General features: G+C 38.7%; 4 protein-coding genes and 1 long non-coding RNA gene across 6 annotated transcripts; 2 read left to right on the top strand and 3 right to left on the bottom strand.

Annotated features, from left to right (window-relative positions):
- Window positions 1–5,061: 5,061 nt before the first annotated feature.
- LOC137943014 (uncharacterized) lies at window positions 5,062–7,495 on the top strand. The gene is made up of 4 exons (XM_068788715.1): window positions 5,062–5,514; window positions 5,617–6,155; window positions 6,673–6,804; window positions 7,039–7,495. The coding sequence occupies exons 1-4, from the start codon at window positions 5,062–5,064 to the stop codon at window positions 7,493–7,495; spliced, it is 1,581 nt and encodes a 526-aa protein (XP_068644816.1).
- A 17,392-nt stretch (window positions 7,496–24,887) lies between these two features.
- Window positions 24,888–28,267, top strand: LOC137934923 (scarecrow-like protein 9). 2 transcript variants are annotated; one of them, XM_068779526.1, is made up of 3 exons: window positions 24,888–25,267; window positions 25,359–27,861; window positions 27,972–28,267. In XM_068779526.1, the coding sequence occupies exon 2, from the start codon at window positions 25,431–25,433 to the stop codon at window positions 27,756–27,758; it is 2,328 nt and encodes a 775-aa protein (XP_068635627.1). In that variant the 5' UTR covers window positions 24,888–25,267; window positions 25,359–25,430; the 3' UTR covers window positions 27,759–27,861; window positions 27,972–28,267. The 2 variants fall into 2 exon arrangements, with proteins under 2 accessions (XP_068635627.1, XP_068635619.1); XM_068779518.1 differs by having other exon boundaries at window positions 24,888–27,861.
- LOC137934938 (uncharacterized) lies at window positions 28,234–33,378 on the bottom strand. Its single transcript, XR_011109218.1, has 3 exons — window positions 33,262–33,378; window positions 32,103–32,241; window positions 28,234–29,336 (listed from the first exon to the last, which is right to left on the bottom strand). It is a non-coding gene; the product is annotated as an uncharacterized lncRNA (long non-coding RNA).
- Window positions 33,379–33,744: 366 nt separating this feature from the next.
- On the bottom strand, window positions 33,745–40,144 carry LOC137942759 (uncharacterized). The gene is made up of 5 exons (XM_068788500.1): window positions 39,956–40,144; window positions 35,558–35,655; window positions 34,415–34,496; window positions 34,251–34,339; window positions 33,745–34,150 (listed from the first exon to the last, which is right to left on the bottom strand). Exons 1-5 carry the CDS (start codon window positions 39,995–39,997, stop codon window positions 33,913–33,915), a joined length of 549 nt encoding a protein of 182 aa, XP_068644601.1. The 5' UTR covers window positions 39,998–40,144; the 3' UTR covers window positions 33,745–33,912.
- Window positions 40,145–40,969: 825 nt separating this feature from the next.
- Window positions 40,970–45,520, bottom strand: LOC137941688 (uncharacterized protein At5g02240-like). Its single transcript, XM_068787214.1, has 7 exons — window positions 45,218–45,520; window positions 43,708–43,979; window positions 43,589–43,625; window positions 43,381–43,478; window positions 41,741–41,802; window positions 41,445–41,568; window positions 40,970–41,365 (listed from the first exon to the last, which is right to left on the bottom strand). Exons 1-7 carry the CDS (start codon window positions 45,408–45,410, stop codon window positions 41,246–41,248), a joined length of 906 nt encoding a protein of 301 aa, XP_068643315.1. The 5' UTR covers window positions 45,411–45,520; the 3' UTR covers window positions 40,970–41,245.
- Window positions 45,521–51,232: the final 5,712 nt, after the last annotated feature.

Raw genomic sequence — 51,232 nt, 5'->3', positions numbered from 1 at the left:
GCAAAAGCAAAATATAGGGCTATGACTCACACAGTCAATGAACTCCTATGGATCCGGTCCCTTTTTACCAAATTAAGATTTTATAAAGGAGGTTTTATGAGTCTATATTGTGATAACCAAATAGCTATTCATATCACTTCAAATCCGGTCTTCAATGAAAGGACCAAACACATTGAGGTGGACTACTACTTTATATCGGAGAAATCTCAAGCAAGTATAATCTCCATCAAACATGTTTCATCACAAGAGCAAGTAGCAAATATTCTTACTAAACCAATTACGTCTAAGATCTTATCTTTTATATGTGGTAAGCTTGGTATTTATGATATTTTCTCTCCTCTAGCTTGAGGGGGAGTGTCACACATCCAAGGAAGAAAGCCCACATGTCCAAGAGGTGGCATATAGGTAAATAAAAAGACTTTTCATTAAAATGGCATGAAGATGTAATTACTAGTCTATTTATGTCTCTCTTCTTGTAATGTTGTAGCCCTAAGGGCATAGTAAAAACTATATATAGAGGCCCTTGGCTAAGACGTAGAGCATTAAGTTCTCTCCTGACTTCTCAATCTCGTCCAAACTCTCCTCCCTTCTCTTGGAATCTAATGTCTAAACTCTCTCTCTCTTTTGTATCTTCATGTTTTTTTCCTCTACTTCTTCTCCTTCTCCACCCCCTCTTTCGTTCAAGATCAATATGAAGGAGTTCTAAATTCTACAGTTATTAAAATTTATTTTGTCCCTATTAAAAATCAATTGGCAGATATTTTTACAAAGCCATTGGGATTTGACCGTTTCTCTAAGCTTCAAGGAGAACTAGCCATGAGTAACCCACCTTGATTCACTTCGGCTGAAAAACTTGAGCTTAATACACACATCCCACAATTATAGTGCCAAAAGAGTGAAATGGAAATCAAAACATCACATTTCAGGCACTCTGCAAAAGTCATTGATTGAATGATCAATCGAAACAAAATGATCAATCATTCACAGTGCGAATAGAATAGATGAAGAATCACATTCGAATTTTTAACCTATTTCTTCATCCCAAATCATTCCAAAACTCATTCCAAATATTTTCCAGAGCTCCAGTGACCCCAAAATCTCTATTCCATTTTCTCTTTTGAGAGATTTATCTTCAAATCTGAGGCTAAAACCCTAATTTCTTCAACTTTCTCTAAAAAACTGAACCTAGCAAGATGGTGAGAAAAAAGACCATGTCAAAGAAGAAGACTCTGAGAAAGGAGAATGATGTCTGTGAGAAAATGCCAAATTGGAGGGAGTACTTTCATACTGAGACTCAAAGAGAACGTTATTTCTCTACTTTTTGCCCCAAAAGGGTCATTGAACCGACAAAAATCAATATTTCCTTTTGTGAAATGAATATAGAAGACTTTGGAGAGCTCTTCCAACCTTACAAAGGCTTATTGGAGAGAGTTTTACACAAACTTAGAAATTGAGAAGCTTGGGCCTCATAGTCTAAAGATTTCTTCCTATGTGAAGAAAACACCCATCTCTATTCAGACTCTTGCTTTGAATAATCTCCTCGGCTCCACCATCATGAGCATGGCGAGATATGTAAAGGAAAATTGGTCGGACGGATCTCCATGAGGACCTCCCTCAGAATATACAAGATGCAATCTTCACTATCTTTGGACAGACACTACGTAGCTCCTATAAGGGACCTCACTATGCCACAATGAGTCGCCATAGAGATAATGACTCCTGTATTGACTCCCAAGAAGGGAACCTTCTCTCGGCTCACAACAACTGATATTTTTTGGTTGATGGCTATCTTCCAGAAGGTCCCTTTGGATTACGGGTACTTCATGGCTAGTAGAATGGCTGATATTGTTGTTAATTCGAAGGCGGACAGTCTACCATTTGCATAAGAGATTATTGACATCCTTCTCTACAGTGGCGTATACCGTATCCATGGACATGATGAGGAAGATGTCCATTAGTGAAATAAAGGATGGAAATTTTGGGTTGTTGCCAAATGGCATGGACAATAAATCCAAAAAGAGAAGATACCCAAGGAGTCAACCCCGCAACCTACCGCTTCCGGAGAAGAGATGAGTTTGGAGTCTCCTGTGGATTAGTACAAGTTCACAAAGAGGAAAAGAATGGAAAAAGGTACTTCATCATCCACTGGTTGGCTCTCCACTATCGGTACTCAAGTCGAAATTATGTCCAGCCTCAACGAGATGAAGACACGACTGCAGAGGATCGAGCAGCAATTTGACACCATCCACATCCAACTTCCGCCTCCCGCTTAGTCGACCTTAGGATCCTTCTATTTCTTTTCTACTCCTAGTGTACATGTCTTTTTGTGACTTACATGTATGTATTACCTTTTATACATGTACACATCATTGTAATCATTGGAACATCTTTTACGATATGGTATTTGAGCCACTTTTTGTTCTATACTAAGCATTTAATTTCACTATCTTTTTTTATCTTTTTTAGTTTGAAAAAAGGGGGAGAAGAAAACATAGGGAACTTGGATAAAAAAGACCTAGGCACTCATAAAATTGTGCTTAAAAGTATTAAAACAAACTATGCAAATTAAGGGGGAGCTTATGATAAAATTGAATATTTATTTAACTCCTGTTGAATTTTTTGGAAAAGAGAAAAACTTCACTAACTTGATGTAATTTGAGTACAATGAGCCTTTATTTATAATAGATGGAATAAGTAGAATTCAATTACAGTTAAACTACCCTTATCCCAGTTACATCCAAAGTTAAACACTAAAAGATAAGTTCTAGAAAAATTGAACAATTGAATATAAATAGAAGACTAACATAACTAAAATACCTTTAACTGAAAATCTTCTGTGAGACCTCCATCCCAAGAGACTCTTCTTAGACTCCACCATATAAATTTTAGCTTTATGAGACTTCTTACTGTGAGAGTCATGTAAGACTCTTCCATACCTGCTCTTCAACACTCCCTCTCAAGCTGGAATTTATAATTTTAGCTTGCAATAAAAAGGATTTTTGGTCTTCAAAATTCTTTTGTTGAAAAAAAAATCTTCATGGATACAAAAACTTCATCTTTATGTGAACTTCATCTTTTGTGCTCCCTCTTTCTTGAATATTTTGGTCACATAAAAATTACCACGACATGGGGAACAAAAAACCTTTTTCTTATACTTCTTCTTCTACTTCTCCCTCTCAAGCTGGGGATAAAAAAAATATAGAGACCCAACTTGGACAAAACACAATATGGGAGAAGAAAATCACTCCTAGTCATACGACAAAGCTCCAAATACTAGTCAAAATGTTCATAGTCTGAAATGTTACGATATCTTGCATTGTAATTTAGATAGAATTTTTAATTATAATTGTTGTAAATTTTGGATTATATAAATAGGGTATTTAGAGTAGGCATTGTATTGGGCCCATGGGCCAGTTTGTAATAACCTCTTAAAACTAAGCTTAAATAGCTAATGAAGAGAGAGGAAGGCAAGAGAGCATTTTCTGACACTATTCATCTTCTCCAACGCCGTCCTCTTTACCGAGAGTCTAGAGAGTGCGACGCTCTCCGTCTGGACTATTCCGTCAGTCCCGTGAGGTGGTGGTGGTGGTTTTGTCCACTATCGTAAGAGTTGAGAGCTCTCGCTGTACCGTCGGCCTATTGTACAACAAACGTCATCTTCGCTCCCGAGAAACCAGAGCGTGAACTATGGCCGCTACTCTATGGTCTTGCTTCACCGTTGGGAATCCTTCTTGACATGGTATCAGAGCTTGCTCCGTCCAAAGAGTGATCAAACCACCTCCATCCAAAGAGATTTCCGCCCGACGAACCTCTGTCCGACGACTCAGAGTTCGGCAAAGCTCTCAGGGGTGGTAAAAAATAGAGTCTAAACTCGAGGGAGTGGTTGGAATCTCTGTCCGAGCTCTGAGGAGTGTCCCTCAACAGAAAACAAGCTCTGAGGAGTGTCCCTCGCTGGAAAAGGAGAACGGAACAGGTGAGTTTTTTTTTTCGACATCGGCCGGCCATTTGTTTCCTAAGTTTGGAATGCAATTATTTGCATAAGGTAGTAACTGTAATTTTCAGAAACTGTGGGGGAAGATTTGGAATTTTTGAAACAGTGGGGGCAGATTTGGAATTTTGAAAATGTGGAGCAGATTTGGAATTTTTGAAACTATGGGGGCAGATTTGGAATTTTTGAAAACGTGGGGGCAGACTGGTAATTCTGAAAGCGTGGGGATAGATCTGGAAATTTTAAAAATGTGGGGGTAGATTTGGAATTTTTGAAATTGTGGGGGTAGACTTGGAATTTGTTGGCCGCGGTGTGGTATTTCTAAAACTCTCAGCAAAATTTTGATCTTAACGTGTCAATAGACAAGTTAGATTTTTCTCCTATTCGGTTCACAGGTAAGAACTAGAGTGCTTGGGAATTTCAATTCTGGCTATTTGTCATGGGAAAAGACTTATGAGGTCATATTGATGGGAGTGATCTGGCACCTTGCGATGCTGAAGCGTTGTCAAAAGGGACTACCATGGATGCTAGAGTCATGACCTGAATACTTGGATTCATTGAACCTCATTTAGTCCTTAATCTAAGGCCCTAAAAAACTGCAGTAGATATGTGGAACTACCTCCAAAAGGTTTATCATCAAACCAGCACGGCGAGTCGATTTCAAGTCGAATATGAAATGGCAAATTTCACACAAGGAGGCCGTTCCATTGAAGAATATTTCTCGGGCTTCCAAAATCTGTGGGCAGACTACACTGATATTGTTAATGAGAATGTCCCGGTTGCTACTCTCTCTATTGTTCAAGTCATACATGAAACCATTAAATGGGACCAATTCTTGATGAAGCTACGTCCAGAATTTGAGATTGCTCGATCACATCTGATGAATCATCATCCAGTGTCATCACTAGATGCATGTTTGAGTAAACTTTAGAGGGAAGAGCAGCGCCTTGCTACTTAGACCGGGATGGAACATCGAGTCTAGACTGATATCTCGGTTCCAGTGGCTTATGTAGCACAAGGGAAAAATAAAGGTCAGGACATGAGTTTTGTTCAGTGCTTCCACTACAAGGCATATGGTCACTTTTCTCGAGAATGCCCCAAGAAGTCTTGTAACTGCTGCAAGAAGTCGGGACATCTCATCGCAGCTTGCCCAACTCGCCCAGAAAAAGAAGAAGAATACAACTTATCATGCCTCCACTGGTACTTCTAGTTCTGCAGCATTATCGATTGTCATCCCCGTCACTGCACTTCTGGTATCTCCAGTACCTGTAAGTTCGACCACTCTCACTCCTGAAATGGTACAACAGATGATCATATCTATTTTTTCTACTTTTGGTATCTCAGGTAAGCAGAAAATCTCTACTCAGCCATGGTATTTTGATTTTGGTGCCTCTAACCACATGACCAACAATGTAATGTCTCTTTCAAATGTCAGAAAGTATAATGGCAACCTGCACATCAACACTACTGATGGCAGCACTCTGCCTATCAGTGTTTTTAGTGATCTCTCTCCTTCTTTAGCAGATGTCTGTGTGTCCTCTAACCTATCGACAAACCTTATGTCTGTTGGTCAACTGTTTGATAAAAATTGTAATGTTTAGTTTTCTCGTTCTGGCTGTGTTGTGCAGGATCAAGCGTCGGGGAAGGTGATCGTGAAGGGGCCTAAAGTGGGCAGGCCATTTCCACTTAAAGTCTTTCTATCCACCTTTATTCCATGTTCTCTTGTACTTTCTTTTGCCTGTAATGTTGTTGGCTCTGGCACTAAGATATGGCATAAACGTCTAGGCCACCCAAACTCGGATGTTCTTCGTATATTGTTTAAATCGGGTTTATTAGGCAATCAAGACTGTACTTCTCTTGATACTTATTTTGACTATTCATCATGCAAACTTGGCAAAAATAAAGTTCTACCATTTCCTCATCATGCCTCACATGCCTCCCACTGCTTTGACCTTATTCATAGTGATGTCTGGAGAATTGCTCCTGTTGTCTCACATGCACAAAATAAGTACTTTGTCACCTTTATTGATGATTTTAGCCTATTTACCTGGGTCTGCTTCTTACAGGCTAAGTCTAAAGTTTTTGTCGTTTTTAAGAGGTTTTTTGCACTCATTGAAACACAGTTCGTTGCTCACGTTGAAGTACTACCCTCTGACTCTGGAAGCGAGTACATGTCGGCTGAATTCTAGGAATTTTTTCAAAGCAAAGGCATTATTTCTCACTGTTCTTGTCCCTCGACACCACAAAAAATGGCGTTGTTAAGCGAAAAATTGTCTCCTTCTTGATATGGTCAGCACCCTTCTCATTGAATCATTTGTTCCTCCTCGGTTTTGGTGTGAAGCTCTCTCTACCTTCTTTCCTTTAATCGACTACCTACCCTCTCCTACCTTGCATCATGTCTCTCCATTTGTTAAATAATTTGGTTATTCTCCGTCCCACACTAATCTTCGGACGTTCGGTTGTGTTTGTTTTGTGCATCTACCTGATCATGAACGACATAAACTTACAGCCCAATCAGTTATGTGTGCATTTTTTGGGTATGTCGTTTCTCAAAAGGGCTATGTTTGCTATAATCCCTAGGTGCGTCGAGTCCGTGTTTCTCGGAATGTGGTCTTCTTTGAAAATCAATATTTTTTTCCCTCTCAAGTTATACTGCCTTCTGCATCTTTGTCTAGCCTGTAAAGGTTTGATGAGCCTCACCCCACTGCATCGCTACCCCCTCCCCATTTTGACCTGGCGCTTGCTCCTGATCTTCCCTCTGCTCCTGCTCCCATCACTCGTTGCATATCCACGAGTCATTCTTACCCTCCTGCCAGGTATGGTTTTCCCTCCCCTGTATCACTTGCAACTACTTTGTCTTCTATTTTCATTCCTTCTGGCTATAAACAAGCTATAGCACATGAATGTTGGCAAAAGGCAATGCGAACATAACTACAAGCGCTCGAAGAAAATCACACTTGGGACATTGTGACTTGCCCTCCTACTATTCGGCATCTTGGGAGTAAATGTATATTCTATGTCAAGTTGTGGTCAGATGGATTGTTGGATAGGTACAAAGACAGCCTTGTGGCCCTAGGGAACCGACAGGAATATGGGATTGATTATGAGGAAACATTTGCACTGGTTGCCAAGATGACCACGGTCCGTACTATATTAACCATTGCAGCCTCTCAATCCTGGTCGCTGCATCAGATGGATGTGACGAATGCCTTTCTCCACGATGACCTTCAGGAAGGTGTATACATGAAGCTCCCTTGGGATATGACTACCTCCTCTCTTGATCAGGTTTGCAAGCTTCGTCGTCCTCTGTATGGGCTTAAGCAAGCCCCTCGGGCTTGGTTTGAGAAATTCCGTGGCACACCTATTCTCCACAGGTTTACACAGATTCAATATGATTCATCTCTATTCTATCATAAGTCTGCCATAGGCATGATCATTCTCCTGGTTTATGTGGATGACATCATTCTTACTGGCACTGACTTTAGACTGATTACCAAGTTGCAGTAGGGGTTACATGCCACCTTTCATATGAAGGATCTTGGGCAACTCACGTATTTCTTAGGGCTAAAGGTACATCACAAACTCACTAGTATTTTCTTAAACCATCATATGTATATTCAAGATCTTATTACACTCGCTAGGTTGGAGGACACATCTTTTGTGGCTACCCTTATGGAGGTCAATGCCAAATATAGAAAAGATGAAGGGACTCTCTTTGAAGATCGGACTCTCTATTGTTGTCTGGTAGGGAGTTTTATATATTTGACCACTACTCGTTCGGACATCTCCTATGCAGTTCATCAGGTCAATCAGTTTATGTCATCTCCTCTGTACCTTCATCTTGCGGCAGTTCGATGTATCATCTGCTATCTGAGCGGGTCCTTTCCTCATGGATTATTCTTTTCTACCAGCTCTAAGCTTCGACTGGTGGCATACAGTGATGCTGATTGGGCAAGGTACCCCGATACCCATCGCTCTACTATAGGCTGGTGTATGTTTTTAGGGGATGCACCGATTTCTTGGAAATGTAAGAAACAGGACCAGGTGTCTAAGTCTCTACCGAAGCCGAGTATTGCGCCATGTCTACTGTGTGCTCTGAAGTTATTTGGCTCCGCGGTCTTCTTGTTGAGCTTCAATTTCCTCAGACCTCCCCTACACCCCTTCATGCGGATAATACGAGTGTTATTCATATTGTGGCCAATCTTGTTTTCCATGAGCGCTCCAAGCACATTGAGGTTGACTGTCACTCTATCCACAACACTTTGTAGTGCCGGGTAATATCTTTCTGTACATGTCTTCGGATCTTCAAGTGGCTGATGTCTTCACCAAAGCATTGTCTCAACCACGGCATAATTTTCTGGTTGGTAAATTGTTGCTGGTTGACTCACCAGCATCAATTTGAGGGGGGATGTTACGATATCTTGCATTGTAATTTAGATAGAATTTTTTATTATAATTGTTGTACAATTTGGATTATGTAAAAAAGGTATTTAGAGTAGGCATTGTATTGGGCCCATGGGCCAGTTTGTAATAACCTCTTAAACTTAAGCTTAAATAGCTAATGAAGAGACAAGAAAGCAAGAAAGCATTTTTTGAGATTGTTCATCTTCTCCAGCGCCGTCCTCTTCGCCGAGAGTCCAGAGAGCGCGACGCTTTCTGTCTGGACTATTCCATCAGTCCTGTGAGGTAGTGGTGGTTTCATCCACCGCCGTAAGAGCTGAAAGCTCTCGCTGTACCATCAACCTGCTGTCCGACGAACGTTGTCTACGCTCCTAAGAAACCAGAGCATGAACTCTGGTCGTCGCTACTCTGTGGTCTTGCTTCACCGTTGGGAATCCTTCTTGACTTGACATACACTCTTCACAATTTTAAAGGCAGAAAAACAACCCAATTGTAGGGCTTAACAAAAAGACTACTCACTTTTCAAGGGTAGCTCAAACACAAATCACCTCTTGGGTGAAGAATAAAAGACTTGACTCAAGATGGATGTTGGGCACACTCCTATACTTTTTAGGTAATGGGTCTAGTCATTACTTTGAAGTGATGAAAACACAACGGTAGATCTTAATAAATTTGACCAAGTATAACTTTTTTGGGGATGTCCACAATTTTTTGAGTTCAAGCGTAAGATACACAACCAAGTAACAAAAATGCAAAACTTGAAAATAACATTGAAGCAAGATATGGCATACCTTGAATGAGCTCATCATAGAGTAATTAAGTTTGACCAAAAATATCTAATTAGAAGATAAATTTAGCTAAAAAACTCTGATTTTAGGAGAAAACAAAACTCAATTCATGTCAATGCATAAAGAGATTTTCAGCAAAACTGACCTTAGGTACTTCTGATATCCATATCTCCAAAAATACAGCTTAGAATCACAAATTGTTTATTGACCAAGAAAATATACTCAAATATATTTAAATTACTATCTAATTTAATAGAAAAAAATTTGTTCTTAAATCTTTTATAAGCTCTTGATTTGCTTCATTCTATAGTTTGACCCTTACCAACTCCAATGTAAATATCTCCTTAAATATAGATAATTGACATGACAGTTGCTCCTTCTGAAACTAAAATTTGATACATTTCATCCAAGTATAAGTTTTCTTTATAAAATATACTTATTTTGAGAGAATGAATCTGATAGATTTTAGACTATTTAATCTTGCCAAATTTAGTACTCTTTCTTCTTTGGCTGGCATAACCGTTAACTCTTCTGATATGCATATCTCCCTCTAGAAAACTCAAATTGAGAATTGGTTGGATAGGTAAGAAAATAGACTTACAAATATTTCTTTTAATGTACAATTCTCCATATAATGTCTTATTTTTTAGGTACAAAATGCCTCGAAAGTTGAAGCTTTCTATTGTTGCTATTACCTCTCTTGTTGTCTGATTTTTGCTGATTCAAATATCGCTTTCTCTTCATAGAAAACTTCAATTGAAAATTTTATTTTTGTATTGTAAAGTAGACTTGAAGATCTTTCTGTCAATATATAATTTTAAGTATTAAAATTTATGTATGGAGGTACGAATGCCAAGAAAATAATGGATCATGGGATAGGAATGGAAGAAAAAGATAGAATACGAACCTAAAGTACTAAAGATAATAAATAAATAAAATTATCACATTATCTCTATGGGTTGACTGAGTCAACTCACAAAAACCGCTTATATACCATGTTGAATTTCTAAAAAAGAGAAAAACTTCACTAACTTGATGTAATTTGAGTACAATGAACATTTATTTATAATAGAGGAAACAAGAAGAATCTCATTACAATTAAATTACTCTTATCTCAGTTACACCCAAAGTTAAATACTAAAAGTCCTAGAACAATAGAATAAGTGAATATAAATAGAAGACTAACATAATTAAAATACTTTTAATTGAGACTCTTCTATGAGACCTCCTTCCATGAGACTCTTCTTAAACTCCACCATATAAATTCTAGCTCTGTGAGACTTCCTATTGTGAGAGTCATGTAAGACTCTTTTATACCCCCACCAAACTATGAGTAAAGAAGTGAATGAGCGTTAATTGGTATATACTCACGTCACAAATCTTTATTTTCAAATTTCCTCCAAATGTGCTTTAGAGAGAAAGAAAGAGAGCCTTACCCATGAAAATCTTCTATCTCTTACAATCATCCTTGCATGCATCATAGTACAAACTCCTTGGTCATTCCACAATTTGCTACAAAGGAGGAGGCAGCTTGAATCTCTCAAGGAGAAGAATCTCTCCAAGTAAGGGTGTGATTGTTTCCCTTTCTTTACATAAATTTGTGAAAGGTTCATCTAGAACCTGTTTATCTAAATAGAAAGACCTAGCTAGAGTTAGGAGGTGTGCCTCCTTCCATTTCTTGAACACAGACAAACCTAGAGATGATTTTTAATTTTTGTATTCAATAAAAATAACTTAAATAATTATAAATAAAAAATATCAAAACAGTAAAATAAATGGTATAATCATAAATAAATTTTTAAATAAATAAAGAGATATAAATATTCAAAATTAATTAAATTAAATTAAATTTTTAGAATAACTACAATTGGAATAATGTAATAAAAATAATTAAACACTAAAAAGCTTTGCAGACATTGCAATCATTATAAAAATTATAAATATTAAATTAACATAGAATAAAATAATAAATATAGAGATTAAAGTTAAATATTAAATCAAATTTAAAACTTCAATCAACGTGAGAAATTAATAATAATAGAAAATGTGAATATTTGATAATATTTCTCACCTGAAATGGCTTTTGATTTGGATTCTAATATAAATTCCCCTTCGAGTACGTCTTCTTTGGATTGTCAAATTCTTGAAACGGAGAGAAGCTCTTGTACGAAGAGCTTGGAAGATCAAGTGAAGCAAGCAATTGCCTTTCTACACGTAAAGACACACATTGACACAGAAAATGGTTAATATATATATCTCAGTGATCCACGCTTGGACTTACTCTTTCCTTTGCCTAACTCTTGCTATTCAGGTAGAAAGTCTCAAGCCTACCATAAAGCGCACAAGCTTGCAGGCACTTTGATGTAAACGCCCCACCAGCATGATTGCAATGCCTAAACAAACAAGGGAGGAAAGAGGCCCATTGTGAACCATCATAATTAGTAAACAAGTGTAAGCTCCGTCCGTCGTGGGTCGTTGGCTAAGGTGAACCCATGAGCTTGACTAGCCTTTCAATAAAAGCTATTTCCTTCCTTAAGACTAGGGTCTCCCTTAAGGGTAGTCGAGAGTAGGACTTTCAGTACCGGATGTTGGGCAAGGTGGTGGTAGGGAAGCTGCAGGTACTAGTATAGAAACCATAAGTGGCTTGTATGCTAGGACTAAAAGCTTTGATACCGAAAAGGATTGATTATTGATGCAAGACGAAAAGGAAGCTGGCTTCCATTTTTTAGTGCACAGAAGCCCACTTGCTGCGCCTCTTGCACGTCAAGCTCTGGTGTTACAAACGCTGTGTACCTAACGTGTGCTTCTAGCTTACCCGCATGGCCACACCAACCCGCGTCCAAGTTAGCATCCTCAGTAGCTGCTGCATGCGGGCACTTGCCACCCCTGTTGTTGCTGCAGTGCAAGCTAAGTGAGAATCATGCCTTAATTGCAAGTTCAACCTCATCCTTCAAGAGAGAGCTACCTATCTTTTGATAGCCGTGAGGTTTGAGGTATCAGTTTTGTTCTGGGTACTAATGATCTGAGATCATTTCCGGATCTAGGACTTTTACTAAGTGAGTCTTGGTAAAGCGCACCTCCCCTCGGCTCTCATGATCCGATCAGTCTAAAAGGGCACGACACGTTATGAGCCAATGATCCTTGACAAAAGCAAGGAGCTCAGTCAAGCAGCGGAAAATTAGCTATAGAGGGGTCTCAGAGAAGAAATCGATTACCCTAAAGAAGTAACTTCACTTCAAACTGGGTAAGGGAAGGCAAGAAAATAACTAAGGTAAGGGACCTTTACCATTTCAAAAGGAAAAGCAGGGAAGAAACTAGCTAGTGCTCACGCCCAAACTAACCTACTTGACAATGTCTGTTGGACTTAATTCCGAAACCTGCATTCCAGCAGCTCCTCGCTGGACAACTAGCTCACAGGGGTTTCGGAGCTGTGTAGCAAAAATTCCTAGCTAGCTGTCTCACATTCTGTTAAATTTAGTATCACATGATAAAGTCGAGAAAATTTAGTATCCCATGACAAGGTCCTCGACTAATGTAACAAAAGAGGAGAGGAAGAAAAAAGAAGAAAGAACTGGGCTAGAGAGATGGAGAGAGAGAGAGAGTATGGAAGACGAGAAAATTCTAGGGACTGAATTTGTGAGGGAAGAGGAGAGACTTAATGATCTACTCCATGCCTTGAGCCTCTATTTATAATTGTTGAAGGAGGTTTACAATGAGTACAATACTCTTAGAGGTACAAACTTTATAAAATAAAAACATAAATAGATATATATCTATCTTCTTTAATTATACTCTTGTAACCTCCTTTGCCACCTCATTGGGCTCTACGTAGAATCGCTTATAAGCTCAATTTTCTACCTTTTTAGGGAAGTCTATAGGTGGTTTTGACAAGGGGACATTCCTTTGCAGATAGCCGATAGAAGCAGGCAGATAAGGGGATAGCCTACTTGGGAAGCGTGTTTTTACTTAACCAGCTGGGTAGATAATGTCCTTGTGCGCTACAAGGGATAGGCTGAGTGCTTGTGGGCCCGCCTCTACCACAAGTGCTTGTGGGACCCTCACCTCAGTTTCCCGAGAGGGGGCCATAAATATCATGGTAATTGGTAAGACATAAAACAAAATTTTAAATTCTTCCGGACTAAAAACTATTAAAAGAAGCCAAATAATTCATCAATTTAATATATATTAATTAAATAAGTAATTTACTTGAGCCCTTTATATTTTTTTTTATTAAGAGACTTATGATTACAATAAGGTTTTAAATGAGTTTATAATAAATTTTAGTAGAAGTTTCTTAAAGCTTCGGGAGTGTTCATTTTCATTTCTGCAGTCTAAATTAGTTTTCCCATCCCCTAGAATTTATTTTCTATAATTTTTAGTATCAATAAAAAAATAATTATTTTTGGATTATTTTTGCTTTAAAATTTTATACCAAACAAGTTTTTTAGAGGGAAAGAAAAGAGAAAAAACATTTTTCATATGTGAATTGTTAACTTTTAAGTAGGCATTAGAGAACATACGGCTTTTTTTCTTTTCTTTTTTACCATTTCTTTGTCGTAGGGGTGGCATCGAGCCAAACCAAACTCAAACATGTTTTTGTTAGAGTTTTGTTTGATCTGAATATTTTGAACTCGAGTTCGAGCTCGAGCCGGGTTCGAACTCCAAGCTATATTTAAAATTTTCATAAAATACATATCATATAAATTATACATAAATTCTATAGAAAATTGTACATGACCTCTTCTTAAAATTGTACATAAATACTATACATAAATTCTGTTCAAAATAATTCACACTCTCAGCATAAAATTCTTCATAACGACTCATAAAATTATGCATGAACTTTGTTTAATAATCAAACACAAAATTTTTATTATTTTTGCATGAGCCCCTCCCGTCGAGCCCCTCCCGTAGAGCCCCTCCCGTCGGAGGTCACCGCCGAGCCCCTCCCGTCGGTTGTTATCGTCGTCGACAGCTGCTCATTGGCCGCCTCTATCGCCATCCATTCGATTTCTTACTCCCTCGACTTTGCCTATGTATCCGTCGTCGCAGCCGTCATCCCCGACGACAGGTCCTTGTCGGTGTCGTAACCCCCTTTCCTCCACATCGTCTTGACGGAAAACCAAAACATGATACCTAAGTATTTCTCCCCCGGGTGCGAAGATGATTTCACATGTGCGAGATCATATTATGGACTCTATAGCATCACGTGTTATGGATTCTATAGCATCACGAGTTACCAGCAGGCGTAGGAATTAATTAATGTGATTTTCAATTTCCATGTAATTGTCTTTGGTTTGCGTTGGTTTAACATTTATTGGTTTGAACCATTGACCCAAGGGGTCTAAAGTGTTTTGGGCGTCCTCAACCCTATTTAGGGGGATGGCTAGGGTAATGAAGAGGTAGAAATTGAGTCTACTCTAGCTTAGATTAAATTAGATAAACAGGTCGAGAGCTCCTTCAAGCTCTCTCCCGTTTTTCCCCAACTCCTTTTCTGAAATTCTGTCTTCACCATTCCATCATTCTATCTCAACGTCAAGCAAGGTAATGGAAGGAAGAGAAGAGAGGAGGGTGACAAGATCCATGGCTCGTGAGGATCCTAACAACGTGGTATCAGACAGGTCCACCCTTGGTGATTCCTCTTCTCCAGAGGACATACGTCAAGTACTTTCAGAACTTCAACAATGATCCACTCTTCAAGGTACCGAAATTTCTCACATCCATAATATATTACATACGCTGGAATCATCTCTCCAAATAGTCATCCGCCAACTTGCTGCAATTCAATCACCAATGCCACCACCAGCCACCAACCTTCAACCACAACCAGTACATCACCCACAATTCACGCCACCACCAAACCCACCACTGCGCCAACAACCTGTTCCCATGGCTACTCACGCACGAGGACCAACCACGGTTCCAAAGTACTTTAAACTTAACTTTCCTACATATGATGGCTCTAAAGATCCTTTACTTTGGTTCATGAAATGTGAATAATTTTTCTATCATCAACAAACGGTGGATATGGACAAGGTTACAATGGCGCCTACCACCTGCTCGATGAAACGCTCATGTGGTTCCATCACTACCGAAATGTCCATTCCACTCAGGATTGGCTACACTTTAAACTTGCTTTCCAGATGAGGTTTGGACCTCCAGCTAGCAGCAACCCAGTGGGGGAATTGATTAACTTTAAACATACATGCACCTTAGAAGTGTACCAAAAAACGTTCCAAGAAAGGTTGGCCCGAGCCAGTGAATTTGTTCCTCCTCACCTACACGTTCAGATTTTTAATGCTGGATTGACTGAAGCGGTTAGATTGGAAGTGGAATTACTTGGTCCGATAGATTTGAACTCAGCAATGAATTATGCCAGAGCTGTGGAACACAAACAAAGAGTTCTAAAAGAATCCTTACACCGAAAACCACTTTGGAACAACAGAATATAGGGTATTGCATCTGGCCCACGTTTTGGGTCATCTACCCCTAACCAAGTAGACCAGTCTCCAAGTGTGCCTCCCCACACTCTTCCACGTAAAGTTTTGACTAAACAGGAAATGGAGGCTAGAAAGGCCAAGGGCCTATGTTTTAATTGTGACGAATAATTCCTTCCAGGACATACTTGTAAGCGTTTATTCAGTATTGAACTTTTGGAAGACGATTCAGAAGAGCTTCCTGAAAATGAATTTGTGGAAGAGGTACAGCAAGAACCAGAGCTCTCCCTCCATGCCATGCATGGCCTACATAGTTCTAATACCATGCAGGTCAAGGCCAAGTTACACCACCTCATGCTACTTGCTTTAGTGGATCCTGGCAGCACACATAATTTTATCAATGAACCAGCAGCGCAACAATTGGGATTGGAAATTCAACAACAAAGGGGTCTCTCGGTTTCAGTGGCCAATGGGGCTAAAATTGCAAGTGTGGGGTTATGTGCAAACACCCCTTTCACCAGTGAGGGACATTCATTTCAGGCGGACTTATTGGTCATTCCCTTGGCTGGATTAGATTTGGTGCTTAGGGTCAAATAGCTTCAGTTATTAGGCCCTATATTATGGGACTTTCAGGCTCGGACTATGACATTTACAGCACCACAGGGCCAGATTACATTACAAGGTATCGTGGCACAGGTCCCTAACGCACTTCACACTTTACGGTTTCAGAACAATGGTGATGGACAGTTAGCTCCTTTACTTACAGCATTTGTGGATTTATTTAATGACCCTAGGGGTCTACCACCAGTGTGTCACTGTGATCACCGCATTCGTTTAAAGTTGGGAACTAATCCAGTAGTGGTGCGGCCTTATCGTTACCCACATATAAAGAAAGATGAAATAGAAAGACAATGCATGAATATGCTCGCTCAGGGAGTGATCCAGCCCAGTCAGTCTCCTTTCTCCTCACCAGTGTTACTAGTATGCAAAAAGGATAAATCATGGAGATTTTGTGTCCACTATAGGCAACTCAACTTGCAGACAATTAAAGACAAGTTCCCCATTCCAGTGGACGAGTTGCTGGATGAGTTACATGGTGCTACAATTTTTACCAAGTTAGATTTGAAATCGGGCTATCATTAAATAAGAGTTCACCCGGCAGATGTGGAGAAGACTGCGTTCCGCACACATCAGGGTCATTTCGAGTTCCTCGTCATGCCCTTCGGTCTCTCCAATGCACCCTCCACCTTCCAGGCCCTCATGAATGAGGTATTTTCATCGCTTCTGCGCAACTATGTGTTAATATTTTTTTATGACATTCTGGTCTACAACAAAAATTGGGTTGAACATCTCCAACACCTCCATCAGGTATTTACCATTCTACGCTCTCATCCTGTGGTTTTGAATAAATCCAAATGTTCTATGGGTACCTCTGAGGTGGCATATTTGGGCAACGTCATATCAGCTATGGGCGTGAAAGTTGACTCTAGCAAGATACAAGCAGTAACAGATTGGCCGGTTCCCACCTCCATCACAGCATTAAGGGGATTTTTGGGCCTAGCGGGATATTACAGAAAATTTATCAAATCTTATGGCCAAATAGCAGCACCACTCAACAACCTTCTCAAAAAATATGTCTTCCACTGGTCTTCTTTAGCGGATCAGGCCTTTCAGTTGTTAAAGGAGGCCTTAGCCTCAGTGCCAGTACTACAATTACTAGATTTTGAGGGAGACTTTGTGGTGGAATGTGATGCATCCGGGGGAGGTATAGGGGCAGTGTTACAACAATTGGGACACCCCATAGCTTATTTCAGCCGCCAGTTGGGACAACACCACCATAAATTAGCTGCATATAAGAGGGAATTGCTTGGGTTAGCCAAGGTTGTCCAACATTGGCAACCTTATCTATGGGGACGACCATTTCTCATTCGTACAGATCATTGCAGCCTCAAGTATCTTCTTGAACAACGCCTCACCACATCCCCACAGCAACATTGGTTAACTAAACTCATGGGCTTCGATTTTACGGTTCACTATAAGCCAGGTAGTTCGAATTTGGGGGCTGATCCTTTGTCACGTTGGAATATTTCAGCAACACAAGTTTACTTGTACTGGATTCTATTCGTGAGGAAATACATCAATATCCGAAACTCATGTCATTATATCAGGAGATTCAATAGGGGACAACAGCTCCTCATTGGACGATTCAAGATCGTCTTATACTCTACAAAAATAGGATTTTTATGCATCATACGTCCCCACTTCTTCACACCATCCTGTCTTCTATCCATGATAGCACACAAGAGGGTCGACAGAAAACTTATTTCCGAATCAGTTGGGAATTTTACTGGAAGGGCATGAAGAGCACAATTGCTGATTATGTAGTTGCTTGTCAGATTTGTCAATGAAACAAGGCCGAATCTTTAAGTCCTGCCGGCCTACTGCAACCTTTGTAACTACCGTCTCAAATCTGGTCCGACATTTCAATGGACTTCATTGCTGGCCTTCTCAATTCATCTGGTAAATCAGTGATATTCGTCGTAGTTGATTGGTTTTCAAAATATGGTCACTTCATTGCTTTGGCGCATCCATATACTGCTGCTCAGGTCGCTCAGTTATTTATGGACAACATTGTCCGATTAAACGGAATTCCCACATCCATTATCAGTGATAGGGATGTCATTTTTACCAGTATCTTTTGGAAGGAATTATTCAAATTACAGGGCTCCCAATTGGCATTTTCGTCTGCATATCATCCACAAACGGACGGACAAACAGAGGTTGTCAATCGCACGATTGATATGTATCTTCTTTGTTTTGTGGGGGACGCACCTAGACGGTAGGTGAAATGGCTTACATGGGCAGAATTTTGCTATAACACATCTTACCACACAATACTAGGATATACTCCTTTTAGGGTAGTTTATGGCAAAGATCCACCTCGTCTGTTACCATATGAACCTGGGGCATCCAAAGTCGTCACTTTGGACCAAGTGTTAGCTGACAGAGACGCTATGCTCACTGAGGTACGTACTCATCTCCAGGAGGCCCAACACTCCATGAAGCTCTATTATGATAAGAAGCACCGGGTGGTATTTTATTTCCCCGAAGACTATGTGTGGTTAAAGCTTCAACACTACCGCCAGTTGTCCCTGACGGCATCCAAGCGCCATAAGCTGTCTCCAAAATATTATGATCTATTTCAGGTGTTGGAAAAATTTGGCCCCGTGGCATACCGCTTGCAGCTACCAACGGAAGCAAGGATACATAATGTATTTCACGTCTCCCAATTGAAGCCATTCCAGGGTGATTCGCCCCTACTGCACACTCCACTGCCGCCACTACATGAGGGCAGAGTCCTTTCTACTCCAGTTCAGGTTTTAAAAGCACGCCACATTCAAGGTGATTGGGAAATTCTCGTCCAGTGGGCAGATGTCGACCCCAGTGACACCACATGAGAGTCGTTATCAGCATTTCGACTCCTATATCCTTCCTTCGAGCTTGAGGACAAGCTCTTTTTCTGGGGGGGGGGGGGGGGGGGGGAGGGGGGATGTTATGAACTCTATAACATCACATGTTATGGACTCTATAGCATCACGTGTTATGGACTCTAGAGCATCATGAGTTACCAGCAGGCGTAGGAATTAATTAATGTGATTTTCAATTTCCATGTAATTGTCTTTGGTTTGGGTTGGTTTAGCATTTATTGGTTTGAACCATTGACCCAAGGGGTCTAAAGTATTTTGGGTGTCCTCAACCCTATTTAGGGGGACGGCTAGGGTAATGAAGAGGTAGCAATTGAGTCTACTATAGCTTAAATTAAATTAGATAAACAGGTCGAGAGCTCCTTCAAGCTCTCTCCCGTTTTTCCCCAATTCCTTTTCCAAAATTTTGTCTTCACCATTCCATCATTTTATCTCAACGTCAAGCAAGGTAATGGAAGGAAGAGAAGAGAGGAGGGTGACAAGATCCATGGCTCGTGAGGATCCTAACAGATCATAAAGTGAAAAAAAAATTTAAAAAAAATTCCTAAGAAAATTTTAAAATATTTCTTGTAATTTTTTAATAAGTCACTAATAGTAATAGGATTTTATTTAAAGGTTTTTTTAAAATATATATCATAGGAAAAAAAATTCAGTTTTCCTAGAATATAAATTTTCAACCAGGGGCACTAAGGAGGCCATAGTAAATTTATGGCCAAATTCAAAAATTACAAAACAAGCTAGCCAACATTTGGAATAAAAAAGATTAATATTGGTGCATTTTAATCCATTATTGAAATTCAATCCTGAACCTCCCCTATCTTTCTTTTTTTAAAATGTATGCATAATTTTATATATAATTTATTTGACATATATTTTATATAGAGTATTAAATGTAGGTTAAGCTCGAACTCGATTAGAGCTCGAGCTCAAACTCAGTTAAAGTTATTAAGCTCAAGTTCGATTAGGGCTCGAACTCAAACTCAATTAAAATTATTAAGCTCGAGTTCGATTACAATTTTAGATTCAAGGCTAGGGTCGACTCGACCTCGAGTTCGAAATATTTAAATCAAGTTTGACTTGAACAAGGTTCGGACTCTTGGATTCAATGCCACCCTTATGCCCAATTTTAAGTAGAGGTCATTCCTAATTTTATGTAAAATGTATACATAATTTTATATACAATTTATTTGACATATATTTTTTGAAAAATCTTAAATGTATGTTGGAGCACGAACTCGAGACATGTATTTTTTGAAAAGTTTTAAATAAATGTTGAAGCTCGAGCTCGGCTCGAACTCGATTAAAATTATTAGGCTCGAGTTCGATAATAATTTTAGGTTCGATCCAAGGCTCGGCTCGAGCTCGAGTTTGAAATATTTAAATCAAACTCTGCTCAAACATAGGCAGGTTCGAGTTCAGCTCAGTTCGATGCCACCCCTAGTTGTAATATAGGATATACAAACTAGTCATATAGGAAAAAATAAACGCATGCACAAAGCAAAGGAGAACAACTAAAATATTTTTGAAAGTGGATATATGAAGACGAAATGACATTACAATTTACCAGTATTGAACACGATAAATAGGTACTAAACACCTAGTGATTTGTAAGTATTAAACATGAAGAGCGAATAGATAGCATCAATTTTTTAAGAACTAACATAAATGGCCCTTTCTCCATAGCTCACAAAAAGGGAGAAATTTGTTAACAAAGGGCAATTTCTCCCTTTCTTCACAGTATCGAGAACGTCAATTTCACTAATCATAGAGAAATTGTGCTTTTGAACGACGGCTTTCGTCTGTAATGTCTAGGTCAGCAATACCCTAATCCGGTAGAGCAATGAAGAAACTGAAGAAGATGTAGATTAACATGGCGGAAATAGGTGAGGAAGGGACGAAATAAGAAATGCGCCTCAAAAATAGGCAAGATTGTTGTTTGCTGTTGAGGGAAGATGGCATGGCAAAATCCAGACAACACCTCTCCAGGATAATGCTTGAAGACCCTCATCTGAAGGCCGAATAAATTAGTCCCTCGATCTTTTCCGGCTCTTGCACTCCCGTCCTGGTATTGGTATTGGTATTGGTATTGGTTAGTCTAAGTAAATGAGTTTACTTAAAACAACTCTTAACCCATCTCGAGTTCCATTCAGATTGGTTTGAAGGGAAAATCCTCCAAAGTGCAGGATGAGAGGACAGGATATTGTGATTGATAAGATGTTTTGATTTGATGGGAGTAAGAAGAATTTCTCAGATGCGGATAAGACTTTGAAGACGTGTTTTTACTTGCGTAATGAACCTAGACTCTCGATAGAAACTTTACAGGCAGTATATAAGGGAGGTCAAATGTTTTGGTTTCTATCTTATAAGATTGTAAGTCACATGTTGAGATTTAATTAAAGAGTGGGGATCTACATCTCTACAACTCATGCATTCAGAGTCAGGATCAAATGCCCAGCGAATCCATCTAAGCTTCCATGAGAATCTTCATCAGCACTCAGGCCCAAAGATTTCGATTTTCAGTCGTCGTTTGACCAAATGCTTGAATGGAATAGGAGTTAGGACCCTCTTCCGGAATTTTTTCGCTGATTGATTCAAGCATGAAAGAGACAGAGATGATATCAGGGAACTTCCAAGGAAGCTCCTGTTTCCGATAGCCATAAGAAACCTCCGTATGAATCAGGATTCTCGTTTCCATTCTCATTAAGAAGGCCGAGCATCTCTTTCCAGAAACCAACAGGGTTTCGTGTTGGGGAAAAAGGCGTCGATGGAGATTGGGATGGCCCTCACCTCAATCAATCTACTTTCATAGGGGAAAAAAATAATACGTACAAGACTCTCTCTACCTTTGTCATATATAACGTATCGATTTGGGGAATTCGGTCCTTGACTCGCCCGCACAGCCAATGATAGCTTGAATCCATCGTAATCCGTAATCAAAGAATGGGATAAACGCAAAAAGAAGTAGACGGAAGCTCGAAGAGAAAACCAAAAGATAATTGAAAGGTACCAAAGGGCGTAATTGCGGAAGAATCCAAAGGACGTAGCGATCTAAGTCTTCAGGGTCGTCGAACTTCTGGAAGCGGTCAACTCGCTGAAAACACTAAAAGACACCGGCGAAAGTTCCAGGAAAAATAAAGGAAACAAGAAAATGTGCAGAGGAAATAGCCAGTTTTGTTTGATAATATAAGACAATTTAATGCGGCCTAACTCTTTGCTGTCTGTCACACCATTCCAAGGTACCACCACGATCACAATCGTATGGATTAATTCCACGACTAAGCTTGGTTTCTCTAACTTTTTTCCTCTTAAGAAAAAAGACACAGCAGTCAGATCACAATCCTCTCAACAACTCTATATCTGCCGTCCAGCTAAGAGATTTTGACCCACTGTCAATTGCGGAAGATTAATCTTTTTACTTTGCAAAGAGATTTGGTCTGTTAAAACCATCGAAACAACCTTTAGACACAGGAATGAAGGAAAGATCCGCCCGCCATTCATGCACTCGACCTCATTTCCATCAAATTTAACATTCGTTTGCGTCGGAAACGAAACTTTTTCCCGGCATCAAAAAAGGCCTACTACTTGCCTTTTTTATGCAGCGTCAAAATGGCGTCCAACCCATTTCTCTCGTCTTCTCCGCTGCCGCCTGTGTGACCTCTTTTCTTTTATTCCCCTGTGCCTGCAGTCAAAGTGAATTGAACCCAACCGGCACCCTGGACCACCTTCCTCTCACCTCCAATGCTAGTGACCAGACATATCGATACATCCTTTTCACCTCTAATTTGTCTTTTCCCCCTACCTGGTGAATCTCCGGTCAAAATTAAGCGGCCGATCCCTGAACCTTCAAACAAACCTAAGTTTTTACTGCTTCCTTTCCCATCACAAACTTTGTTTTTTTTTTTCTGATCTACCTGCACGCGCGCAAGGAAGACTAAGTTTCCCCTCGTATTTGACGTTTTTGGAAACTCCGGTCTAACCTTTGAACGCTCAGGCGATGCATGTTCACATAATTGAACAAATTGAGGAAACAGAAGCTGCAAATTTGTAAAAAAAACTCTGCTGGGACTGGTAATGGAATCGGACTTGTTGAGTGGGTTTTAAAAATTACCCCTTATTATTAAGTGTCGATATTGAATGAAGTACACGTCAAAAACCCACTCACCGGCTCCACCTCTCAGGTCAAACTCACTCACAGTAGCTAGGGTGTGGCAGTCGGAGACCCAGGGCGGCTTGGGGAGCAAGCCATTGACGGATCCCACCGGAGGCTGCCGGTGACACCCAGTAATCGCCGATTATTCGCATGGCGAGAGGTCGACGACTGAGAAACAGTGGATTTACTGCTCATTCGGTGAATTGTTAAAGAATATTTTATTTTGTTGTTTTGGTTTTTGGAATAGAGTAGAAGACATCCCGTCGAATGCGACGCAATCCATGATTTACAATATCTGTTCCGTTTGAATTCTTTAAACCTTAATTTTCCCCTCTCCAGAATCTTCTCTCTCAAATCCTCATTACTTTTATTATATTCGACTAATGAATGATCTTATAATTAAACTAATGAAGAAGATAACCAAAATTCAAACGGAAAATACTCAAACGAAAGGAAGAGAATTAGAGCAGGTGAGGATCCCCGAGACCGGTGACCGTAAACCGCCAGTCTCTGTCAGTATTCTATCTAAAACTTCAGCCGTCGATTGTCTTTTGGTCAACAAATCTGAAGCTGTTCGATTCAAACGATTCATCCCCCCGGAACCCATTTTTCTTCTGTTATTTAATTTTTTCTTAATGCAGAAGAAAGTACTAACTCGGATTCTCATTGGAAACTTGATTCTCAAGTTTTCCAACTATTCAACGTTCAACAATCAACATAGGGGAAGGGGATGTCATTCGAGCTTCAAAGTTGGGCTTGAAAAGTCAGGTGGCTTCGGTGGGGCCAGAAGGGCTTTACATGTGTCGTTGATCCTTTTGACCGACAAATGCCTTGCCACAAATTAGAAAAAGGTCCATAAAATACATTAATATAAAATTAAATCCCACTTATCTGAAATGCGGAGTGGGGGTTGTTTTTTTAACTTAATCCCCCCAACCCACCGTTGGGATTACACAAAAAAGCCTCCACTTCTGAGTTAACTAAAATATTGTGTTATGGTTCTGGAGTTAAGTATTCGATTTTCCGTTAGCTAACAGGTCGATCTTTTGGGTAGTATTAGCTAGGTGTTTACCATTTGGTATCAGAGCAGACATTCACGTTGCAAATGGGGTAACTTAGTGAAGGAGGCGACCTAGAGGCTAGATTAAATGTCTAATGTTAACCTTTTTTTTACTGGTAAAAACGAAAAAAATACAAAAAATATAAAATAAATAAATAAATAACTCTCTAGTATATAGTCCCTATTTTAAAGTGGACACCAATTTCGAAGGAAACGAATTTCTGGTATTATCGAGGAGGTAACAGGAAAGTCTGCACAGTGATCAAGTGCTCCCGAACCACAGCAGTGAAAATTGTCAGCGTTACACGTGTCATCTGGAGACTTTTTATCGAAACCGTGTCAGGAGAGCAGACAGTCGCCGAGTAATTAACGATTATTTGCTACTCGCCGACATGAATTTGATACGACGGATGCACTCACCGGCAGTCCACCGCGCCACCGGGTATAGTCGGTGATGTTAGCATGATCAGATCGACGGCTGAGAGTCTCGCACATCCACATTCACTGAGGCTGCAGTCGTGCAAACCTTTTTCCGCTCTCTTTAAAGGCAGAGCGATGCTCCACCGCTCAAGCTTCAGAGCTTGCTCTGTACGAGCTACTTAGTCTTCACAATATTAAGGCTAGGGTTTCGGTAAGGTACGCTTTTCTCTGCATCTATCCTCATACTGGATCTTTATCCTTTCCTTTTTTCCCGAAATCCCTTAATTCTTGCATCGACCCCCCCGCGGAGTCGAATTGATTATCAACCGTCTCTGTTTTTCTTCTGGAATTAAAATTCTCTGGGTTCGTTATATATCAGTTCTGCTTGTCCGAGGTTTCTTGCATTAATAGGTGGAGGATTCTGAAATGTATTTGAAGATTTTAGTGGTTTACGTTTGTTCTTTCTGTTCGTGATGATATGTGCATTTTCCATGTCCGAGTCTGTTTCTGGGCTTCAGATTATGGAGCTGTGCTGGAGGTTGGTAATGTGCTGAACTACATATTAGAGTTATTATCTTTTTTTCTTTTCTTCATCTTTGATGTACTCCTGTGTTAGTGCTTGCTGCTAGAGTAAAGCCCTTTAAGATCTGTCGGCTGGCGGCTAGGCTTCTTCGGTTAAGGCTATAGGCTCTGCTAAACCGATGGTTATGGATCCGGGCCTTGGAAGATTATCCGGAATTATGAGCAAAGTCGGGGTCACTCTAGATGAGTATTATACAAATCATGCCAATCCCCGCGGATTCAGTTCGGATTCTGTAAATCAGACCGTCATGGGTCATTCTCACTTTCCTCCCGCTCCTGCACCGCGATATGATCCCGCTTCCTTATCGACCTTCAACTATGAGGGAGATTCGCCGGAGGACAGCGAATTTTTTTCTGATATGGCTTTAAAATACATTAACAAAATGCTTATGGAAGAAGATATGGATGATAAAGTCTATATGTACCAGGAGAGTGCCGCTCTTAAAGCTGCAGAGAGATCATTTTACGAAATTATTGGTGAGAAGTACCCACCTTCCCCTCAACGACCTTCCTTTTATCTTGACAATGATGTGGAAAGCCCGGAGGACAATTTCGGTGGCAGACACAGTAATGATAACAGTTGGGGCAGTAGTGGCCATGTAGACAATGGTTGGACTCTTGATGCTGGGGAGTATTATCCTTCTCAAGGTACTCTTTTTGTTTCCCGTGATCAGACTACTTCTCAGTCATCTTCCAGCTCTTCAAACGGTGCCACTAATGTGTGTGATGGATTAGATGACTCTCCTACTAATATAGTACACGTTTCTGATTTCCTTACTGAAAACCTACCTATTTGGCAGTTCAATAGAGGATTTGAGGAAGCAAGCAAATTCCTTCCAAACAGTAATAAATTCATTAATGATCTGGAGAGCAATGAGTTCCAGCAGCAGGAGCTAAAGGCAGAGGTACCAGTGGTCAAGCTAAAGGTGGAGAATAAGGAGCTGAAGGTAGAGAATAAGGAGTTTAAGGTGGAGAATCAGGAGCTTAAGGTAGAGAATAAGGAGGAGCAGGGATTTTACCCCGTTAATAGTGTGAGGGGAAGAAAAAATCCACATCCTGAAGATGTGGATTTGGAGAATAGTAGGAGCAACAAACATTCTGCAGTTTACTCAGAAGGAAATGAACGGACAGAAATATTTGATTTGGTGCTGCTCTGTAGCAAAGGGAAAACTGGTCCTGCCATGTCTACTGTTGAGGAATGGAATAAGCAAATTGTGCCAGAGAATGGCATGCCCAGGAGTTTTCAAAATGGGCAAACAAAGGGATCAGCTGGCATCAAATCTCGCGGTAAGAAACAAGGTAAACGAGAAGTGGTAGATTTAAGGACTCTCCTAATTACATGTGCACAAGCTGTTGCAGCCGATGATCGTAGAAGTGCCAGTGAATTACTCAAACAGATAAGACTACACTCCTCTCCGTTCGGAGATGCATCACAGAGGATAGCTCATTGCTTTGCAGATGGTCTGGAGGCCCGCATGGCTGGCACTGGTAGCCAGATTTATAATGCCCTTTGCTTGGAAAGGACAACAGCTGCAGATATATTGAAAGCATACCATCTCTATCTTATCGCTTGCCCATTCAAGAAGCTATCACATTTTTTCTCAAACCAGACTATCATGAATGCAGCTGAAAATCACTCAAGGCTGCATATTGTTGATTTTGGTATTTATTTTGGTTTTCAGTGGCCCTGTCTAATGCAACGGCTCTCAAATAGACCGGGTGGGCCTCCCAAGCTTCGAATCACTGCGATTGATTTCCCCCAACCAGGTTTTCGACCTGCAGACAGAGTTGAAGAAACTGGGAGGCGTTTGACTGATTATGCGCAATCTTTCAACATTCCCTTCGAGTATATTCCAATAGCTTGCAAATGGGAAACCATACGAGTAGAGGATATCAAAATCGAAGAAGGCGAAGTACTTGTGGTTAATTGCCTTTATCGTTTTAAAAGTTTGGCTGATGAGACTGTCGTGGTGGATAGTCCAAGGAATCAAGTGTTGAACACAATTAGGAAGATGAATCCAGATGTTTTTATTCACGGGGTGGTGAATGGGGCATTTGGTGCCCCTTTCTTTATTACTCGCTTCCGTGAGGTTCTATTCCACTATTCAGCGTTGTTTGATATGCTGGAAACAAATGTTGCTCGTGAGTATCCTCAGAGGATAGTGATAGAAAGAGAGATCTTTGGGCGGGAAGCTTTGAATGTCATTGCTTGTGAGGGATCAGAGAGGGTTGAGAGACCAGAAACGTATAAGCAGTGGCAAGTTAGGATTTTAAGAGCTGGGTTTAAGCAACTGCCATTGAACCAAGATATCATGAAGAAAGCAAGGGACAAGGTGAGGTCAAGCTACCATAAGGATTTTGTGATTGATGAGGATGGTTACTGGATGCTTCAGGGATGGAAAGGACGGATAACCTTTGCACTTACTACTTGGTGTCCTGATAGATAAGAGTCAGCAGCTATCGTGTCTTTAAAGTTTGTAATGGGGGAAGGGAAGTGCCTTTACTATCCCTTTTGTACTAGAAGCACAATCCGACTAAAGTGAATCGGAGGTACTAGGTGTTTTTTGGCAAATATTTTTGTTAACTTTTTCATGTATATGTGAAATATTATACTTTATCTAGCAGCACAGTTTAACCTTTTTTTTTTTTTTTTGTTATAGGGCAGACATGGAAGAAGTATACCTAACAAATGAGAGTAGCTATTTGTTTCGTCCATGGTAACTACTGCCTTGTAATTAGAGTTACAGGAGAACGTTTTCTTATGCTGGGGGGAACCGAGTGAAAGAGTGACCAGGAATACGGCGTTGTATACTGGGGAAAAAAGTAGAGAAGACCCCATTGCTATTTTTCATTTTCATTTTCTATTCAGCCATGGAAGATGAAATGTGAAAATATCTGTAAAACACACAAGAATGTCTCCATTTACATAAATCCCAGATAAGCAGCTTGATGCACTCTTCTACCATGTTTTATATAATCGAGTGTTTGGTGACCACTTATAGACATTCTCTTCTCGTCTGGCTCTCTGGCTGTTTGAACTTTACAAGACTAGCATTGGTCCTAATGTCAAAACCTGCAACGTGTTAGCACTGCAACGGAGTGAAATAAGGAAAGTTCGGTATCTTCTTTCACTGCTTTTGTCCTTATTCAACTCATGACACATTCTTCCGGCTAACCCTTCTCTCCTGTCTAAAATTAAATAAATGAGATCCGGATGATATTATACTCTTTTTATGCCCAAGTGCCTTTCTTCAATAAAAATTTGAGCAGAAATTGTGACCTCTTTGGATCTTCGTCAAGAACTCCATTATGAAACCCAATAAAAACAAAAAGAAAGCGAAACTCTGTCCCGAGGGATATCGCTTGTCCGCAGAAAGCAGCGGCAGGAGACGTCTGCATCGAGTCCTGTGTGTTAACCTCACCTTTCCGGCCAGACAAACCAGTCGTCCACTGAGATGCTTAAAAAGAGCTTTCACATTTGACAAGGTGACAACCTCCCGGTTCGTTTGTCAGTCTGTTGCGCGTAGGAAAAGTTAAATCAGTTTTTATCTTATTTTGAGTAAGAAAAGTGACATAAACATTTACAGGAGGGTGAACTCTTGCTTTTACTGATCCAATCCAACATCATCATCTGATCTCTAACTTCCTTCTTTTGTCGGTGACCAAGCGAGTTTGGGGTCGAAGAGATAAGGCCGGTGGCGGTGGACATTCATGTTTGTCTCCTGTTCGTTCTATCCTCATCTGGATCTATCGCAGTTTATGGTTGAAAACATAACTTTCCCGACGAAGAAATCAGACCGTACGTTCAATTTGTTGGTATTTGGCTCAGATGGGGGATCACATAATTCATTTCTGATCCATTACAGCTTGGGTATAAAACCGGCGAAGAATATGGATCACTCACAAATCTCAAGTTGCACAGTCCTGGTCAGCTTGATTGAACCAGCATCATTTCGAGAGAAACAGAAGCCCCTGTGCACTGGAAGCCTAGATCCATCTTATACATCGGCATTTTGAAGATTTCCCTAATAAATCAAGCCAACCAAACGTTCACACACACAAAAAATAAAAAATCAAGCAAACCAAACATAGAAGAAGTCAAGACGGCACTTGCTTTGTATAATATGCCAGAGGCCTGAGAAAACTGGTTTTCCTTGGGAGAACATGACCGTGCATCCAAAGGGGAACTCTCTTTTAAATTAAGCTGTTTGTCTTAGCAAAACAATCAAGAATGGTTTAGGCAATTTACCATTTTAGCTAAGAGAATTGTCAAGACCCATTTCAAGGCAGTTACAGTTGATTTCAGGTCCATCCCAAATACACTAACCAAAATTTAGGAGTATTTGTCTAACTAATAATCATGACTTATCTTGATATGAACCCATATAAGAATTTTCTCACTAAGACGTCCTCTCACATAATAGTTTACTAAGAAAAAAAAAAAAAAAAACAAGTTTGAGAGGCGAATAAAACAAAGGGGTACAAACTCAATAGGAAATAAATGGCGACCAGCAACGTAGACGTTCTGCTTTGGTACTAGTTAAAGTTAGGTCCAAGTCCATCCAAAAATGACTAACTAAAGTTAGAAAACCTTTCCCTAACTAATCACATGAATTTTCTTCATATAAGTTCATGTGGGGTTACTCCCATTAACATTCTCCCTAAGATCTAAACCTACTCAAACATACAACAAGTCTGAGACGTGAACAAGACGAAGACCGTTATCCAAAACTAAAAAACACATAAATTAGACATAAAAAAACATTGCACTGATACAATTTAAAGTTGGTTCTAGGCTCATCCAAAAATGACTAATCCAAATTAGGATGCGTCTTTTCACTTAATGACCATAAAGTTTTTCTTGATATCAACCCATGTGGGATTATTTTCACTAATATGACCCAACTTTAGCATAGTAGCAGAAGGAGTGGACTCCCCCGGAGGTTGGTTACCTAAAATTGAATTTTGATGGCTCTTCTCTTAGCAATCCGGGGATCGTTGGCTTTGGGGGTGTGATTTCGGATCCATCTGGCAATCGGTGTTTCTCTTATGCTGGTCCATTAGGCATCTCCGATTCAACGTCGGCAGAGCTATATGGCCTTCTTAATGAGCTCTGCGTGTTCAGAGACAACTGCGGTAGTCCAATTCACATTGAAGGAGACTCCAAGGTAGTCATTGGTTGGTGTCATCGTGCTTCCCTTCCACCATGGAGGCATTGGAACATCTTTCAGGAGATTTTAGATATTACCTCATTACTTTCTTGTATTGGGTCTCACATTCCGAGATCTGCAAATTCGGCAGCAGATGTGTTTGCCAAGCAAGGAGCGTCCCTTTAATCTCTTGTTGTTAGGGATCTGCTCCCTCTTCCTTTGTAAATGTTTCTCTTGTTAATATAATACATCTTTATCAAAAAAAAAAAAAAAAAAGCCAGAAGAGGACATCTACCTAGCTAGGCATAATTTGTACCCAATTTGTGTTGTTCCTATTACATGTGTGGGAGGTATTAGTGAAAATGATCACATATGGGTTAATACTAGGAAAAGTCGTAAACTATTGGTAGAGAAAACAAGCAATTGAAGTTAAGAGGCCTTCTTCCAATTAATAATGACTTTTTCTAATCTTAACTCATGTAGGACCTTACCTACCCCCTCCCCCTAGCATCCAAGCCTACTTAACGGACCTGATAAGTGAAATACACAACCATGTACAAACTAAATTAAGCACAAGTTGGGCTAGACAAGGCCAACATCTAGCTCTAATATCATGTTAAAGTTGGTTTCAAGTCCATCCTATCCTAAAATGATTAACCATGTTAAAAGACATCTTCCCAAGTAGTTAGTACAAAATTTTCTTACTGTAGATCTATGTGGGACTACTTTTAAACATTCCATCATGTGTGGATCCTTCTTTTAGTGGCTCCACAAGTGGACAATATTGGGTGGGGGAGCTATGTCCACATGCCCTCTCTGATACCATATCAAAATAGAATCTAGGTCTATCCCAAAATGATTAGCTGAAGTTAGAAACTATTTTCCCAACTAATAGCATATAACATTTCTTTATATTAAACCAACTGGGCTAATTCCCATGAAAGAAGACAGATGGCCCACACAATTTTCTATTTTTGAAAATTGAATAAGATTTTATGAAAAAGAGAGGAGACGCAAACAATCACCCCAGCAGAAAGGGGAGGCAGGCAAGAACAACAAAAAGATTCTAAAATAACCAGAAAATACAAGAAGCCTAAGAGAGCAGCTAAAAACATATTGCAGACAAATAATCAATCAGAGAGGAGCGCTCTCTCACAAGGTCATCAATTGTAGAATTGGCAGATCATGACTCTCATGAATTATAATAATATGAAATTTCATTTTGCCAAATATATATTGTTCCTTCTTTATGATATCATCTCTTAATTCGAATAGACAAAACTTCAAGACATCTACTTGGACTATGAAGAACAACTGTATAATTAGTGGCAGAATCAAGACACAATGTATTCTCTTGCTAATATGAAAAGGAGGCTGATAAATCTCTTATTTAGATTGCTTTTAGTATCCAAAGAAGAGACGTATAGAAATGTAAATACATGGTTTCTGCAAATGACTAACAGTAATCGGCTCTCCCACATCTAACCACTTGAAAGCCAGCATGTTAGAATAAGAATTATAAATAGTTGCATAGAGGATTCTCATTGAACGTTACTTCCACTTCACTTGATACAGTTCAATAGATCAGGAATTTTCTAATAAAATGTTTGAACTTGAAAGAATAGATGGAAATCTACTTACCAAAAGGATTACAATGGCAAAGAAGCCATGCTGTCAAAATTGTGCCCTTTCAGACACCATATTTTCTATATGCTATCATTGAATACTCACTGCAGCTTGGACCTTAGCGACAGCTAGATGACAACAATGGTGATATCCCCTGCCATAGAAACACATTTCAACAAGAATACCTTTCAGAAAAGGGGGAAAAAATCTCCACAACAACAAAAATTTATCATCGGTAAAGCTTAAATCTATAAACATTTGACTAAGTCAATGTCTGAGAGGTAAAATCTTCTATTCTCACATGAAAAGCAGCCTGAAATTATCTTAAAGAGAAACATTCAATCCGAAACTTTCTCAGATCCTCTCAAGATCCAGAAAAATGCTCATATCTTCTCTAGTGAGCAATATTTTGACTACCACAATAATTTTAGCAGTAATGTGGTTCAAATGGAGAAGGAAATTTTGATCAGGCCCTAAATACAGATAGATGTCAATTTTAGTTTTCCGCTTCTTCCTTAGTTTTCTGAGTACTACTTGTAGATGTTAACCTTTAACAGTGAAATTAAGGTTGGCTAATTTTCTTTTTGTAAAGTAGGTTGGATAATTTTAATAAATAATTTTGTCATATTAAGGCTTTCATATTCGTTTGAGCTAGCTGAAGGTTCTAATAGCAAACATGATACCGAGTATGCCCCATTCAAGTACAATTTCAACTGCTACAGCTTCTAACACCTTAGTATTGCTATTACTTCTTGCTGCTTTTTCTCATCCCTGTAAAAGATTTTCCTTCTTCCCATATTATTATTTACCCTTTTCTTTCATCCCTTCTATTTTAAATCTCACTTTTTCTGCTATCCTCTCTTATATAAGATTAAGGTTAGAGGTGATAGATTATCATGGAATTAATCATAGGCTAGTTCAAAAAGCTTAACGGCAGCATAACAAGAATGGGATCTAAATGGAGGAGACTTGAAGAATTCATTTGTGAAATGAGAGAGACTCACATTTCCAGAGTTTTAGTATGGCTAATGCCGCACTAACTCCTAAACTCACTTCATCGTTCGGAAAGAGAGAAAGAGAAACAAAAAAGCAAATATGTAAACTGAAGAAAGGCGTAAATTTGACAAAACTGAGACAGGACGGCAGCAAGGTTCGAATCAGGTAAAAAGTGTACCTGGTGTTCCCTACTGGTATGTATCCTTCTCGGATCCTTGGACGACAAAAGATCGAGTCGTCCGACTTATCTAGGGAAGACATTGAGAAAACGCGTCTGAAATATGAACCGCATCAAAGAGTTTTAAGGGCAAGGAAGATAAAAAATAAGCAGACGAGTCTCCTTGGTGTTTGTTAAGTGGCTTAAATTCTCCGATTATTTAGGCCCAATATGTGCATATAATTGGATGTACCATGTACCTGTTATCAAGCGATTAAAATGTGCCTTTTTGTCCATGCATATTCATGTCTTGAGTTTGTGCTTTTCACCTCCCGTTCCCTACTCAAGTGAAGAATAGGAGATGAAAAGAAATATTTGAGTTCATAAACCCTTTTTCATGATAGACCTGGAGAATTTGCAGACTCCAAGTGATAGAAACTCAAAAACCGATAAGAAAAGAAATTTGGAAAAACGAAATTTTGATTGTTCAAATAAGATACAGGACAAAGGGAGCGCAACTCAACACCCAAGCAACAGAGAACCAAGCTTTGCTTGAATTGTATAATATCACTTTCCAACTCAAATTGCATTTAGATGGGGGCAATGAAGTACAAATAAAGGAGCATCAGATCCTCTTCCATGTTACAAACATAATTCAGAACTGTTAATTCGTCAACCTCTTCTATTTTGTTGTTTTGGCGGTCTTAAAACTGCCCAGTCTAGCTTTTCTCTTTTCTGCTTATAGAAGGATCTACTAGGCAAAGGTTGTCCTTCTTTCGGCCCATTTTTTTTTGAGTTTTGCTTTCCTGTCTCTGTTTCGGGCTGCTTCCTCTTAAGGTCTCTGTCCAAGTCGCTCTCAGCTCCGGCTGTGTCCAAGGCCTGGGGACGACTCTGAGAGAACCCATCATCTCTGTAACATGATGGAGAAGTCATATAAGAAGGCCTCTGTATAATTATTGATGATCTTGAAATTATAAAAGGGAGCTTTTGAAGAAGACCACTCAACATACCTTTCAGGCTCTTCCCTTTCTCGACCAGAGCTACTGCTCACTCCTTGCTGTTGATGAGTATGAGCATGTTTCGCTTCTTCACGGAGTTTCTAAAAGGGGAATGGTAGATGAGAAAATAAAAACAACACATTTGCTTTGGAAGACTCTTACAACGTTATACTCACTTCTACCGAGGGATTGAAACCTTGAAATGACATCCGACCACATACAGCTCCCCCGGGAGTATTCCCTTCCATTACAACCAAGCTGTGGAAGATAGCTAAGTAGATCAATAGAAATTGATATAGAAGGCAGAGAAATTGAAGTTAGCAACAAAGACCATTGTTTCCTTGTGGAAACTCATCTCAACTTTTTAGTTGTATCAGGACATGTTAATTATGTTACTTCAGCCATTCAACAAACTGCTTTCATATTTTTGCCCAAATTTATACACCAAAAGTTAGATCTAAAACCATAGAAATGCACAAGAAAGTATTCTGGACAAATCAGAGTTTGACACCAAAGCAATTTAAAACTTCAGCAGAAGGCCATGATCAGCATCCTTAATGTTAGACATGGTGTAAACTGCTGTCGCACATAGCTAGTTTGATACATCAAGAAACTTCCCAGAGGGATGTACATGAGACTCTAACAAAAAATAAAAAATAAAAAGAATGAAGAACCAATCGTTTTTTCTATGATGAAATAGTCATTAGGGGTAATCAGACAGTTAACTTACACAGTAAAAAGTGTTAATGAAATCACCCATAAGTCATGTCAATTCAAATCATTTACAACAGAAGTCACATCGTTAGGACCTCTAAACACTCAAAAATTTTGGAGAAAATATAAAGAATAACAAGATTTTTACTTTATAAAAAGCCATTTAAAGAGAATATGATAGAGATGGACTGAAGAAGATTGCAAGAAAACAGGTTCAATAAAATAAACAATCCAACCCTTTTCAATTGCACTTTGAAGAGTTTATGACAAATTTCGCTCAAGTTAAACTCATATCCTTCAGTGAGGGGGTTTGCTAGAAATCATACAAGAAAAATATGCTACAAGGGGTTCCCAACTCATGTCAGTTTCGTTTGTCAAGAATAATATGAAATTGTTTACTCTTATTACAAAATTAGAAACTGCATTTAATCATCATGTCCAATATATTTCCAACCAACTCCCATTCCAATTTTGTTCACGATAAAAGATACATGTCATAATAATTAAAAAACATTTTTTTAAAAATTAAAGAAAAATGCAAAATTTGAGGTAGATCAGCACAGGAAAAATTCAAGGACAACCAAGAATGATATCAAAGGAAGTACCATTTTTTGTTTTCTTGAGTCAACACAACTTGCACCTCTGCTTTGGCCTCTTGTTCAGCCTTAGCTTTCTCCTCCCTCTGTGTGGCCCTTTGCATAAACTGAGCCCAAAAAGTAAAAAGAACAGAAAGAAGTTCATGAGCCCAGGTAATTAAATAAATTAGATGAAGAATCACATAAAAAACTAAAAAAAGTTGCAAGGTATTTGCAAAAATAACAAATAGAAAGCAATGTCCACATAGCAAAAAAAACAAATAAAGACAAAGTCAAGAAGCAGAATTATTTCAAAGGAATCCTAGGGCTACAGAACACAAGATTTGCAGAATCTTCTAGTGAGCGACCTTTCAGATGGATACAATTAGATGAGCTCCACAGGTACAAGAAGCTAGATCTCTTTGCAAGTATGAAGATTGATATGACGGGGAGCCAGAATACAGATACTATATTTAAACCAATGTATTTATAAACTCAAACATGAAAAAAGCTGTTAATTCGTAGGAAATGATTTGATCAAGGCTCTTTCTAATAATATACAAAAAAATAAAAATCACTTGTCCATATCAAGATGATGTTTTGTTAATGAGGAAATAATCACATGAATAGGAGAAGATAAGGCAAAACCTCTAAATTTCGAAAATCTTGTATTGATCAAGACAAAAGTATAAGATCTTGAGCATTGAGTCAACCAGAAATATTAGTCTAAAGCTCAATGCTGCAGAAGATATGTTTGAAAAATTGCCTCTGAATGAACACAAAAAAGGGCAGAATGAGATGAACCCAAATGATTATTGTTGTAATGTTTCTTACTTTGAAGTATAACTGCCTCTCACGAGAACTGTCAAAAAGAATAATTAAATTTAATGACTACATCTTTTTTCCATTGGGTACTTAAAAATTTCAATGATTTCTGATGGGCAACTCCCATGATAACCCAGATCATGCATGCAAAACACATAATATAAACAGAGTATGACCCAATTGAAAAGGGTATATTTAGAAAACATCTCCTTCAGGAGATTATTATAGCTGAAAAAAAGGCCATTAAACAGATGTATCCAAGTGCAACTATGTATTGATTTGCTTCAAAATGAAAGTTAAGGAACTTGATATTGTTATTAGATGGTTTTGATTGTAAAATTTATCCCCAACACAAATAATAAAACCATACAGATACAACCTGGAAAAGAATGATAACATAGATTTTATTTCAGCTTTATTAAACAAAGGGAAGCAACCCATAAACAAGCAGGGATGGGGAAACAACATTTTTAGCAAGAGAATCAGCTAAAGAATTGGTTGATTCCTGTACATGAGCCCAGAAACCAAAAAACATAGAAGAAATGTCCTTGACATCATAAAAGGCTGGCTAGTGGCGCCAAGGGGGCTCAAAGAAGGGGGAGGAGCACCAAGAGCAGCCTTTAATAATGAGGGGCCCGGTCATGTGATCCGAAAAAGAATGAGGCCCTAGAGAAGGTCCATGAGCTCAGCTGAAGTAGACTCTAAGATCCACAAAGGTCCAGAATAAGATAAGAGGGCAGTGCTATCAGAGTTCCGGATAACTCCTCCAAAGCCAGCTGGTCCAGGTTTGCCAAGAGCACTGTTGTCAAAGTTAAGCATGAGGATGTCTGGTGGCGGAAGTTTCCAGTCATGAACAATAGGACTATGAGAAGGGGCGGACATCTGGTAATGACGTGCAAATTACTGCAGAGCAGAATCTCGCCAAGATGAATGAACTCCTTCCTAGAGTGAATCCAAGTGGAGATCTGGCCAATAATGTCGCTAGCCACTTCATTAGCACTTGAAAATTTGAAATTGATAAGATGGTTGTTTCTTTCCCACCATGTAGGAATGTGACCAAGGAAAGCTGAGAGGAGATTTTTTCCTAAAAGTGGGGGAGGGATCCCAAGGAGCAGCGATAGGTGGAGGTGAGCTCACTTGGGAGGCAAAGTTGAAGACCGATAAAATTAAGCAGATGTGTCCATACTCTGCAGGCGAAAGGGCCTCACCAAAACTGTAGACGGGACTGTGAATAGCAGGTCCCATATTACCTCATTTTTGGCAAAAAATTGTTGTTGTGGGCAATCCATATTACTACTGGTAGTGTGCCTTCAAACAAGCTTATCCTCAATATGGCTCTGGATTTGACTAAGCTGAGGTCATCAAGGTGCAGACTTCGTTAGCTTCAACATCATTGAGACCCAGCCGAAGATGAAGATTCCAACAAGCACCAGGCCCCCGGATATCAGCAACGGAGGCAGATGGATTGCAGCTAAGGGCTAGCAGAGAGGAGTAAGCATCTTTCAGAGGTCCAGAGCCTCTCCACCAATCATTCCAAAATCGAATGTTATGGCAATTACCAACACAGAACCTCACGGCAGCCACTAAAGTAGGGAACAAAAGAAATAGAGAGCGCCAGATAGGGGAGAGTTTTTGGCGTGATCCACCATTAGTCCACCAGTTTGCCTCCCAATTAAGCATTGTAGAGACCATGTGCCTCCAAATGGCGCATGGGGGAGGTGTTGAATTTCCACAGTCGTTTGAGGAAGAGGGTCAGGTTCATACTTTTGGTGAGGCGGATACCCAATTCTCCAAGTGTTTTTGGTTTGCATACCTCATTCCAATTCACGAGGTGATACTTGAAGCCATCATCCACTCCCCTCCAAAGGAATCTTCTTTTGATGCGCTCAAAATGCTGGCAAGTGGACACTGGGCATGGGTGGAAGGAGAGGTAGTAGTTTGGTAGCCCTGCAATGCATGAGTTGAGGAGGATAAGGCGGCCAGCCTCTGACAGAAAATCACATGCCATGTAATGAGCCGACGGTCCATCTTATTGATCATAAGGGTCTACAGATTTTTGTGAGGGAGGGTGTCAAAGAGGGGTAACCCCAAGTATCTGATAGGAAGAGTAGCAAGGGAGCATCCAAGGCAGGTGGCCACTGATAGGAAATATATAGATATATAGATATAGGGATATGCACAGTATATCTATATACACACACATATATATAGGAGAAGACTGATTGGATCTCGTTTTCATCTCTGATGTGTTTTAATTAGTAGGACTTTTTTTTTTAAAATGAATTAGTAGGATATATAGGCTTACATATTTTAATTGTCATACATATATGAACAACAGATAAGATCAAAGCATTCAGGAAGCCTGTTATGAATAATATACAGAGACACCCTAAGAAATGCACTTGAGATTTTGGTAATTTTGGCTTTTAGATCTAGGAGGTGCCATCTCCTTTGAGTTAATCATTTACTTTTTGCCTAGATTTCTTACAAAATCCTGATGAAGAGGAGCCTATTTGAATCCTGAAAATAATGTTAAACAAGTGTGCAAATCATTCTTGACTTTGTATGTTAGAAGGTGCAAAACCAATAGGCGCCAGAGAAGTAACAATTGCTGGAGTAGTGGGAGCTACTGTTGGAATTGGAAACATCCTACTTTCGTATATTATGTGTCATTATACAAAGATGAAAATGAAATTTGTATAATCGACGAGGAATTGCAATGAGTTTTTTTATCAAGAATAATAAAATAAATTTTCACATAAATGAATTTTTTTCCTAAATTATTTTCTCTTCTTCCATCAGACTTACATTAAGGCATGAAACACACGAGACGTTACATTGGAAATCAAAGTCCTACAAACTGTTTAAAAAATAGTAGAGACGTTACATTGGAAATCAAAGTCCTACAAACTGTTTAAAAAAAAGTAGAGACGTTACATTGGAAATCAAAGTCCTACAAACTGTTTAAAAAATAGTACCAGATGTATCAATACGTAAACAGATCATGGGTTTATCAGATAGTAAAAAGGTTTCCTAACTTTGATAATTATTTACCTTTGAACCAAATTTAACATGGCAACAGAGCAGGTGTTTATGAGTGCACCTCCACCCAAACTGTCCATACATAGGAGCCACAAGAAGGATCCACACGTGAGGCTTAGTGTCAAAAATTGGCCACATTGATCAATGAGAAAGATCTTAGGTTTATTAATTGGGAAAGGGTTTTCTAACTTGGCTAGTCATTTTCGGATGGGGCAGCCACCCAAATTTAACACAAACAATTAAAACCCTTCGCCTCAACAGCATCTAAAAACCACTCTCCCGAGTAGCGTAAGTACTTAAGATTGCAATTATAAAATTTTTTGGGGAAGAAATCAATAACTTTGGAAAGACCATGTAGATTAGACAATATCAACTAGATGTAAGATGTTAGCTGAAATTTTTTGAAACTCTGTTAATAGTCCGTCTGTTGGAGGTCAAAGGAAAAAATAATCCTAGGATAATATAATGCTACGATTCGATAAGAATGTGAGGAAAAAAAATCAAGACAGATATGAAGAGAATGACTGGCTGATATATGGAAGAAAGCATTCGGAGAAGAACCTTCAAACTTCTCAGAGTACTGGACAGCTCGCGTTTTGCCATGTTTCTGTGCTCAGTTCTTGTGGCGCAATTGAGGAAAGATACGGAAACCTCTGAACGGTCCTGTGACAGTATAGAGGAAGCAAAAGAAAGGGGCTTCCAGCGTTAGGGCTGTTGGAAGGCGAAAGTTTACTCTCTACAGGCGGCCGTAGCTCTTCAGCTGTCTCTGCTCGAGAAACGATTTCCTGGATTAAAAAAAAAAAAAAAAAAGCGATCCGAGATTCGAATAACCATTTCAGACTCCGGCGGATAATATCCGGATACGAATAGTGCAAGAATCCATCCGGATTGGAATAGTGCCAGCATCCGAAAACAAAATAGGGCAATAATATCCGACCGATTTTAAATATAAAGATTTTTAAAACTACATATTAATGCGATGCAATGGATTTTGGATAATGGTTTGTAAACTATGAATAATAGGTTTGGGGATATATATCTAATAAATATTTTTTTATAATACATTTTATGTACATATGTAATTAGAAGCTTTAAATATTGAGTACATAAATGATATTTAAATTTAGAGTTAATTAATTATATAATTTATAAAATAATTTATATATTCAACAATATGAGTTATAACTGTGCATAACAATTATAGATTAATTCCTACATCTTTGACTTAAATAATTATTAAAATATATTAACAAAATAAATAATTAAGTAGGATATTTTATTAATATATTAAAATAGATTGTAATTTAATCTAAATTAATACAATAATTACATGTTAAAGTCCCTAATATTTAATTTTATAATATCTAAATAATTGATCAAATTCTTACTTTAACAATATCTTAATTATTACTCTTAAATTACTAATATAATATAATAATAATATAATAAATAAATATAATATAATATTTAATTAATAATTTTAGTGTAATATAAATTAATAATATAATTACAAAGTAAAATAAAATAATTAGTTTAATTAATTATAACAAATAAAAAAATATATTCGGCAAAATCTTTGAAATTGCCAATAAAGTATTTACTCACAGCATGTTCAGAGTCTTATAAATAAAAAGATATTTATCCCTATAACTCGTGACATTTGCCACACTGCAAAGGATACAAGCACGTACCCATGCAACCATGCAAGAGCCTAGTTTGTGACAGTTATCAAATCAAATCCATAGGAACTGAATATAGGATACATTCTCTCCTACAGCCGATACTATGACTGTTTCAAGCAGTATGGCAAAATTATATCTGAAATGATTCGAACTAGGAGGCTCTTATATTTCAAAATCTAGTAGTAATTTGGGAAAACAAAGCCTTGAAATCCTTTGTTGGAGTACCACTGCCCTCTGGTTTCGACGCCAGATCAAATGCCTTGAACTTGGCCTCCTCAAACAGCAATGCCTGTTCATATAGAAATGTAACCCAGTAAGTACCTAACCAATCGAAAACCTCAAAACTCTTTAAGGAAATAAATTTTCACCTGAAGGCAGACTTCTGCGACATCAGCTCTAGCAATTGTTCTTATTTCAGTCTGAAGAAGTTCATCGTCCTTACCAACAACTAGCTCCCTCAGGCCACCATCTTTGTCTTGTAAGCCACCAGCCCTGCTCAGACCAGTGAAGAATAAGTTTTAAATATAATTCAGAGACAATTAACTAGAAACTGGGAGCACTACTGACAGAGTACTCAAGCAACTACAAGTTGTAGTTGCAGCTTGCTAGCATTGTAGCGGCAGATAACTTGACCAACAACTATAAACTAAAATTCAGTAAATACCTTATAATTGTGTATGGAATACCAGAATCAGCCAAGTATTGCTCAGCTTTTCTCTTCCACACCTGCAAAAACAATTTAACAATTTATATATTAGGTTTCGTCATGGATACCAAACCTTTTTACTGTGAACAGTATCCAATTCCAGATTGAGGTATTACAAGAAAAGCAATTAGGGTCTTGTGCAAAATGGAAACATTAGACTGAAAACATAAAAGAGATATAAAAGTTTTGAAAAGAAATATACAAGTTGGAATCAAGTGAAGATATCACAAAGATAAGGACAGGGGCTCACCAAAAAGAAAAAGGTGTGAGAAGCTTCACACTGGACCTCTCATGGATCTATGAGTTGAGTTTCAAAAGGCATCCACCTTGAGTGTTTTAGGGGATTGACTCGAGCCCAAAAAAGTAACAGGTTGGATATCACTTAGAGAAGGACAACCAGGGGTTCACCAAAAGGGGAAAAGGTTTTAGAAGCTTCAGATTGGACGTTATATGGATCTCTGGGTTTGACTTTCATCACCTTGAGTGTGTCAAGGGATCCAAAATCAAGTCCAAAAAAGTAACAAGTCTAGAACCATATTTTGTTCAGTTACACATCTTATATACTTACTGCATAAAGAAAGTATTTCAGCACAAGACTTATTGAACAGAGTTTCATCTCTAATCAAGCCCAACTCCAGACTAGCATCTGGACCTAATAAAAAAGAATAATCTAACTTACAATCTGAGCCAGGCTAAGGATCTGACAGGCCATGGTCAGATCCTCCATTGTCTTATGGTCCCAAGCTATCAACCTTATTGCTGTCAGAGCTAGGTGGTTCCGGTCCACCTAAGTTAGGCTCCGTCGCCCCTGGTCCACCTGGGTTAAGTACTCTGCTTTTCGCACCTAACAGACCGGTCTGTTGAGTTGTATTGACTAGGCGTTTGACATGGTATCAGAGCTGGGCACCACGTTCCGTGTTCAAATCCCGGCAGAAGCAGTAGGGAATGGGAACGGGAACGGTGGGTGTCAAAGCTAGGTGGTTCTGGTCCACCTGGGTTAGGTTCTGTCCACCCCTGGTCCACTGATGGGTTAGGTACTTGGCTTTCCGCACTTAATAGACCGGTTTTTTGGGTTGTATTAGCTAGGCGTTTGACATGGTATCAGAATTGGGCACCACGTTCCGCGTTTGAATCCCAAGTGAAGCTGTAGGGAACGGGAACGGTGGGTGTCAGAGCTAGGTAGTTCCGGTCCACCTGGGTTAGGTTCCGTCTGCCCCTAGTCCACCTGTGTTAAGTACTCTACTTTCCGAACCTAACAGACTAGTCTGTTGAGTTGAAGTGCGGAAAGTCAACCTAATCAAGAGAGGTGGACCGGAACCACCTCTGACAATTGCGCTCATATGTCATTTAATAATTAAGAATAAGATTAGCATATATTAGGTAGAACGAGAGTTGGTTTTGATAAGAGGGTGCACGACCATACAAATATAAAGATGACTAAAAGGAAATATCCTCACTAAATATAGGTCATTTATTTAAATTTATCTTCCTCTAGATTCTTGCTGTAAACATGTTGAAACATGCAGAACTTTATCAAAGATGTGTAGAATCTACAACGAGAGTATTACTTCAACAAAAGATCAACTGAGAGAGCTCACCAATATATTCCCATTGCCTAAGCTGTTCAAGGGATGATCTAGGTTTGTGCCACCCATAGATCCTACCAGAACAATTTGCTTCACTCCTACAGCCTTAGCTGCACAAAAGATTAAATTGATCCAAGAAACTCAGAGAAAGTTGAGTAAGTCAGAAATACATAGAAAACTGCATTTATAAGGAAAAATGGTAGACAGAAAAATTACTTACCAGCATCAATTTGGTTTTTCTGGCCAACCCAGTCAACCTACCACCAAATGTTCAAAATAGGTAAATACAAAAAACTGAAGAGTTTGGTATATGAACGGGTGTATAATGCACTAAGTTACCTGTTCCGGATATGCACCGTCTTCAAAAAAGAATTCAGGTCTGCCACCTTTGCTTGGATCAAACCCAGGTTTCATCTTAGGCACAGCACTTGTAAGGATTATAAGTGCATCAATACCCTGGATGGCTGGAGTAATACTTTCAGCATTCCTTATATCACCTACAAAAACATCATCTGCCCCTCCAATTTTCTCTTTACTCTCTTCTGTTCTGGCCAGACCCCTTGCAACAAACTGGTCTGTTTTCTCCTTCAACTTTTTGTATACAATTTGTCCTAGACCAATAACAGAACCACGTCAACATAAAACTTCATACTTTCTGTGAAAGATAATAAAAACAACTTAAAGTCTATTTCAAAAAAAAAAAGAAAGAAAGAAAAAAACTTAATGCAATAAAGATGCCCATGATCAGCTGGATTGAAATACTGTAGTTCAAAGAGAGCCTTAATAAATTTACTGTTTGACTTACTAAAACCTTCGATATTGTTTTGCTCATTAAAACCTTCCAAATCAGACAGCGTAAACTGCTACCACTGTATAGAGTTCATTTTTTTTAAAAGGTTTGTTGAAGAAAGAGAGAGTGTCAAGTAGAAAGTGACAGCCTTGCAATCAGAAAAATCATGAAAAAATGTTAAATATATCTCATCGTCACTTTTTTATGGGGCCAGTCAATTGCTTTGATATACAGTAAGAAACACCTCCTCTTTTCATAGAAAGTGGAGCTTGATCTTAGGTATTTTCAAAGAATCTTCAAAATGGGCAATCGAGGAAACAAGGGTTTAAGTACAAACAGAACAGCTACCAATACTGCATTTTGTTCGTTCCTGTTCGTAGTAGAACAAACTTACCATTTCTCCATTAGTTTCACGGAGAATCATGAATTGAACTGTCGAACTTTAATGGCAAAAAATTATGGAAGCATACAACTGAATCCGAGAAGCTGCTACACTAAAACTGAATTAGAAAAAGGTTTTGAATGAAACAGAAACAGGAAAAAATTAAAAAGGCCGAAAACCAATAAAATACAGAAAAAAAACCCAAAAAGAGACCTTATTCTTTGTCATCGAATAATTGGTACGTTTGGCTTTCTTTTTTGTTTATCAGGTAACTTTGTTCATTTATTATATAGTGATCTAAATCCATACGTGCTAATATTTGACACCGAACAAGCAGTCGAGCTGTAAAAGAATGAAAACTGCAGCCGTATGAACGGAAACCGTCGATGAGGCCGAATCACCGATGTCCCAAATCCTTTGCTGTTGTAAAAAGAAAGCTTAAAAAACTAAACTCAACGAACCCATACTACTTGGACATCAAACCCATGCAAATAAATAATAAATAGCTAAATCAGACTAGCAGATAGAAAAATTCAATTTCTACATGCTCATCTTAGATCAATTTCAAGAAAAATAAACAGAACGGGACCCGGATAACATTAAGTGTACTAATCCGATGGTTACCGAGGAAGGCACAAAAAGGAACAATAAAGAGAGAAAGTGAAGTAAAAAGTTACCTGTTCTACCACCCGCTCCCGTGACAAGAACCGTCGGCAGAGAGGAAGTGGCCATAGCTGAAACAACCCGAGCTCCTGAAACTGCCCTACGAATGGTCGGAAATGGTAAGAGCACCACAGTTGGTAAGATGTGAGCTTTATAGGTAGAAGAGAGAGGAGGAGAAAATGCAGGGACACGTGTCATCATCGCCATTATAGAAGAAGGTCCGAATCCATTCAACGCGAAGATTCGGAGGCGGGACTCAGGAGCTGCTGCAGAAGGAAAGATTGCTCCCCAATATTTTACTCCGCCTGAACAGCTTATACGTTACCTTATCTCGTGACAAAGAGGAGCCATTGGAAGATTGCCATCTTTCACGACAAGGGCAGTAACCCGCCGTTGTAAGATTGACCGGCATTAACTGCTAGATATAAGGTATTTACCAATTACCCTCTGGTGCTTCAGTGACTCCCAGCTCGGTCTGACGGTCTCGTGCCAAAGATGGTAAATTCGGGATCAGATTGGGCATTTGAATGGATAAATGAGAGCTAACTCAACGTTGATACATCTGTATTAAGAGAGATAAATGAGAGCCAACTTGGTTACCTACTATTTATACACTTGAAGCTATGCTATCCTTGAAATTATTAAAAAAATTATTAAACAGAACAATATAAAAATTATTTTTCTTAACTTGATTAATTTTTTATTCAAAAAATTCTTTTTGTTCCATTATCTTGGATTTGGTGCTGCCATTGGATAATTCATTTTTGTATCATTTTTAATATTTCTTAGAGGTAAGAAGAATCAAATGAAGTATTTTTTTGCTCGATTAAAAAAATGTTCTGCTAGACATGTTTTCCTTTACTTTCCTATTGGTACTAACACACCTTATTGAATTATTGAAATTCCATAGGTCGAAAACTACTCTCAGTGAAAATTTTGTCATTCAAAAATAGATAATGAATTTCCTTTTCAAGATTTAGGCAACAGAGATATGAATTTTTAATCAAATAAGGACTTATTAGAATTTTCTCCTTCAATTGCAGCAATAAGAACATTCAAATTTCTTTCTTTTTATAGAAATTTTCAAAGGCTAATGGTGCTCTAACAGGTAATTCTTTTGAACTTTTCTTTCTCCTCAAAATTTCTAATATGCTCCTTTGATTGTAAAATTTCCAAATTTATCTCATCTTGCCTACCAAATTAGGGAGTCTCAATGTTAATAATTCTTTTTGCAACATCTTGAGCTAATAGGCTCGAGATGCAGCTTTCGTTCCACTTCTTGGTATCTTATGCATACTTGGTGACATATTTTCCCCTTTTTCTAATGAACCTACACAACTACTGGGACCCAATTGTCATGCCATTTCCTATTTAACGCTTTCCTACTAGCTAACATCAATGGGATTTTCCGTTTCTATTGTTTCCCATATAAGAGAAAACGTTATACTTCGACTTCTCATAACATATGTCTAGATACTCTCTATTTTTCTTTCTCATTTTGCATGCCACGGAGAATTGCTTATCATGAAACATTTTCCATAAGAGCTTACCCTTAAAAGCCCAATTTATATCCTCAAAATTTCTTATTCATGGACCAACCTTCTCGTTATGGTCTATTGAAATTTGTTTTCATCCCTATATGACTATGAGAAAGTTCGGTACAAGTTCTCTATTTTATTGAAAATTTTATTTTTTTACCTTGAAACAACTAAATAGGTAAAACAGGGATGGCCGCTAAAACTGCCTTTAAGGCTCCACTAGTGTTCTTTCTAGGAAATGCTAGAAAACCATTTTCTAAGCATAAATTGGCTCCCATGGAGCATTGATGCCCCTTTAGAAAGACATATTTGTCTAGAAAATTTTAATTAGAAAATTAGCTCATTTTCTAGGAAAATCATCAAGCTCCTTTTTTTTATTTTTTCTTCTCCTCATTCTCCTTCATCCCCTTTCTTCTTCTCTCTCCCCATTCTCCGCCACCACAACTCAAATCACCCTAGCCCCCCTTCATTCATGACAGGTGCAACAGACTCCTCTTAATGAATGCTCCTCCTTTCTCCTACAAGAGAAAAGGAGGACTGGGTTGGTGGCCCTCTTCCCCTTTTGCTGCAAAGAGGGAGGGAGGGGGGAGAGAGAGAGTGAATCTAAGGAAGAGATGGGGATGGGAGGAGAGAAAGGGAATCTAAGGGAGATTTAAGTTCAGCCTTGTTATAGATTAAATTTAAGTAGTAGAAAAAGAAGAGGCAACACAAGTGATGTTAGAAAAAATGGTCAAGCTTCAACAGTATTAATGTAATAACTAGTTATTTTTTGTCTGCTATTCACACCTTTTAGAGTGAAGGGTATAATTATAATTATTATATTCTTGACCACTGTAAATAGAGCTTAAGGGGGAGGAATAGATCATTCCAACGAGCCCTAATCTCTCCCCTCCTCCTCTATGTGCTCCTCCTTCTCCATTCTAGTCATCCCCTCTTTTTCGTCGTCTTCTTTCTTCTCTCCTACTTCTTCCTCTCCTCTATCACATGTGATCCTTAAGATCATAGATGGAGTCCTGAAAACAACATGATATCAGAGCAACTTATTTCAGGACTCCAAGGTGCAAGATTCAGTTTAAAGAGCTAAAATCATCTTCTTCGGTTTGTGTTGGAATTACTTGGGAAAGCTAAGTTTTTCTTTCAGGTTTGATCCTTAATGTTACATCTATATTAATGCAAGATCTTCTTCTTCCAGAATTTATGATTTTTTATGAGATTTGTGAGGAAAAGTTGAGGTTTTCCCTACTCCATGAAAGTTGGTTTTTTGGTGGAAGAAAGTTAATGGTTTGAGGTATTTTATAAACCTGTTTTTATGCCTTATAAAGCCTTGTTTTTCTTATAAACTTGTGGCGGGTTGATGATATTAATCTCTGAAAATCAGTAGTCTAATTTATCACTATTGGATACCTCTTTCTTTATTACATACCTGAGTGGAATTGCCATAATGATGGTTGATAGATTACTGAAATTTGATATTTTGCATTGTTGAACCTCTATGTGAACTCTAGAATTCTAGATGAATTTTACAAAGATTCATCTATTTTTTTAAGCCTCTTTTGATCTCATGGAGTTCTTATCTTTGGAAAGTCTAATTTGGAAATTGCTGCTAATCCAAGAAAGTTTCATGTTTTATTTCTCCAAAATCTGGAAATGATTCCAGCTAGGATTTTGTTGGGATTTGGATTAAAAACTTTCTTCATATGGACCAATCAATTAGAAAACAAATCTTGTGGTTAAATTTACAATTATCAGGTTTTCCATACTAATTTTCCTACTGCTATCACAGTTTGTTGGAGGACGAAATTCCTAGTTTACTATGTTACTGTTCACGTGTCCAACATTGGTTTTTTGTGCTGGAAATTAATGCTTCAGACATCTCTCGTAGTAGTAACCGTATGAAATATTTGTGGCTTTATTGCTTTGAATTCAATAACATATATTCCTTTTATTAGACATCTACTACAACAACTCTTATATCTTATTTACGATAGTATATTACGGTAACAAAAGACTATTGTTCAACGACTATTTTATTTTTATGAGACGTGCTTCTGGACTCTGTTACAACAACAATATATTAATTTCCTCTTGATATTTGATATTGCACAAGGATTCCAAAGTTAAATACCTTTTAAAGCTCATACATGGTTGATGAGCTGAGTACTACAATGGCGGGAAAAAGTGATTTGCTTAAAATCACTATGTCTCCTTTACAAGGACTATCTAATTATTTAAGTTGGTATCAATCAGTGAGAAGGTTCCACATTACTTGTGATTTGTTGAGTCTCTTAAGTAAGCTTTCTCCTTCGGTGGATGAAGAAGATAGTATGTACATGAAATGGCTTAAATAAGATACACATGTTCTTAGTTAGATAATTAACAGTATGAAAGAAAATATCTCCAACAATGCTATCCATCTCGAGACCGCTAAACAAGTACGGGACACTTGTGTCAAGTTATACTCCAACACTAATAGTCTACAAAAATTATACGGTTATTCAAACAATATATAATATTGAACAAGGGAAAAATGTACATGATTATCTTGCTTGGTTCGGAGGACTTATTAAAGAATAGAAGATTGCCCAACCTTATCATACAGATATTGAGGTCCAGGAGAAAAAAAGAGAAGCATTAGTAGCCGCTATTTGCCTTGCTAATATCAATCCTTATTTGGAGGTAGCTAAGTCTCAAGTTCTTAGCTCAGTTGCTCTTTCTTCCTTTGATGACATATTGACTACATATCCCGGACCCATCCTCCACCACACACTCTGATGTTTCTTCAGTTATGTACTCTAACAATAGAGGTGGAGGTTCCAAGAATAGCTGTTGAGGCAAAAATAATAAAGGTGACCGTAGGAGAGGAGGCAGGTCTGGTCAAATTACTTTCCAACCTGATCATGGTTGGAGTTGTACTCATTGAGGAAAAATAGGTCACACAGGGGAAACATGCTAGAAAATTCATGGTGTACCCGACTGGGTTACAACAAATCAAGTCTCCACTACTAGTGGCAATAAAGACGATGCCAAAGTTGAACAAACCAAAGGCAAGAATACTATCTTTGAGGAAGGTTTTGACTTCCTTATGAAAATATAGACCATGATGACATCTCCCAAGGCCTCTTCATCTACTACATCCACCACTATAATAGGTATGGTCTCGGCTACTTCACCTTCCCCATCCTAGATTATTGATTTTGGAGCCTCCAAACACTTGACAAGTAATGGTAAAATTTTGAGTTCCATCTCTCCTTGTTTGACGGACAAGTTTGTCTTTATAGCTGATGTGTCCCAAACCAATGTACATGGGATGGGATCCACTTTTGCCACATTGACACTTCCATTAGAATATGTCTAATATGTTTCAAAATTTCCATTAAATCTTTTATCTTTTAGTCAACTAACCAAAAAGTTTAACTACTCTATTACCTTCTCCCCTACGTCTTGTGTTTTCAGGATATGCAGACAAAACGGGTGATTGGTAGGGGCCATGAACAAGTGGGAGCTCTACTATCTCAATCAACCAGCAAATACTGCCACATCCAGTTCACAATAGAAGGGAATTGAATGACACAATAGACTCGACCATCCGTCTCTACAGTCACTTAAAATTTTATTTCCTTCTCTACAATCATTTAATTTTATTTTTGTCACTACATTCTATTTCCAGTTTAAATTGTGAAGTTTGTCATATGAGTAAACGCCACAGGAGTACGTATTCCCCTCATAGTGGACCTAAAAGTGTTGCTCCTTTTTCATTAGTCCACGCTGACGTGTGGGACCATTAAATGTTTCAAATATTTCTCAATCGAAGTATTTCATTATTTTTGTTGATGATTTCTCAAGAGTTGCATGTTTTTTTTTTTTTTACTTAAGAATAGATCAGAGATTTGTTATGGACTCAATAACACTGAGTCATCTACTTTACTTTTATTATTTATGTTGCTTTTAATTTCGAATTTTATTGATTTGTAATAAGACTTAAAGGTAGGGGTAGAATTGGGTTTTATAACCCTAACCTATGTTGATGTTAATTACCCTATTTAAGGGGTAAGGATGGAGAAATAAAGGAAGTTCGGAATTAGCATAAACTAGGGTAATTTAGGTTCCTTCTAGGCTCTCTATTCTAGGGTTTTTGGTGTGAACTCTCTTGGGGGTTTGTTGCATCCATTGGGGAGTCTTTGAGGAGATTTTGGAAGGAAAAGGAAGAGGAATTACCTTTCTCTTTCGAGCTGCAAGAGAAGGTCATCTCTTCCACGAAAATTCCAGAAAAGGAGAGGTCTTGACGTGAGCTAACCAGGAAGGAGGACGAATTCTGGTTGCTGGATTGGTGTTGACGTCAAGAGGTATTTGCTAATCTTATTCCAAGCATTAAGATTAGATTTATGTTTCTCTTTTACGTAAGGAACCAGTGCTGCATGAAATTTGAAACCCCACCTTGACGTGAGCCATAAAAGAGGGGTTTCATATCTTCATATCTAAGTGCTTAAACAG

This window comes from Aristolochia californica, unplaced genomic scaffold (genome assembly GCF_029961685.1).
Source record: "Aristolochia californica isolate CCGP_79_NKW_82.1479 unplaced genomic scaffold, dmAriCali1.0.hap1 SCAF_10, whole genome shotgun sequence".
Lineage (NCBI taxonomy): Eukaryota > Viridiplantae > Streptophyta > Magnoliopsida > Piperales > Aristolochiaceae > Aristolochia > Aristolochia californica.
Note: the sequence above shows the minus strand (reverse complement) of the source record. Positions and strands in the feature narration are given on the sequence as shown.

Coding starts and splice junctions, on each gene's coding strand:
- LOC137943014 (XM_068788715.1), top strand. CDS start 5,062: ATGGTCACTTTTCTCGAGAATGCCCCAAGAAGTCTTGTAACTGCTGCA. Junction 6,156..6,672: donor CCCTCTGACTCTGGAAGCGA/GTACATGTCGGC, acceptor TAGCCTGTAAAG/GTTTGATGAGCCTCACCCCA. Junction 6,805..7,038: donor CATTCTTACCCTCCTGCCAG/GTATGGTTTTCC, acceptor ATTGTTGGATAG/GTACAAAGACAGCCTTGTGG.
- LOC137934923 (XM_068779526.1), top strand. CDS start 25,431: ATGGTTATGGATCCGGGCCTTGGAAGATTATCCGGAATTATGAGCAAA.
- LOC137942759 (XM_068788500.1), bottom strand. CDS start 39,997: ATGGCAAAACGCGAGCTGTCCAGTACTCTGAGAAGTTTGAAG. Junction 34,340..34,414: donor GTTTCAATCCCTCGGTAGAA/GTGAGTATAACG, acceptor TTCCCCTTTTAG/AAACTCCGTGAAGAAGCGAA. Junction 34,151..34,250: donor GAAAGGGAAGAGCCTGAAAG/GTATGTTGAGTG, acceptor ATCATGTTACAG/AGATGATGGGTTCTCTCAGA.
- LOC137941688 (XM_068787214.1), bottom strand. CDS start 45,410: ATGGCGATGATGACACGTGTCCCTGCATTTTCTCCTCCTCTCTCTTCT. Junction 41,803..43,380: donor TAGGCAATGGGAATATATTG/GTGAGCTCTCTC, acceptor TTGTTTTTGCAG/GTGTGGAAGAGAAAAGCTGA. Junction 41,366..41,444: donor TCGCAGAAGTCTGCCTTCAG/GTGAAAATTTAT, acceptor CTATATGAACAG/GCATTGCTGTTTGAGGAGGC.